We start from the raw sequence: 72,089 nt of genomic DNA, 5'->3' as shown, positions 1-72,089 counted from the left end.
TACAAGTTTGACATCAACTAGCTCTCCACTTGGCACACATATGAAACATTTCATGCTTGGCAATTACATGAAAAACTTAAAGATTTAACTTAAATTTTCAGCAACATCTTTATTCATGCGAATGTAGTCTTTGTAGTACTATTTCCTTTGAAATTGATGTATGATATAACACTCAAATATTAGTCCCACATGCCTCTTGATTGTCTAGTTTGATGAGGTGTGATCACTTGACCCATTGGGTGAAGTGATCCCTTCTCCATTTGATGTGTTGCAAGCATCTTTCTTTTTCCATGTCTTGTTCATCTCATCTTTGATGTGTTCAACATCTGCCTTGCCTTTTCCTTTATCAAATTCACAACTTGGTGCCTTTGACGTAGTTGGACAATGCTTACTAATATGACCATGCTTTAAACAGCTAAAACATGTTTGACTCAACAACCTTTTGTAGTTACCACTAAAGTGTTTCCTAATACAATTCTTAGGAACATGTCCATATTCTTGACAATAGTGATAGCTATATCTTGTATTATAATCCCTATCATACAAGTTCCCATTGTTTCTTACCTTTTTTGGCTTCTTTGATGACCACGTAGATTTGGATCTACATTCAAAGGCTCTATGTTCATACTTCTAATAGTTGTAGCAATATCCTTCAAATCTATGTTTATGCATGGTCTTTGTTCTACATTCATGTGCCTGATGGCCTTTCTTGTTGTACTTATGACAATGAGTCATGTTCTTAGACTTGACATTTTGATTTGTATTCTTGCTTCTACACACATTAGCAGTATGTCCTTTCTTACCAAAATTATAAAAAAGTAGGTTTGGAGTTCTTACCTTTGATGTTCCTTTCTTCAATGACTTTGGGCGATTCTCCTTCTTCGGTGCTTGTGTAACCTAGTCCTAATGTATCATTGTTTGATCTAGGGGATCTCAATAATTGTTCAAAGTATTTGATGGCTTCATTTTGCTTGTTGAGACTTTCAAAAAATTCCTCTTCTCTTTTCAAGTCACTCTACAATTGTTCATTCTACAAATTCAAAGCAGTTATCTCAATGTCCTTGACATTCAATTCATAGTTGGCATTCATCATTTGACTTAGAGTATTTAATTACATGTTGGAGATCTTGGTTAACTCTATTGACTTTTCTTCCAATCTATTTGCCAGAACTCTTTTGTCTTCTTCAATCATGGCTTTGTCTTCCATGGCTTTCTTCTTCTATTCAGTCACCTCACATAGTAGTATGGCTTGTGATTCTTGTTCTAGCTTGAGATCTCTGATTTTGTTAGCTTATATTCTATTCTTTTCTATTAGATTAGCAATTGTTACATCAAATTCATTGGAGACACCATCTACAAATGGCTTAGTAGTGTCTATCTCTTTGTATAGTGTGTCATTCTCTACAATAGCAATCTCTTTCCTTCTCTTCAAGGATTTCTTTTGTTCCTCTCTTGCCTCATTCAATTGATATAGTATGAGATGTATTTCAATCTCTTGGTTTTTAATAGTCTTTCCCAAATTTTAGAATTCTATTTCAAGATCTTTCCTCAAAGCTACAAAGCTTCTCTTTTAGAGTACAAGGCTTTGATACCAATTTCTTGGAATTACAGGTGGGAAGAGAGTAAACTTTTGAGATGGGGGGGATGAATCAAGAGTTTAAACTAGGACCCATAAAACTTTCAAGATTAATTCATCACATGCATTAATATACTAAAATAGCATGTAAATAATATGCATCTAAGTCATGTAAACATGTAATCAATCACACAAATAACACCAGATATAATTACCTAGAATCCCTCCAAGTGAGAAGGTAAAATTGGGGTGGGGATGACACCACAAATCTTCACTACTATAGTAATAAAATGTATTTGATGAAGGCTACAATGATTTGACCATGAATCATGGTCTACCCTATGAAAGGTATGCCCTATTAAAGGCTTATAAAGATTGTTAGGTCTCACCTTGTTCGAGGATTTCAACACCCTTTTAGAATTGTGCCTAGTTAGAGGACTTCAACTTACAATTAAGTAAACACCCTGTTAAAGGATTTCATACAGCCTGTTAGGACTACTTTGTTAAAAGATTTAACTAAAATCACATATTAAAATGTCTCATTGTAGATCCTATGATTTGCACTTGCTTGTATGATGAAAAATCATCTCTACACAATTTCTAATTGATCCTTCATAATTTGATGTATCAATGTTGTATCCTTCTCTCTATCCTTTGTTCTTCTCTAGCTGATTCTGCAATTCACTCTTACTTCTAAGTCACCTTAAATGCTATTCAAACTATCTTGTTCACTCCTTTAATTTTATTATTCACCCATCCATCCATTGTAAAGAGTTTAGGGATTCTTCCTCCTTAAGAGGACTTAGGTGACTTAGGGTTAAGTATGAATCTATGATTGAGATTCGTCCATTTTCCCACTTAAACCTTCCCATTTTCTAATTAGCTACATGTAATTTCATAGGGAATCCAAATATAGATTCATCCTTATCTCCAAAAGATTGTAATGTATCCTTAAGTTGGCTCAAAAATGGTTTACATAGTTGTTTGTGCCATTACAAACAAATATGTTAAAACTATATCACTTGACATATGAAGTCTTTGATGCTTATCATGCATTGTTCTATATACTATGACTCAACACTTGCATTACTTGGAATCCACTATCTACTAGACTCCTAAATTATTTTACATGGTCTATCTACTTGGCACTTGAGTGACTCAACACTCATTGCAACTCAGCATGGTCTAATATTTACATGTTGTGCTCAGCATGAACTAAGTAAATGGCTTAAGTATGTTGACACTCACTTTTCAAAACCAATCTAAGATCAACAGTGTAGAGTGTCATAACTATTGATTGATGAAGAGGATTTGAAAAGAGGGATAACTAGATGAACTATTGAATTTGTTGAGTAAAGAGGAGCAAGTATGGTGGAATTACAATGGTAACTTAATCAACTAGTCTTTGACAAGATAATGTATTTTTAATCATTATATGAGGTAAAGAAGACATTTTAGTTGATGTTGAGAAGATAAAACAAGAATTTGATTAAAATACTAAGCTTAACCGAGTGATAATTTACTAGGGTAATGAAACAAAAGATTAAGAAACTTAAGAGTTGGTTGAGTAAAAAATATTAGCTAAGTAATAGTTATGGATGAGCAAAATGAAGAAGAAAAAGTAGTAGCAACTAATCATAGTGTAGACCCAATGAGCTAGTGAAAGTTGAACAAGACAAAATAATAGAGATCGAGCTACATAGTAATGAATAAGTAAAAGAACATAGTGATTACCGAGTGTTAGAAAATTAATAGTTTGTGAAAGAACCAAGTTTGATGTTGTTAGTTTGTGGTGACTTACTAGGAAAGTATTGTACATACTTCATAAATTCTTTGGGGCTCGGAGCATCACCCCAAAAAAATAAAATTGGGCCCTATTTTATTGGGGTTTTGGGCTCAGCCACAAGAATTTTAGGTCAAAGGTAAGGAGAACTTTGTGTGCAAATTGAAGAAAAGTTTATATGGCTTGAAGCAAGCACCTCAGCAATGGTATCTAAAATTTGATAGTTTTATGCATGAGCATGGATATAGTAGGTGTCATTTAGATCATTGTGTTTATTTTAAGAGGTTGGATGATGATAGCTACATTATTTTATGTTTATATGTTGATAAAATGCTTGTAGCTGGGTCTAACATGGATCACATTAAGGGGCTGAAACACCAGTTAGCACAGGCATTTTCAATGAAAGATTTGGGGACAACAAGACAAATCATTGGTATGAAGATTTGTGGAGATAGGAAGAATAGGAAATTTTCACTATCTCTGGATGATTATGTTGAGAAGGTGTTGCAACATTTCTCTATGGAGAATGTTAAAGCTTTTAGCACACCTTTACCTAGTCATTTGAAGTTGACAAAGGAGATGTGTTCCAAGACACAAGAAGAGGAGGATAAGATGTCAAAGGTACCCTATGCTTTAGGTATAGGAAGCTTGATGTATGTTATGAGATATACAATGCTAGATATTTCATATGTAGTGGGAGTTGTTAGAAAGTATATGAGTAATCTAGGAATAGAGCTTTGGAATGCAGTCAAATGGATTCTCAGATATTTGAGAGGAACATCCAATACTTTTTTACACTTTGGAGGATCTAATACTAACTTACAAGGCTATGTTGACTCAGATTTGGTAGGGGATATTGATACTAGGTGGAGTACTACAAGTTATGTCTTCATTGTTGGTAGGGTAGCCATGAGTTGGGTTTCTAGGTTACAAAAGGTTAATATTTTATCCACTACAGAGGCAGAGTATGTTGCTACTATAGAGGCAGCTAAGGAAATGATATGGCTTTAGTTCTTTTTAGAAGAATTGGGACACCCTCAAAAGGATAATTATTTGTTTACAAATAGTCATAGTGCCATTCATCTTGCAAAGAATTCAGCTTTGCATTCAAAGACCAAACACATATAGTTGTGGTACCATTTCATTTAGTCACTTTTGAATGATGGACATTTAAATCTAGACAAGATACATATAGATGAAAATCTAGCAGATATGTTTATAAAGGTAGTGACAAGGGAGAAGTTGAATTTCTCTTCAGCTTCAGTTGGTCTTCTAGACTAAACATAAATAAAAGAATAGTAGAGTCTAGGGTGGTTTGATCAAATGGGAGCCTCATGGAGTAGCAACATAGCTACAGGATTAGTCTCCAAGTGGGAGATTATTGTTTAGTGTGGAGCCTGATCAGTCCCCAAGTGGGAGATTGTTAGTTTTGGTGACTAATTATAACCCTAAAGTGATAAAAATACTTGTATAAAAGGGCTCAAGGTTAGGGATTGTTTTGTTGTTGTGATGCAAAAATTGGTTCTTGCGGTGGTATTGAGCTATAAGGGATTATGGATTGTAATCAATTTTTAATCATCAAATTATAATAATATTAGACTTGTTGTTTGGTGGATGTACCCCAGGGATTGGGTGAACCACATTAAATCTCGGTGTCTTATGTTCTTTTCTGTGTGATCTATTATTTTTTGATATTGTTTATATTTGCATGATATTGTTATTTATGTCTATGGTGTAATACTAACAAAGTATGACATAGTTTAATTTTGGATTAGTTAAAATTTGTAGATGATAAGGATTGATGAGCTAGTGTATTAAATGCACAAATTGAGTATGTTATGTGATCAAAGGAAAGGATTTAAGGAGAAGTTTATAGAAGTATCAAGAAAGGAGTATAAGGACAAAATTATGGATAGATTCATTTAATCTAATCAAACACTAATCTCTACAATGATGTTTAAGTGGAAAAAGATCATAACTACCTATTTAAGGAGGCATGAGAGATGTTTTCTAAGGTTGGTTCATTATTGATTGGTGATTTCATGGAGAACCTATGAAGAATAGAGTAGCAAAAGAAAAGTGAGAAGATTGGTGATGTGTGATTGCTTGAAGGGTTGTAGATTATATCAAAGAAGGAGATGTTAATGAAGTCCATTCAATGAACCAGTAAATGAGTCAAATGGAGATCTTAATTTTTGAAGTGAGTTGTATTTGAATAGATCAAACCTATGTGTTACTTTCTAACCATTGTGGTAGTCAAAATCATTTATCAATGTTGAACCAATAGTCATTTTTTATATCCTTTAATCAATGTGATGTTCTAATATAATGATTTAAAGTCCTCTAACTAGGCTACTCCTAATAGGGTGATTAAATCATTTAATGGGGTCACACCTAACAGTGTGTTTTGTAACCTTTAATAGGGTTATCTCTTAATCACACTCACTTCAAAATAGTAAAAAGTGGTAGCATATTATTTGGTGGTTTTTCCCAAATTGGATTTTGACATTAAATCCTAGTGTCATATATGTGTGAATATCATATGTGTGATGCATGTTATTTACTATTGTTTATTTATTGTTAGTCAGCATATATTGAATAGACAGTTAAGTGATGAATTAATGTATTAAGTTGTTGATGAGTTGTTATATGGACCAATTGGTTTTATGAGTTTGAAAGAGTTGTTTGAAGTTAGTAAAATTTGAATTGGTACATCTAGACCTAAGGATAAATAATTCACCAACCCCCACTCTCAGTTATTATGAATGTCCCAACAATTAGTATTAGAGTTATTAGTACTTGCATGGAAAGTTTGAAGGACCTAAGCTAAAGATCAAGATGTACAAGAGATAGGTACCTAAGTTAAACAACAAGAACCTCCCATCATGACAATGACTAATGAAATTACATCTATTTAGAGTTGGAGATTCTACATTTTATTACCTAGAAAATGAATACATTGAAGTGCCTAGACCCATGATTGTAAAAAAATTAAGGAGAAGTAGAAGCATCATCAAATGATGATAAATCTAGCATCTTCCTTGAGTTATGTTGAATTTGATGATGTGAATGAATTTACTTCTATAAAGAAAATGTGGGACAAGTTGACACAAATCCATGGAGGAGACAAAAATGTGGTGAGAGATAAAGCTAAAATTTTGAGAGGCAAATTTGATGGCATGAGAATGAAAGGAGGACAGATTATTGCACAATCTTGTGTCTGAATCAAGGAGGTTGTGAATGATATTAGAGGATATGGAGGTATCATATCTATTGAGACTATGATAAGTAAGGTATTGAGGACTTTACTTCCCATTTATGCAATTAGAGTTTCTACAATTCAAGAATTGAGATGTACACCTTATAATAATTTGACCTTGGAGAGTCTAATTGGTTGACTCGCTACATTTAAATTGTCAAATTTTAATAACCATACACCATATATAGTTGAATGTTCTTTCAAGTCCCAACTAACCCTTTATGGATCTAAAAGAAAGAAGAAGAGAAAACATGTGGACAGTGATAGTGAATTAGATGATGATCTTGATGATCTTGAAGCATTACTAGCAAGAAGGCTACCAAGAGGTAAAGGAAAATACAAAAGTAAACTCCCTATTATTTATTTTACATGTAACCAAGTTGGTCATATTGCTACAAGGTGTCTTGATAGGTATGAGAAGGAAGAAAGGAAGGAAAACAAATATTGAGGAAGGAGAGACAACAGAGATAGCTGAGGTAACAAATACTACAAAGGAAAAGGTAAGAAATCCTATTACATTGTTGAAGAAGATGGTTCTAATAGTGATACTTGTGAAAATGGTGAAGAATTTGTTTATGTTGCAATGAAAGATGAATATGATGAAGATGATAAAACTGCATTGATTTCACATGTGAATAAGAATGACAAATGGATAATTAATAGTGGTGTTCACATCATATGACTAGTGATACAAGTAAATTTAAAAATCTTAAACATTATAATAGAATTAGTGTTAAGTTTGGAAATAATGCACCATTTTATGTGAAAGGTAAAGGATAAATTATACTAAATGATAAGATCATATTTGATAATGCATATTGGGTTGATGGTTTGAAATATAACTTGTTGAGTGTGGCATAGTTGAATAGTTCAAGCTATTGAGTTAAATTTCAAAATAGGAAGGAAAAGATTTATGATGCTATTGTAAGAGTGGGGTTGTTGATGCACCAAAATATTGATCTATAATGCCTAATAAAAGCATTCAACTTATAGTACATATGAGGTGGTTAAGCCCTTATCAAAAATCTCTAGGGGAGCACTAAACAAATTTCCAACAATCTCCCCCTTAGTCTTACATGAGGGTCTAATTATTTGAACCTACGACTATGCTCTAATACCACTTATTAAAGTGGGGTTTCATTGCACTAAAAGATCTATCTATCAATGTTTGATATAACCATTCAACTTATAGTACACATTAGGTAGTTAATATCTTGTCATGAATCCAAAAGGGGAGTGTTGAACAAGTTTCCATCAGCTAGTGGTGCACTAATTGGAAGTGGTGATCAAACAAGAGGTAATTTATTCTATCTAGACCAATTTGGAGATACTTTTCTATTTGCACAATTTCAAAATATTTGGTTATGTCATAAGAGGCTATGTCATGTTAACTTTTATAATTTGGTAAGAATTAGTAAGATGAAAGGAGTGAGAGGATTACCAAGATTAAGAAAACCTGATAAAATGATGTGCAAACAATGTCAAATGGGAAAAATGACAAAGTCTAGTTTTAAGAACAAGACTCATTCTTTTGATGATATTTTGGAATTGGTTGATATTAATTTGTGTGATCCTATTGGAGTGAAAAACTATTATGGTGAAAAATAATTCATTTTATTAGTTGATGATTTATCTGGAATGATGACTATGATATTTCTTTAAAAAATGTGTTACATTTCAAATGTTTAAGTGGTATTTGGCTAGAGTTGAGAAAGAAATAGGATAGAGTCTGAAGTGCTTGAAATCAAATAGAGGAGGTAAACTTATATTAGATGAGTTCAACACATTATACAATGAAAAAGGAATCAAGAGATAAATGAGTACACTAATGACTCTACCACATATGGGATAGTTGAAAGAAGGAATAGATCAATTATGAATTTTTCAAGGGCACTAATGATAGAGAACAATATTTCACAAAAGTATTGGAGAGAAGTTGTAAGTATTATAGTCTATATTCTGAACTGATTTCAAGTGAAGAAAGGCACAAACAAGATACATTTTGAACTTTGGTATGACTATGCACCTAATTTTAATTATTTCAAAGTTTTTTTAAGCAAGTGTTACATATTGAAAGATGCAAGGAAAAAAAAATGATGCAAAAAGTGATGAAGATGTATTCTTAAGATATTCCACTAAAAGTAAGGCATATAATTGTTTGAACTCTAAGACCAACAAAATTGTGGAAAGTGCAAATGTTAGAGTTGATGAATGTGAAGAAAATAATGAAGAGGAATGCAAGAAAGAACCTGAAGATTATAGAAATATCATCTACATCTATGAAGGAGATCCTAGTAATTTACCTAAAATAGAGAAAGAGATTGCCAAGAATCAATATCCAAGCACTACCGAGGTTTAGAAAAAAATATTTGTTGAGCATCACTAGGATTTCGAGCATCAAGCTATAGGAATAAAATCACAAATAGAATAAGACAAACATTGGAGAGAGAAAACTAAACACCAGACAGACCATGTAAAGTTGTAGCCAAACATACATGATGAAGATGTTCAATTAGAACCAAATGAAATACATAAAGAAGAAAGAAGACTTGAACATGTCTTAGCAAAGTATGTAACAAGGAACCATACACCTAACAAAATCATTGGAAGAAAAGATTCAGGAGTCATGACAAAAAGTAAGTTGAAGAATGTTACATGTTTTTAATGTGAGGTTTAACCTAAATCAGTTAAAGATGCATTGGAGAATAAAGATTGGATTAAGAATATGAATGAGGAAATTGACCAAATAGAGAAGAACAAGACATAGACATTGGTACCCAGGCCAAAAGATAAGAATGTAATTAGAACAAAGTGGGTATTCAAAAAAAAGCTAAATGTGAAAGGTGAAGTCACAATGAACAAGGGAAGACTATTTTTAAAGGGATGTGCACAAGAAGAAGGATTTGACTATGGAGAGACAATAGCCATAGTTGCAAGGTTAGAAGAAATGAGAACTTTTCTTGCATATGTTGCTTACACAAGTTTCAAGTTATACCAAATGAATGTCAAATCTACATTTCTGAATGGAATCTTAGAGGAAGAAGTCTACATTGATCAACCTAAAGGATTTGTTGATCCTAGCAAGAGGAACATTGGTATGAAAACTACACAAAGAATTATATGTTTGAAATAAGCTCCTAGAGATTGGTATGAAAGGTAACACAACTATTTGGTGAAAGTGTTGGAAATCTAATTGAAAAGATCATTGTGAGAAGAAGATTGATAGAAAGAGGGAGATTATTTTTAATCATTGTTTTGTCATTGATGTCAAACTACTATTTGTAGGAATGACAATTTCTTATAAGATCCAAGTACTATCACTTAGTATATTGCTGAAGAGGATTTAATCAACAAGATGTAACAAGAGGACCTAAGGGAAAGGTTGAGTTATGGTTTTGTAATGAAGTGTAAAGATCAGCTAAGAAAATGGTTAAATGATGTATTGATAACATACTCAAAGATATAGAGGTTGGTCACACTTAGAAACACTAGAAGTATAAGTTGGAACAAGATTGACTGTAAAGCTTAAACTAAGTTCATTAGTGAGAGCCAAGCAAAAATTTAGTTAGAGCTGAGAAAATGCAAAATCTAGTGTGTGTCGAGTAAACTTTAGGTGCTGAGTGAAGTTCAAATGCTGAGTGATATAGAAGGAGTCAAGAAAATAGAAAAACTTAGTGGATGCTGAGTGAATTCAATATAGGTGTCGAGCATCAATAAAATGTAGTCGATGTTGAGTAACACAGTATGTGTCAAGTACCAAAATTTCAATAGTGACGAGTTGCTATATTATTTAAAAAGTCAAAGGTTTTCCAGATTTGAGTTGACAAGTTTATTACCTTGAATTTTGTGAACCAATTGGAGGATAAGGATGATGATTTGGTGGCACAATATTTTATGTAAACCATTTTTGAGTGAATTCAAGGGGATTCTTCATGATGTTTCTAGAAGGAACAAAATATGGGTTAGATTTAATGAATTCTTCCTAACCCATTCAAATAGAAATTAAAAGAGGGAAGAATTGAGAGGGAAAAGAAATTATAGAGTTCTATTTAAGAAGTCACAGAGCAAGAATCAAGAGCTGTTGGAGTGCCAAATTGTGAAGTGGTTGAAAGGGTGTCAAGGAGAAGACATCTAGGAGAAGGAAGAACAAAGCACAGAGACTCTACTTTAATAACTAGTCAAAAAGAGAGCATTGCACTAGTACATTGAGTATGAAGACTCAAAGAGACCAAGCTTGAAAAGAGTGCAAGCTGTCAAGAGCTATAGATGTTGAAAGCTAGGCAATGATATGAGATGAAGAGTGATCTAAAATCTACAAGATAAGTTGTATGTTGTAATCAAGTCAAAACCCCTTATTGTTACTCTCTAGCAATTGTATTAGTTAGGGTAAAAGAAAATCCTATGGACTTAGGTTGGTTTAACAATGATATGTAAATATTTTAATAGGTTGGCATTCCAAGTGAATGTTCTAAAAGTCCTCTAACTAGGCCCACTTCTAACAGGGTGGTTAAATCCTTTAACCAGGTCACATTTAACAATGTGTTGTAACCTTTAACAGGGTAGGCCTTTTACAGGGCATCACTTTAGAAGAGTGAGAATTGAGTAGCATGTTATTGGTGGTTTTTTCCAAATTGGGCTGCCACATAAATCACTGTGTTATGTGTTGATATTTTTACATGTTATGTTTGCATGTTGATTTATAGTAACTTGCTGAATAGGAATGTTTAAGCTTGGATGAATAAATAGTTTGATGGGCACACTTTACTTGATGAAAATGTTGAATTGAACATTTGGACCTTGAATAACTTATTCACCCCCCTCTCAGTTATTCTAAAGCATTTCAAACAATTGGTATCAGATCCATTTGCTGATTTAGTTTCAAAGTACTAGAAGCAGGAAGATCAAGATATCCAAGAGAGAAGTTCTCAAGCTCAACAAAGACAATTTTGTTGCATGGCAGAGTCTAACAAAATTGCACCTTAGATCAATAGGTGATTATGCAAAAACCTTAATTGGAATGGAGCATGTAGATCCAACTGGACCCCTCTCTACAAATGATTTGAACAAAAGGAAGGAGCACAATCAGGCAATGTTGGAGATTGCCTCTGCACTCAGCTATGCTAAATTTGATGAAATCAAAGGATGTGATACTACATTCAAAATGTGCAAAGCCCTGTTAGATATCTATGGAGGAGATCAAAATGTTCAAAGAGCAAAGAGAGAAAGCCTCAAACGAAAGTTTGATGACATGAAAATGGAAGAAGGTGAGAATGTTGCTCTATATGGATCTAGAATGAAAGAAGTGGTAAGTGCAATAAGAAGTCTGGGTGGTCAATTGGAAGAAGAGACTATCACTATAAAATACTTAAGGACCCTGCTCCCCATCTATGCTATTAGAGTTTCAGCCATTCAGGAGCTAAGGTTTGTACAAGGAAACACACTAACCTTTGAAAGTATAGTGGGAAGACTTACTATATTTGAATTGTCCAACTTTGATAACTATAGACTATATATGAGAAATGTTAGTATGCTAATAGAAACCAAATTTAAATAAAGCTTCTACAAACTAAACAAAATTCATAAACTTCAAGATAGACTAAGATGAGCTCTCAATTGAGAATATGAGCCATTAATGGGCTCTCTCAATGAGAAGCTCTCTTGTTGAGTGGCTTTGTCTAAATAGATAGGATGTGTGCTCAAGCTCATGCTTCAAAAAGGGCTTCAAATGGAGTTGGAATTTGGGTGTGAGTGTATGGTTTTGATGTAAAATGGCTTTTTAAAATGGCATTATGACTTTACTTCATGGATTGTGTTAAAATGGCTTGGGAGAGGATTCTTTAAATAGGCAAAGGGCTTGAGGGATCAAGGGCTAGGATGCAAGGATGGAAAAAAGCTTATGAAAGATTTAGATTGAATGAGAGGAGAGCACATGGATTGTGCTTCCTTACAGCCAATCAGGGAGTGACACATGTCACAGGGTGAGAGGATGGAGGAAAGGGGAAGGATGAGTCAACAAAGGAGGCTCAAGGGATAAAATCTTCATAAAGACCCTCATAATGGCTTGTAAGAGCAATGAAAGGGCTTGGAAGAGTCATTTATGGCCTAGTGGGCTTCATAAAGTTTTATGGTTCGAATATTTTGAGGGAGATGAGAGGAATTTTGACTTGTGCTTGATTAGGAAGGTTTTAAGGTTGCTTAGGATTGTGCAAATGATTAGAGGATGGATTGCGATGGTTTAGGATTAGCTTAGGGATAGGCAAGTGGATGGCATTTAATGAGGGTGGGTGAAGGAGGAGATATTTGTTAACTTTGGCTTGGGTTAGTAAGTCTTAACCCATGTTTAGGGAATGTGAAAAACTTTAGGAGGGGATTAGGATTAGGTTTAAAGACATCTTCTAGAAGAGTCTAGACTTTGGATGAGGATAAAGACTTTCTAGAATAGTCTAGAACTTCTTAGGATGAGGATGAAGACTTTCTAGAAGAGTCTAGAACTTCTTAGGATGAGGATAAATTAGATTTTTAGGAAATAAATAAATTTTTATTTATTTCAAAGGTTTGGGTTGAGGGGATATTAATTAAAACTTTTTTAATAAACATGAGGATTAATATTTAATCTTAATTAAATATTTTGAGTTGGGATTAGGGGTAGGAAATGATGGGATTAGCCTTTAATCAAAATTAAAGAAGGATTAGAAGATTTTGGAAGAGGTTAGTGGTCTTAAGAAAATTGGCCAAGTTTTGGGCAAAAAATAAATTATTTATTTATTTTGGGTTTTTTGGTCAAGTTATTAATTAAATAATTAATAAATAAGGAAATAATGTTTAAATAAGATTTAAACATTTTTTGGGAGGGATTCCTTAATTAAATATTTTTAATTAAGATAAAGGGATTTAATGGCATAAAAATAAATTAATTAATTAATAAATGATGATGTCATCAAGAATTTTTTCAAAAAATAAAAATACTTTATTTTCTAAAGGATTTAGGTGTCTACATTTTGCCCCTCTTTGATGTGATGCTGCAAGTGGCATGGCATCAAAGATAAGAAAATAAGATGCCCAAGGCTAGAGCAGAAGAGGAGAGAATGGACTGCGAGATGTCCCCTCAAGAAGGCAGTGAGGAGAGAAAGCGAGGCTCGACGGCTTCTTGAAAATTATGAGAATCCGAGATGAGCAAGGAGACTCAAATTGGCTTAAGAAAAGAGGTTTAGTTAGCTCAAACTCTCAATATGGGAGAATGATAAAGGGAGAATCAGAGGCACAAGAGGAAGCAAGCTTAGGATCTTAGGGATTGCAGAGGATGAAGGAGTAGAGCGCTATAAAAAGGAATCCAGGATAGGGAGATGGATGATGGGATGATAAAGCTAATGCAATAGGATTTCAAAGAGTCAAATTGGTGGAAGATGGATTTCAAAGATCCCTAGGACTAGGATTTTGGAGCTCAAAAGATGAGGCTTGGTGGATTGATTGGATTGGTGGATCCCTAAGACTAGGATTGTGGATCCCTAAAGCTAAAAGTGTAGATTGATTCAAAGAGATACTGATGCATAAGCTAGGGTAAGAGAAACAGATGCTGGATATGGATGGGGGATAATGGAGATGAAGGGAAACCATTGAAGCTTTTTTGAGCAGGGGGATACTTCAAAGAGAAGTACCACCATGTAGTTGAGCACTAGAATTGCTATAGGACTGTTGGTTAATTGCCAAGGTTGCCAAGAATATCAAGGCCTTTTCACCAACTATCCAGAGGACTAACAGACTGACTCAAAATAAACATGCAAAGATTGCCCCAGCATCACACATGAATCCCAGAGGAAGTAACATGGAATTGACACTGGGTAACCCACAAGTAGAAAAGAAAAACAAACAAAAGACCTGATCAAGACCTTACACTCAGATTGCCCCATTCATAGTATACCATGATATGGAAGATCGTGGCAACCTTGAGAAGGGAACAAGGAGATTTCTTGGAAAAGATACTTCAAGACCCAAAAGGGAAGATTCCAAATCAAAAGAAAGAGAAAATCAAAAATAGAACTGTTTGCCAATGAGATGGGTAGGATGAGGTACTAATGGACCAAGATTAGACATGTAGAAAGCTATATCCTATAAGGATCTATCGAAGAGCACCTAAGCTGATGGATTTTGGATGAGTGATGCATCTGGCAAGCTTAACTAAGAAGGATAACACTTTGGTGGTAGGAGATCTAGCTAAAGGATGCATTGGAATAGCTAACCAAGGGTTGTACGATGTGTGCAAGATGTTGATCAAGGAGAAACTAACATGAAAGCTGGATAGATACAATGGTACTAAGTTGAAGAGGATGTACAAGCTGACGGACCAAGATATGTTACAAATGTACAAGGTTGTTCATATTTTGGTTTTTGTGAGATGGAAATTTTTGTGAAGGGTGGGATGTCTACAATACTTGATAGGTGGATAGGTAGATGGTTTGCGAAAAGCTTAAGAAAAATGGGATTCTTTGTGTGCATGTGATAGGATACAAGCTAGGATACAAGATTTGGCATATAATACAAGATGGAATATGGTACAAGCTTTGGACAAGATTTGGATATACAAGCTATGATACAAGGGATGATACAAGATTTACAAGCTGAGGTACAAGATTTACAAGCTCTACAAAAGGTATTTACAAGCTTCATTAGATTTTGGATATTTGGTCGAAATGCCAAGGGAACAAACAAGTATTTTATTGGATCATGAATGGATGGATGAGGGATAGGATAGTGATAGATAATGGATTAGTCCTAGTACACAAGGTGCTTGAATTACTAGGTTTTCACAAAGGAACCTATCCAAGGCACTTGAATTGTCAAGTTTTCACCATTGGACGCCTATTTCTCTTTACTATTTTTTTGTATTTTTCAAAAGTTGGGTATACCGAGGATCTTCAAGCATAGAACTTCTTGAGATGAATGATGTTAGTAGGATCATTCAAGAGTTCTCCTTTTAGTGTAGATAGCTTATAGGCTCTGGAGCCAAAGGAGGCAGTGACAACATAAGGACCAAGCCAGGTAGTTAAAACTTGCCTTTCTTTTCTTGATCAACTTGGACTTTCATATTTTCTTTAAGGACCATATTGTCCGGCTGAAAGTGTCATGGAAGCACCTTCTTGTTGAAATTCCTTTTGAGACAAGTTTGATAGACTGTGAGATGATCATAGGCTTGTTTTCACATTTCGTCTAAGAGATCTAGCTAGGTGAGCTGAGCTACTCTATATTCTTCATATAATATTTGCCCTTGCAAAGATATGTGCAAGGAGGGAAATTCAACCTCTATGGGTAGTACTTCTTTGGCACCATAGACTAAGGAGTATGGAGTTGTGTCTTTGGATGTATGGAAGGAAGTTTGATAGGCCCATAGGGTTGGATTTATTTGTAGGTTCCAATTGCGGCCGAAATCATTAACAACTTTCTTTAGGATTTTGAGGAGGGTTTTGTTAGTTGCCTCTACCTGGCCATTACCTTGTGGGAAATATGGGCTAGAAAAGTAGTGATGGATGTAGAGGGAAGTGCATAATTCTTCCATGTTGAGATTTTCAAAGTTACCTCTGTGGTCGATGAAGATGGTGGATGGGATGCCAAAGCGGCAAACAATGTGGTACAAGATGAACTTGGAGACCTAAACTCCTGTAGCTGAGACTAGGGGGACTGCTTCCACCCATTTAGTGAAATATTCTGTAGCTATTATTATCCATTTATGTCCATAAGATGAGAGAGGTGTGATAGTTCCAACTAGATCAAGGCCCCAACAAGCAAAAGGCCAAGGTGGTGCAATAGGCTATAGATCTTGTGCTGGAGTGTGCACAAGATTTGCGTGCTGCTAACATGGGAGACACTTTCTAAAAAAGTCATAGGAGTCTTATTCAATGGTAGGCTAATAGTAGCCTTCTCTAAGGATTTGTCACGTGAGGACAATACCACTTGTGTGGGCATCGCAAAGTCTAGAGTGTACTTCTTTTAATGCCATTGTGACCGCATTTTCATCTAAACATCGAGAGAGAGTATCATGATAACCTCGATGATATAGGGTATTGGCTATGATAACATAGTGGGATGATTTTTGGATGAGGTTTTGGCATTGGGTATGTGTGAGGTGAGGGGAGATGATAGCATCTTTAAGGTAAGCATGAATCTCATGGTACCAAGGGGATTGGGGACAAACCAAGATACAAACACAGTTTGAGTCATCATTCGCATAGGCAGGTGTGAGGAGTTTCCCAACTAAAAACTCATATTGTGTAACCGCTTGGGGAATTTCTAAGAGCGAGCCGATAGTAGCCATAGCATCTACTGCTTTTTTCTATATTCGAGGCACTTGTGTAAACTTAAGCTTTATAAAATGTTGGGTTAGCTAGTCAACTAGCTCTTTGTAGGGTAATAGCTTTTCATCTTTGGTTTGATATTCATTTAGGGCTTGCTTGATGATGATATAATAATTGCCAAAGATTTGTAACTCAGTGATGTTCCATTCTACAGCTATCTTTAATCCTGCTATGAGAGCCTCATATTCAGCTATATTGTTGGTGCTAGGGAATTGTAGCTTGAAGGCTTTTAGAATGTAATCTCCTTGAGGTGTGACCAACAATATTCCTGCCCCTGATCCATTAGATGTATATGAGCCATCAAAATAAAGTTTCCATGGGGGTTGTTCTTCAATTAGACAAATATGCTCATCTAGAAATTTTGTGATCAAAGGATATGTATCTACTAGAGGCACATCAGCTAGGTGATCTGCTATAGCTTGCCCTTTGATTTCCTTTCTGTCCACATACTGGATGTCAAATTCGCTAAGGAGCATAACCCATTTGGCCAAACGGCCTATATTTGCTGTTCTGGAGAGCATATACTCTAGAGGGTTGATCTTGGAGACTAGTTGGATGGTATGACTTAGCATGTAGTGGCAAAGTTTTTGAGTTGAGAAAAAAATTGCCAAACAAGCTTTTTCCATAGGAGTATAATTGAGTTCATAACCAACTAGGGTTCTACTGATGTAGTAGATGGCTCTTTCTCTCCTATAGTCATCGAGTTGTGCTAGAAGTGCCCCTAGAGCAGTAGGCGTTGCTGATATGTACAAGATCAAGGGACAAATAGGAATTGGTGGAACCAAGATAGGGGGATTGATGAGATACTAATTGAGATGATCGAAGCTGCTTTAACATAAAGGATCCCACTTGAAGTTTTCATCCTTCTTCAGTAAGTGTACAAATGGCATACACTTATCTGCAAGCTGGGAGATGAAGCACCAAACGGATTAAAGCTTTCCCTAAAGAGTGTGAAGCTGTCATAGTGTCTAGGGAGGAGGCATGTCTAAGATAGCTTTGACCTTCTTGGGGTCAATCTCTATACCTCTTTTAGAAACTATAAAGCCTAGAAGCTTGCCAGATGTGACCCCAAAGATACATTTCTTGGGATTCAGCATGAGATGATATTTGGCTAACCTATCAAAGACTTTCTCCAGGTTAGCAAGATGATCCATGAAGGTATGAGATTTAACCAAGATATCATCCACATAATCCTCCAAAATGCTATGGATAAGATCATGGAAAATGGTTGTCATAGCTCTTTGATAGGTAGCCCCAACATTCTTTAGGCCAAAAGAAATCATGTTGTAGCAAAAGGTTCCCCAAGGGGTAGTGAATGCTATCTTATGCTAATCCTCTTTTGCAATCTTGATTTGATTATACCTAGAAAATCAATCCATGAGGGATAGAATTTCATGTCTAGCTGTAAGATCTACAATCATATGTATGTTGGGCAAGGGAAAATCATCTTTTGGACAAGCTTTGTTAAGATCTCTAAAATTAGTGCAGATTCTGATGTCACCAAAAGGCTTAGTGACGGGGACCATGTTGGAGATCCACTCTAAGTAGTTGATAGGTTGGATAACCTTAGAAGCTAACATTTTTTCTAATTTAGCTTTGACCATTAATGCCACCTTGGGGTGCATTTTTCTAAGCTTTTGTCTAACGGGCTTGAGCTTTGGATTGACTGCAAGATGATGAACGACAAGCTTTGGATCCAATCCTGGCATGTCCTGATATGACCATGCAAATCGGCCAATGTTCTCTCTTAAGACCTCAAAGAGGAGGTCAGCTTGGTCTTGTGATAGGGATGCAACAATGTGAACAAGTCTTGGGATCTCTGAAGAAATGATGTTGACTTCTCCAGTATCCTCAATTAGAATAGAAGACACCTCTGGTCGATTATCTTGAGGAGGCAATGCTAAATCCTCATGTTCTGCTTGTGACTCTGGATTTTCTTGCTGAGGGGTTCTCTTCACTTCCTTAGCTAGTCCCAGATTCACCTTAGTTCCAATTTTGGGTGTATCGAAACTAGGTTGGGGATTTTCTCCAAAATACCCCTTGGGATCTAGCTTATAGATATAGGCAGAATCTAGCTTTGTTTGCTTGTGAGGAGTTTCGGCTCCCATGAATCTTAGAAGTGATTCCTCTGATGTGAACTCATTAATGTGTATGATGCTTGGTTGGTCCCAATCTATGCATTGTGGATGGGTGAGTGGTAGGTCTGAAATGGATGGATAGTTCTTGGAGAATAGAGTCTCTGAAGAAGATTTGGTCTGGGATATCATCGTAGGCTCTCTTTTCAACTTCCTTAGGAATGTCTTTGATTTCAACAAGGTCATGGTGAATGTTTGAAAAAGCATGACCGTTCTCATTGGTGCCCCCAGGTGTGGGTATGCCAAAGCCAAGACCTAACTTTGATTCCAACTTGTGTGCGTTGATGGGGCACTACATGCCTCTTTCTTCCGGTCCTAGACCACCACCTTGATAGTTCCATTTGTTAGTGATGAGCTTATGTTCTTAGGGATACTTTTGGCTGAAGTTATCAAGGCATGCTTGATTTCTTGGAGGTGCATCCTTATGTAACCAATTGTTGATATCTGGAGTGAGCTCCTCATGAAGAGGGATTTTTGAGGATACAAAGGTTGTTGGGCCAAACTATTTGTATCGAGGAGGTGGAATCTCCTTAGCTTTTTGATATGTTGGTCGTCCATGGGCATGTGGATCAAGTGGGAGTGCCCTGACAGAAAATGCATCTGACAGACTATACTCTCCATAGCCTTTGTTATTGATCTTCACGGTAGATAGGGTGGAGGTGAGGATGGTTTCTGGGTCATTACAAGTGTGGGATGAGCTAGCGATTGCTATGCCGATATCAATTCCAGGGCAATGGTTTGCATATGAAGCTTCAACTGCATTGCAGTGAATTTTGAGCTACATTCAAAAGTTGAGTTGTAGAATGAAGAAAATACACATTATGATTCTAAAAATAGTACACATGAAAGAGATGATGAAATACCAGATGGAGAAGAGCAAAATGACTCTGAAGTTGAAGAATCAAACATGGAAAGAAGGACAGAACCAAGATTAGCAAAGTATGTGAAAATACATCACCTTGTAGAAAAAATCATTGGTGATAAGGATGTTAGATCAATGACAAGGAATCGACTAAGGAATGAATCATGTCTACTGAGTAAGGTTGTTTCAAAAATAGTGAAAGATGCACTACAAGATAATGACTGGTATAAAGCTATGGAAGAAGAGATAGACCAAATTGAGAAAAAAAAAACTTGGACCCTAGTTCCTAGACCTACTGATAAGAATGTAATTGGTACCAAATGGGTCTTTAGAAAAAAACTTTATGAGAATGGTGAGCTAACAAGAAACAAAGCTAGACTAGTTTACAAAGCCTATGCACAAGAAGAAAGATAGGATTATGGGGAAACATTTTCTCCTATTGCAAGAACGGAAGGAGTAAGAACACTACTTGCATATGCTTCTTATAAAGGTTTCAAAGTTTACCAAATGGATGTGAAGTCTACTTTTTTGAATGGTATACTAGAAGAGGAAGTCTACATAGAACAACTAGAGGGATTTTTTGATGACATCAACAAGTATATGGTTTGCAAATTGCATAAGGCACTCTATGGTCTAAAGTAAGCACCTAGAGCATGGTATGGGAGACTACACAAGTATCTTGTGAAGATAGGATTTGAGAGAATAGATGACAAAAACAACATGTATATCAAGGTAGAAAAAGGTAAAGACATTTTGATATCTAAAATCTTTGTTGATGATATAATATTTGGAGGAAAAGATGTCCTATGCAAAGATTTTGTTGATCAAATGAAACATGAGTTTGAAATGTCAATGTTTGGAGAAATCAAATTCTTTGTTGGATTGCAAGTACATCAATTGAAGCATGGAATATTTATGACCCAATCAAATTACATCAAGGAAATACTCAAGATATTTAGATTAGAAGACTCAAAACCTATCTACACACCAATGGTAATAGGACATAATTTATCAAAGAATGATGAGTCAGCTAAAGTGAATCAGACATTGTATAGATCAATGATTGGAAAGTTGCAATATGTTGTACATAGTAGACCATACATTGCATTAGTTGTTGGAATAGTGGAAATATTTTCTACAAATCCAAGAGAAAATCATCTAATGGAAGTGAAAAGAATACTAAGGTACCTAAAAGGAACTAATGATTTTGGGTTGTACTATAAGAGAAGTGAATAGTTTGAGCTAAGAGCCTACACTAATGTAGATTAGGGAGGTACTATTGACAGAAGAAAAGCACCAATGGAGGAGCACTTTTCTTAGGTAAAAGATTGATTACTTGAACCAGCAAAAAGAAAAAGTGTACCTCACAGTCAACAGCAGAAGCTGAATATGTTGCAGCTGCTATCAACTGCACTAATATTATATGGATCAAACATGTGTTGCAAGGTATGAAGGAAGATTTAAATGAGCCTATGATACTTTATTGTGATAATACAAGTGCTATCAACATATCAAAGAATCCTACGATGCATGCCAAAACTAAGCATTTTGCAATCAACTATCACTATGTAAGAGAATTGGTGGAAGATAAGTAAGGATGGAATATGTTAGTTCAAAGGAATAGATTGCTGACATCTTCACAAAATCTCTACCTAAAGATGCTTTTGATTATCTTAAAGGGAAGTTAGGGGTGGTACCCTTAGCCAAGGCTACTTAAGATAAAACAAGAATTGCCCTGCATCAAAAGAATTGATTATTGAAACATTACACATTAATGCAAAGGATACTTACTTTAGGAATTTGCCTGAAGTAATTAAATTGGTGAATTTCTAAATTAGTCACAAGAAAGGTGATAAAAGGAGAAATTGAAAGAACCTGCAAATGCTACACTTGCATGCTAAAGATGCTGAGATAATATATCTTTGGAATTGTTGTCAAAGAGGGAGAAATATCAGAAACTGGTCAACAATTAAGAGAGAAGATGAAGAAGAATGAAGAAACTAATCAGATTTATGGACAAAGAATAGTAGAAGATGAGAAATGCATACAAAGGGAGAGAATGTAAAAAGGGTAGAAAGGAAAGAAATAAGGTATAGTAGCGAAGAGGAAGAAGTAGAAGTAAAGCAATCAGGATAATAGATCAAGAGAGGAAGAAATTGTGTAATCCAATAAAAATTTCTTTTTTGGCATTTGACTTACTATTCTAACCTAGTTAGCATTTTGTTAACTTGGTTGATCAGTTTGGTTTGCCATCAATGCCAAAGAGGGAGATTGTTGGAAATTTGATTGAAAAGATCATTGTGAGAAGAAGATTGATTGAAAGAGGGAGATTGTTTTCAATCATTGTTTTGTCATTGATGTCAAATCTACTATTTCTAAGAATGAAAATTTCTCATAAGATCCAAGTACTATCACTTAGTTAATTGATGAAGAGGATTTAATCAACAAGATGTAACAAGAGCACCTTAGGGAAAGGTTGACTTATGGTTTTGTAATGAAGTGCAAGGATCAGCTAAGACAATGGTTAAATGATGTATTGATAACATACTCAAAGATACAAAGGTTGGTCATACTTAGAAACACTAGAAGTATAAGTTGGAACATGGTTGATTGCAAAGCTTAAACTAAGTTCATTAGTTAGAGCTGAGAAAATGCAAAATCTAGTGTGTGTCGAGTACTTCGAGTGTCGAGTGAAGTTCAAGTGCTGAGTGAAATAGAAGGAGCCGAGAAAATAAAAAAACTTAGTGGATGTTGAGTGAATTCACAATTGGTGTCGAGCATCAGTAAAATGTAGTTGATGCCGAGTAACATAGTATGTGTCGAGCACCAAAATTTCAATAGTGTCGAGCTGCTACATTATTTAAAAAGTAAAAGATTCACCAGATTTGAACTGACAAGTTTGTTACCTTGAATTTTGTGAACTAGTAGGAGGATAAGGATGATGATCTAGTGGCACAAAATTCTATGTAAACCATTTTTGAGTGAATTCAAGGGGATTCTTCATTATGTTTCTAGAAAGAACAAAATGTGGGTTAGATTCAATGAATCCTTCCTAACCTATTCGAATAGAAATTAAAAGACAAAAGAATCGAGCAAGAAAAGAAATTCTAGACTTCTATTTAAGGAGTCATGGACCAAGAAGCAAGAGCTGTTAGAGTGCCAAATTGTGAAGTGGTTGAAAGGGCATCAAGGAGAAGACATCTAGGAGAAGGAAGAACAAAGCACAAAGACTCTTCTTTGATAAGTGGTCAAAAAGAGAGGATTGCACTGGTACATTGAGTATGAAGACTCAAAGAGACCAAGATTAAAAAGAAGGCAAGGTGTCAAGAGCTACAAAGACTAAAAGGCAGGCAATGATATGAGCTGAAAAGTGATCTAAAATTTGCAAGATAGGTTGTATGTTGTAATCAAGTCAAAACCCCTTATTGTTACTCTCTAGAAATTGTATCAATTAGGGTAAAAGAAAATCCTATGGACTGAGGTTGGTTTAACAGAGATATGTAAATCCTTTAATACAGTGGCATTCCAAGTGAATGTTCTAAAAGTCCTCTGACCAAGCCCACTTCTAACAAGGTGGTTAAATCCTTTAACCAGGTCACATTTAACAGTGTGTTGTAGCCTTTAACAGGGCAAGCCTGTCATAGGGAATCACTTCAAAAGAGTGAGAATTGAGTAGCATGTTACTGGTGGCTTTTCCCAAATTGGATTTTCATGTAAATCATTATGTTATGTGTTGATCTTTTTACATGTTATGTTTGCATGTTGATTTACAGTAACTTGTTGAATAGGAATGTTTAAGCTTGGATGAAGAAATAGTTTGATCGGCACACTTTACTTGATGAAAAGGTTGAATTGGACATTTGGACCTTGAATAACTAATTCACCCCCCTCTCAATTATTTTAAAGAATTTCTAATAGAAAGTTGGTTTTGCAAGAACTAAAGACAATAGCAACATGTACCTAAAAAGTGAATCTAAGAATAAGATATTACTAGCTAAATTTTTTGTTGATGATATCATATTTGGAGGACATGAATTTTTTTATAAATCATTTGCTTATGAGATGAAGACAGAAATTGAGATGTGAATGTTTAGAGAGATCAAGTTCTTTGTTGGTTTGCAAGTTTATCAAATGAAGAAGGGTATTTACATTACATAATAAAAGTATATCGAGGACATTTTGAAGGCCTTTGGAATGGAAGATTCAAGACAAGTTAAAACACCTATGGTTACTGGTCACAAACTTTTAAAGAATGATGATTTTTCCAAAGCAAGTCAAACATTGTATAGGTCAATGATTGGGCAAATTGCAATATGTTGTACATAGCATACCTTGCATTGCATTAGTAGTTGGTATTGTTGATAGATTTTTTGCTAATCCTACAGAAAATCACATGATAGTTTTGAAAAGAATACTAGGATATCTGAGAGTAATAGAAGACTATGGATTATGGTACAAAAAGAGTGACAAGTTTGAGCTAAAAGTTTATACAGATATTTATTGGATAGGAAACATTAATTTAAAAAAGAGTTCAAATGGAGGCATTTTATTTTTAGATGGGAGACTAATTTCATGGATAAGAAAGAAGAAAAAATTTATTTCTCAATCCACAACAGATATTGATTATGTTGGTGTAGCAATTAATTGTTGTAACATTGTGTGGATCAAGAAATTGTTGCAACACATGAAGGAAGAAATTTCTGAACCTATAGTGATCTGTTGTGATAACACAAGTTCTATAAATATATCAAAGAATCATATGATGCACACAAAGACCAATCATATTGCTATCAAGAATCATTACTTGATAGAGTTGGTACAGGACAAAGAAGTAAGATTAGAGTATGTGAACACAAATGTACAAATAGATGATATATTCACTAAAGTATTACTTAAGGATTCTTTTGAGTATCTAAGAGGTAAGTTAGGGGTCATTCCCCTATCTGAAGCAAGCTAAGAAGAGATGTTGCATTGCATCAAATGTTATGATCATAATATCTTACACATTATAGGAGTTAACACTTTGGGAGCTACCTAAATCTTTTGAAAAATGAACTAAAGCATGGAGCAAATGAGACTACAAGGAGTCAAGTTAAACTTAAAAGAGAAAGTGATCTTGAAATATCAGTTAGATAGTGACATATAGAGGATGTTATGTATATGAATGGATAATGTTTTGGCATTATTGTCAAAGAAGGAAAATATATGTAGTTACCATTCAATATTTGTAGATATAAGAGGGAGATTGTATGTAGTTACCATACAAGCTACATATCAAAGGGAAATTGTGTGATTAGAGTGGTTAGAGTTACCATCCATCCAGTGATAGAGGAAGAAGCTAGATCATAGGAAGAAATGTGAAAGAGGGAGCCAATACAGTTAGTATTAAAATTAGTGTTAGCATTGAAGAATATACAATTGTATCATTGAGGGAGAAGTGCAAGTGAATGTGAGATGAGAATCACAATGAAACTAAGAATATTAATGAAATTCTATATCAAATCATAAGAATGTCTTTTGCATCTACATTGTAAATAGAGGTGTTGTCATCAATGTCAAAGAGGGAGATTGTTGGAAACTACAATTAGAATAACTGTTATATTACAATCAAAATAATTGTTATATTGCCATTGATGTCAAACCTACTGGAGATACATCTACTAATAGTGTATAGTGCCATATTTTTTGATTGATGAAGAGGATTTGAAATGAAAGATAACTAGATGAACTAGTGAAGTTGTTGAGTAAAGAGGAGCAAGCATGGTAGAATTATGATGGGCACTTCATCAATTACTATTTGTCAATATAATGTGTTTATTAATCACCAAATGAAGTAAATAAAACATTTAAATTGATGTTTAGAAGAGGAAACAAGAATTTGAGTAAAACATTAAGTTTAACTGAGTGACAATTTATAAGGCTAATGAAGCAAAAGATTAAGGAACTTAAGGGTTGGTCGAGAAAATACTATTAGTCAAGTAATAGTTATGGCCAAGAAAAATGAAGAAGAAATGTAGTAATGAGTGAGTGTAGTGAAGACCAAGAAAGCTAGTGAAATTTGAGTGAGACAAAGTAGTAGAGACTAAGCTACATAGTGATGACTAAGAAGAAGAACACAGTGATGACCAAGCATAAAGAAATTAATAGTTTGTGAAAGAATCAATTTTGAGTCCAACATAGTTGAATTTTTGTATTAGTTAAAATGTGTGGGTGATAAGGATTGATGAGATGGCATATTAAATTCATGATTTGAGTTTTTTATGTGATCAAAGGCAAGGATTTAAGGGAAAGTTTCTACAAGTATCAAGAAAGGAGTAGAACGAAAAAAATGATGGATAGATTTGTTGAATCTAATCAAAACATAAGAGCTATGGTGATGTTGAGTGGAAAATGATCATAGCTAACTATTTAAGGAGGCATAAGAGATAGTTTTTAAGGTTGGTTCATTATTGATTGGTGATTTTGTGGAAAACCTATGAAGAACAGAGCAACAGAAGAAAAGTGAGAAGATTGGTGAAGTATGATTTCTTGAAGTGTTTCCAAGTAGATCACAGAAGGAGATGTTAATTAAGTCTAGTCAACGAGCCACCAAATGAGCTAAATGGAGATCTAAATTTGCAAAGTGAGTTGTATGTGAACTAATCAAAACTAGCTATTACTTTCTAACCATTGTGGCAGTCAAAATCCTTTAATCAAGGTTGACCCAATAGTCATTTTGTAAATCCTTTAATCAAGGTGACATTCTAATGGAATGATCCAAAGTCCTCTAACCAGGCTGCTCCTAATAGTGTGATTAAATCCTTCAATAGGGTCACACCTAACAGCGTATTTTGTAACCTTTAATAGGGTTGGCTCTTAATTGAACTCACTTTAGAAGAGTGAAAAGTGGTAGCATGTTACTTGGTTGTTTTTCCCAAATTGGGTTTCCACATTAAATCTTGGTGCCATATATATGGGATGCATGTGTATTTATTATTGTTTATTTACTGTTAGTCAACATATATTAAATAGAGAATTAAGTTATGAATTAATATATTAAGGTTACCGATGAGTTGTTATATGGACCGAGTGCTTCGATGATTTTGAATGAGTTGTTTGGAGTTAGTAATATTTTAATTGGTACATCTAGACCTGAGGATAACTGATTCACCCCCCCACCCCCACAATTATTCTAAATATTCTAGCATTAGTGCCTCAAATATGACTTCAAATGGTTAATAGGAGGTCTTTAGACAACTTAAAACTATAATAACTTTCAAATAATGAAACATTTTGACTTGATCCATTTCTTGGAGTGCTAGATATTTCAATTATATTTTTTTTGTGGCTTCAGTTGGATTGAATGGACCTAGAGATAATCCTTTTATGGTTATTGGTTAATCATCAATTAGACAAACTCTCTTATATATACTTATATATATATATATATATATACACTATATATAATATATATATGTTATATATATTTATGTTTATATATATTATTATTTTCTAAATGGTTATTAATTAATTAATTACCCTACAGACATGTCTCTTTGATAGACATGTCTACTTTACTCATATTTATATGCATTCCAATATATAATTAGAACATGCAAAAATAAATGGTAGCATTATAACATTTGCAGAAAATGAATCTACAAAACTCAACATGGTATCAAAGCCAAACTATGAATGTAAGGAAGAAACTTATTTTACAAGAAGAAAAATATTGACACGTTGATTAAGGGAGAGGTAAGAGGAAAGACATCCCATTGATCAATAGAGAAAGTACATAATAATTATCAACTAATCTACATAGCCAGTAAAACATACTTTGCTAGTGCATCAAAAAATATTTAACAAAGACATACGTGACTTCACAACATGGTCAAACCGACATACTCATGATCAGATTCTCATGGGGGAGATGCAGGGAATAGGTCAAAAGTAAAAAGATTTCATTAATGAGTAAATAATGAAGCAGAAAAAATGAAACCCCCAAAGAATAAGGGAACACAACATCAGTCTATAAGGTCAACAATAGTGTGACATCAACAACTCTTTCATTGCTCTTATATTATACAATTAAAGCCTGCGTGCTTAGCATCAAAAAGGATGAATAAATTAGAATATGGATACATAGGAGGATCAAAAAGGACATTATTACCATAGAATCACAAAGGATTATACCCAAGCATTAAAGAAGAATGATAGAAAACTAGGATAGAATGAAGATTAGTAAGATTAGAGATTAGAATATAGAAGTTGGTATTATTGGAGATTGGTTATTATATTCAACAAAAAATCAATAATATGGTCAAGAAAATCAATATGTAGTTAAGAATTGAAGGAGAGAATAAAAAGGGATGAAGAAGGAATAGACATCCTCTATTCAAATCAATAGGGAAAAGAACATTGGATATAACCAACATTAGATCAAGGAGCTCTTTCAGTCAAAGATTTGCTAGCCATAGACAAGAGTTATGAAAGAGCAATCAAACAACACTTACACACATAGTTGATAAGAAGTAACCCATACAGGCCTCCATCCTAGTCACCTTCCATGCAAGAAATAGACATAGAAGAAGTCATGATGGGGTTTCTCAATAGTATATAGAGGTAGAAGAGATTCTTTCAAGAAGAGTCATGAGAATAAGACGGTGCATTGCCTCTGCATACTAAGCACCAAGATTATTAATCTCCAAATAAAACATATCCAACTATCCCCCATTAATAGTCATGAGGACTTAATGCTAGAGTGTATAAACATGTTCCATAGATGCGTCTATTAATAGATATATAAAAGGGAATTTAAAATTAATATATAATCATCGATAGAATATGGGAGGAGAAACAAATAAATATTTGCAGGAAAATGAGATTTAATATATAAAGTGAAAGGACATCTAATTGAAATGAATATGTAACTCCACCACATTTCTCAGAATAGAGAAGCTGTATCAAAATTGAGACTTACATTCAATTCGACTTGCAGATTGTCATAATAGAAATTATAATTTAAAAAGCATTCAATGTAATGGATAGTTGTAATGGGCATAACTCAATTACACATATGTAAATTATGAATTTTTTGGAAAGAAGCATCATTGCAAGCTACAAGGATGAGGTCAAATACAACACTATATTTCTATAAGAGAATATGAGGAGGATAATACATATGATCAACATTAAAATTTTATAATAATCTCTTCGACTATTAAGGAATAACTATAGGGACATCACAAAGCTCAACTAATATGAGGACATGGAATGTTGATTCATGTAGAGCACAAATCACAATAATTTGAACCGATACTTGAGACATTGGGGCAAAGATAATATGATTGTGTCTAGTAACATATAATAGTGAAAATATATATGACTAAAATGAAAGAATCCTCCTTGTAAATTAGAGAACTAGGTTGAATACTAAGTTATCTTCTAAAGCTGCATTACAAAATGTGTGTTACATATCATAATCTAGAAATTATGAGTAAATGCACATGCATCAATTATATGTTATTAGGATAAAAGAGAAATAATATGGATGTCATTGAATAGGAAAGAAGGAAAGACAATAAATCATCAAATTAGATACTTGTTGGAAATTGGAGAAGTTAAATAAGAACAAGTTAATGATCCTACTAAAGAAATTTATATAATTATTATAAGTGGTGAAACAAGTTCCTTTGAACTAAAAATTGGTATTATGGAGTGTTAAGATGACAAAGAAGAATTGTCAAAGGACAAGGATATGGATTATGGTGAGGAAAGATTCAAGAAGTTTGAGGAGGAGGATGCTTCAATTTTTAAAGTCATTTGGGAAGATTAATATTTTTGATGGTTCTCTTCTTATTATTACTCAGAACATGGGTATAGAACCAAAGAAGGAACACAGGGACCATCCCAAGAGGATTTAATAGGAATATAGTTATGGATATTCATGTACAAGTGATATTGATTTTCTTTTCAAAGCTATTGAACTGGACCATTTGATGGTTCAAAATGATTAAAAACTCTATAATTACCCTAACTAATGTTTCATCCCTATTGGAGGCATTTTCTAATTTGATGCATATGGACCTTCATTGGAGAAATTAGTATCAAGGATGTTAATGTATAGATAAGTATTTATTATTCTTAAGTATTACATTTATCTACTCATTATAGTCTCTCCCTTTCTTGTACTTCTATATGTACTATATGAGCTATTTTCCTTTATATTTTCCTTTGTATCTAAAGATGATCTTGTAGGAAAATAACAAACATTCATCAGGCATATTGTGAAAAACTCAATCTTATGATAGTATCTCTAAAGAAGTTTGATCTAGGATTTATTAGTCATTTGATGATTAGTCTAGATAAAGTGAGGCTCTTGAAGTGAATATCATTAATGATTGAGATTATGTATATCCTTCTATATAAATATGGATTCTAACACTTCATCAGAGACAACCTTGTATGAGGAAGTTAGAAGGTTGATACCAAATTTAGAGGGAGTTTGACATTATAATTGAAAGCAAACTTAAATGGAAAATGTCAATAGACTAAGAGGGATAAGTTCAAGGTGAAATTCCTTGTAAAACTTTATGTATGAGAGAGAAGCTTGAGGTGAAAGCTCTTGTTCCACCCTCTACGAGAAGTTATGGTGGATCCACCCTCTAACTTGGTTCATGGTGGATATCATGAGAGTTACTATTTTTCATATGTGGATTATGTCATGAAAGATGATGATCTTTCATTAATGTATTTGTGAGGTCACTATTTTAAGGTGACAATTTTAACAATGATTTGACCTATTATTATGATTGACTAATTAAGTTGTTGTTTTGGAGAGTCAAATATCATAATAATAAAGGTATAATGATAGACTACATTAAGTTAATGTCCTAAAGTGTTGAAGGTCATGATACTTTTCATGATGGAGATAATGACATTTTGATTACCGATTATCATGATTGACTACATTAAGTTGTTGTCCTAGAGTGTCGAATATCATGATAACAAATGTATCATGATAGAATACATTAATTTTTTGTCTCAATGTGTCAGAGATCACGATACTTCTCATGATAGAGATCATGAATTTTTTTATTTTTTTTATCTAATAAAATGCATTCAGCTATTGCCCCAGAGTGTGTCAAAAATTAGATAACGCATATTCTTCTAGGATATAACATATTCTTTTGGTAGGAATCTTGAACATGATGTCAGTTCACATACCAAGAGAATATAAGTATTGTTGATGTTTCATGTTGAATCATACTTTGAATTATATTGAAAGAAAATATCTAAGTTGGTGGATATATGTTGATATCCTTAAATATGTGGTTCCAAGAATATCATATTAAGATTATATCTCTCTATATTCTTGAGAGCAAGATGCATTCTATAACAATCCTCCCTAGCTAAGAGAGAATGTTAATATTGTAGTTTCATTCAGATTGAATTGACCTAGAGATAATCCTTTTATAGTTGTTGGTTAATCATCAATTAGACAAAAACTCTTATACATACATACATACATACATCTATATATATATATATATAGAGTTATGTTTATATATTTTATTATTAATATTGTCTAAATGGTTATAAACTTATAAATTTCCATAGAGACATGTTATTGAGAGATAGTTGGAAGCATGAATGATGATGATATTCATATGGGGGAGTATTGTAGATATGCTACTATTATGATATGTTACATTCATGACTGATTTTTTCATTGATGTCAACATAGTAGTCTTCTATGGTATCTGACAAAAGAATAGTGAAAAGATCAGGTTGGTATGGATGACTGGTTAACTATTCTCACTATCCAAGGTTATGGGAGATACTTTTTAGTATCTAGCATATGCAGTTAACATCATATGAAGAAAGGATAAGTTTGGAAGAAGTTATGTAAGTTTTGGTGATGTTTGTTCTGAGATAGAGTTTACAAAGGCATATTCTAGTGAACTTTTTATATCTCTTAGAAAAAAAATTATTCTAAGAATTGAGGTTGAGGATGTGTAGAATACATGTTGGTGATGATGTGGCTAAGTTTTCTTGTTATAATATTGTGTGTACAAAAACTTATTCAAGTTTCAAGGTGGAAGATTAATGTTATCGCTAAGTGTAATTTGTTCTTAATGTGGTCCTATAATGATTAATTGAGAAGGTCTAATAGCCAACTCAGGGAATTTTTTGTGGACTTAGTATAAAGGAAGGACATTTTCCTTTATTATGATATGGAAGTGGATGATATTTGTAAGCAGCATAAGAGTGGAATGCAAAGCTGAGTAGAGTAGAGAAAAAGTGAAGGGAACTTCATTGTCGAGATTTTGTTGAGTGATCCAAGGTTTGATATATGCATTTGAGGCTTATGACTTGGTCTACAAGGTCTAAAAGTGTTTGGTTTAGTTGACAGAACAAAGGAAAGAAGAACATAACAATAAATTGCATATTTGACTAGTGAGCTCTTCTTGTAGTTGAAATTACATATTTAAGTAGTGGCCTCTTCTTGCATGCATTGTATTACAACTCTTAATAGGGTTGGAATCTCCTAATAGGGACTATATCTACTAAATGTTGTAATAGACTCTTAACAGGGTCCATCCTCTAACAAGAAATGTTTATATTGGTACACCATCTTGTGGGCATCATTCCCACCAGGGTTTTTCCTCTGATCAAGGGTTTCCCTAGTTAACATATTTGGTATACTTGTCTATATGCATCTTATTATGGTTGTTGTTTACTTTGGTTGAATGGTTAAGTTTGTGTAAAGAAGAAAAATGTTTTAATTTTTGGATAACTAATTCACCCCCCTCCTCTCTAAGTTATCTTGGTGGACTATTATTTCTAACAATTGATATCAAAGAAGATAAAGTTTAACAATATTGGAAGATCCATGGAAAGCATGTTTAGGAAAGATAGTCCCAAGTTTGATGGAAAAAATTATGATAGTTGGAAGGAAAAGATGAAGACACATCTGCTATGTATGGGTTCAAGATATTGGATCTTGACAAAATCAGTGAAGACAATCATTGTTGAAAAGGATTTGGAAAATTATATCAAGGATGAAAGAGATATTTTTATGTGTGACATGAGAGCTACAAAAGTACTATTGACTGCACTTCCTAAAATTGAATACAATCAAAACATATGTAGGCAAGATATTAAAAATCATTGTAGGTATTAAATATCAAGGAGGAACCAAAGAAGATGATGAGGTTATATGGAAGGTGTTGAAGACTTTAACACGACCATTTAAGTTAGTAGTTCAAACGATACAGTTGTTGATATCTTGTACCAAAGATTTCACAAAGGAGACATTGCTTGGAAGAATTGAAGTAGTTGAGAATGACTTAGATAGTCTAGAGAATTGACCAAAACTTAAACAAATTTCAATGCCTTGATTATTTGACCTAGTTTATCAAGGAGCACAAGAGCTAGAGGAGATTTTTCTAGTAGCAATAGATATGATGAAGATAGAAAGATTGAAGAAGGAGTTTCCCTTCTGGTAAGAAGAGAAAAAGATGGTAAGAAAATATTTAAATGTTGGAATTGTAATGAATATGGTCATTATGCATCCAAGTGTCCTAAAAGAGAGAAAAAGTCTAAAGGAAATTACAAACCTAGAAGAGATAGAGAGTGTTTGTATGCAAATGAAGAAAATGATTATGATGAACAATCAGTACATGCTATTGATGATGAAATGGGATTTGTGGAAATTAAAGAAGAAAGCCCAAACAAAGTAGATTTGGTATCATAGGTTGAAAAGAGATCTAATTGGATAAATAATAGTGGTTTTTCACATTATATGATTGGTGATATGAACAAGTTTTTTGACTTCAAAATTCAAGATGGAGGCATTGTTAGAGTTGGAAACAATGCGGCATGCCAAGTTAAAGGTATTGGATCTATAACTCTTGATGGTAAAACTAACACTAAGAATGATGTATCCAAGATGTTTTGGAGAAAAGTAGTGAATATAGTAGTCTACACTCTAAATAAAGTACAAGTCAGAAAAGATACAAACAAGACCCCTTATGAATTGTGGTTTGGTCACTCACCTACAGTTAATTATTTTAGAATTTTTTGCTTTAAGTGTTATATCAAAAGAGATGATGATATTGGTAAGTTTGATGCTAGAAGTGATGAAGGTATGTTTCTTGGTTATTCATTGAAAATAAAGGCTTATAGATGTTATAATCAGAGAACTAAGACTATTATGGAAAATGCAAATGTGAAAATTGATGAAAAATTTAAGATACAAGAGAGAATAGTTGATTACAATTCAAATGATGATGTTTTTACTAAGCCAAGGAATAATGAAGTATTTCTTGAGACTAATAGTTATTTTCATAATGAAGGAGAGCCAAGGCAGGAAGAAAGCTCAGAATCTTTAGTAGAGCCAAGGGTTGAGATAACAAATCCTACTTCAAGAAAGAATATGATAAAGAATCACCCATCTGAGCAGATCATTGGAAGTAGAGATAAAGGTGTGATGAGAAGAAGAAAATTCAATGAATAGTTGTATTTGATATCTCAAGTTGAACCTAAAAATGTAGATGAAGCATGTAAAGATGATTATTAGAAGAAATCTATAAAAGAGGGATTGGATCAAATAGTAAAAAATGAGACATGGGAATTGGTCCCTAGACTAGCAGACAAGAATGTGATAGGAACTAAATTGGTATTTAGGAACAAAATAAATGAACAAGGTGAAGTTGTAAGGAACAAGGCAAGATTGGTATGTAAAGGTTACTCACAGCAAGAAGGAATAGACTATGATGAGACCCATGCTCCAATGGCTAGAATAGAAGCAATAAGATTATTCCTAGCCTATGCAGCACAAAATAAATTCAAAGTATACTAGATGGATGTCAAGTCAGGATTTCTAAATGTAGAACTTGGAGAAGAGGTGTACATTGAGCAGCTTAAAGGTTTTCCTTTGACAAATGATAAGGACATAGTATGCAAACTAAAGAAAGCATTGTATGGCTTGAAGCAAGCACTAAGAACCTAACATGTGACGTTGGACAAACATTTGCCAAAGCTTGGATATAGCAAATGTATGGCAGACAATATTCTATATTGGAAAGAAATTGATGATGGTTTGATGATTTTGGTGATATTTATTGATGATATCATATTTGGAGGAAATGACGATGAAAGTAAAAAGTTTTTTGAAGATATTAAGAAAGAATTTGAAATGAGTGTGATAGAAATGAAATATTTTCTAGGATTGCAAATTGTATAGAATAAAGAAGGAATATTTATTTCTCAAACTAAGTACTTGAAGGATTTATTAAAAATTTTTGGTTTGGAAATATGCAATCCCATTGGAACACCTATGGTAACTGGACACAAGTTATCTACAAAGGATGAGACACCTATTGTTGAGTAGAAAAGTACATATCTATGATTGGAGGTTTGCAATATCTGACTCACACAAGGTCAAATATAGAAAATGTAGTTGGAATTGTTACAAGATTCTAAGTTGGTCCCAAATAAACACATTATGCAGTAGTCAAAACGATATTTAGATATCTAAAAGGAACATCAGAGTTTGGATTATGGTTTGATAGATCTAATAATTTTACTCTAAGTGCTTATACTAATGTTGATTGGGCAGGTAGTAAGGATGATAGAAAGAGCACTAGTGGTGGAGCCTTCTTTCTTGAAGGAAGATTGGTTTCTTGGTTAAGCAAGAAGTAGGATTATACATCACAAAGTATAGCAGAAGCAAGAAATGTTGTAACAGCAAACAATTGTAATAAAGTTGTTTGGATGAAGTAGAGGTTAATGGACATAAGGATAGTGTAAGAATTTTCCTAAGGGAAAAATTCACCCAAGAACTAAGAACCCAAACACAAGCACAACTATAGACCAAAAATGGAGAGAGTATGATCAGAATAACAATGTATTCAATAACTGATACATGAGAGTACACTAGAAGTGCCTGAATATAAAGGCCTTAGGAGAGCTTCTAGAATGCATAGAAGTTAGCATCATGATGTGTCATACAACCAAGCACATGTCCACTAGATATGGATTATCCTCCATTAAGCACGAAAGTAAGTGCAGTGATGTGAGGATAAGTCTACAAGGCTGGGACATGCAAAACAGTGTTGGAGACACCATGTGCTCAAATAGAGGTGTGTACTCCTATGTTGTCAACATGACAACTCACAAGGTTGCACAAACTCCTAAGTGTCTCATAAATAAAAATAATAAAATAATGCAATATAATTAAATAATGCATTAACCTAAGTAAACTTAAGTGTAAATAGTAAAGTACGTATTTGCACCAACACCCCCCCTTAAGTGCAACTTAGGGGAATGCCCTTAAGCTTACAAACTAGGATGAAGATGCATAATGGGTCTCGGCTACTAGGCCATGTTAGGTACCCATGTACATAATGAAAACACAATCTCCCATAAAGCAAGGAAAGACAGAAAACCTCATTGGAAAAACCCTCCCCCCAAAAGAGAGATAGAAGAGGATGCATCGATGGATGGAGTAATCAAGACCGCCCCATTACGACATACATCCAGTATATACATAAGAGAATAAGAGAAGGAAGAGAGATAGAATAGGCTCCCCCCCCCCCCCCAAAAAGAAGAATGCCGACAAATGAAAGCTGCTTCGATGAAGAAGCTGGTCCATGAATGCAAAATAGTGTTCCTCCCCTTACGAAGAAACAATGCCCAAGGTACAGTCTTGAAGATGTGTGCTGGCCCGAAAACCTACTCAAGTATCCCTGAACTGATGTTGAAGTTCACCCCTTCCAATTGTGCTGAAAAGAATGAATGTAGATCGAGCAAGGATGTCTGATGAACCTGTTCCACTAAACCATTTATCTCCTCTACTGACAAAGAGCCCTCCACTAATTGTTTTTCATAAGGATCCACAATCATGCCAACCTATGTAGATTGATCATGTAGAGAATGGACATGAGGGTCAGAGTGAGCCCTCGCAACAACTGTAGAAGTATCATCATCAATGAGAAGATGTGTGTCCTCAAGTCTATCTCCCAAGTCAACTGAAGCTGGAGCTGGAAGATGAGATGTACCATGTTGTGATGGACCTTTCACTATGGCAATGTAAATATGTGGATTGGATTGATGTGACCTCTCACTACAACTATCAATAGAACCCCACATGTTTGAACCTATTGAAGCACTATCGCTGGTGTCACTATCAGTTTCCACTATGTATGAAGTGTGGAGAGGAGTAGAGGATAAGCTCAAAGAACTTTCCTCAAAATGAAGATTCTTCTCCACAAAAATATCATGTGTCTCTGGATCCATTAGTCTGTAAGCCTCCACATTGTCTTCATAACTGATAAAGGTACAAGGGCTAGGTGTTAGTGCCTTGCAAATCTTGGAAGACAGGTTTGCCCATGCTAGACAGTCGAAGACTCTAAGGTGACTCACAACTGGTTTTCTACCGCACCATGCCTCAAAAGGAGTCTTTCCATCTAAGGCTAGATGAGGAGACCTGTTAAGTATGTAAGTAGCACTACTAATGGCTTCAACTTATAATGTAGGATCGAGAGACTTGGCCTTTATCATGCAACTTGCAATGGTCTTGAGAGTCCTAATCCTCATTGCTGCAACATTTGTCTTGTGCAGACTGAATGTTGGTGAGTTCTGAAGATCAATGCCCTCAATTTTGCAAAAGTTCTTAAGTCTTCTATCAACATATTTTTTTCTCATTGTCCACCCTTAATACTTTGATGGCTTTCCTTGACTTGTGTTCAACATGAGCCTTGAAGTCTTTAAGCTTCTGAACCACTTCATTCTTATGATGAAGGAAGAAGACCCAAGTGAATCTTGAAAAGTCATCAACAAATGTGAGTATGTAGTGGCCTTGGCTAACTGAAGTCACTGCAAATGGTCCTGCTAATACCATGTGAACTAGTTGAAGAACAACTAGAGCTCGAGAAGACTTGCCTTTATCATACTTCTCCTCGAGATGCATATCCACTAAACAAGATGAACACTCCCCCTTAGAAAAGTTGATATTAGGTAGACCTTTGACCATGCATTTTGAGAAAAGTTGTTGAAGAGAGCGGAAGTCAAGGTGACCAAACCGCTCATGCCATAAGTTGTTTTGAGTAGTAAAGTGAGTTAACAATGCTTGAGAAGAACTCTTAAGCACAAAGTGGGAGAAGGAATATAACCTCTTGTCATCATTGACTTTCCCCACTGCTACCAATGAATCATCTTTAAGACTTCACACCATCACTAAATTAGGAAGGAACTCAACCTTATGACCATCTCCAAGGTGAGTGATTTGGTAAACTGATAGGAGATTAGAGCTTAGATTGGGAACATAGAGAACATCTTTGAATTCCCCATCTTCCATTTCTACATGTCCTTTCCCTTCAACTTCCATCTTAGCATCATCTCCCATGAAGATGTGTGGTACCTTTGATTGCTTCAATGAAGAAAAGTCTTCTCTTGAAGAACCCATATGGTAAGAGGCACCTAAGTCAAGTATCCATTCCGAAGAAGAATTTGAGTTGGCCATAAGTGCTTGACCTTTACCCTTTGAAGAGTTAGGAGTAGAATATGTGGAAGTACCTGGCACTTGAATCTTATTCTTCTTGAGTAGATTTTCTAACTCATTGATTCTTTTTGTCTTGCAATGATGCTCATCATGATTTGGCTTTTTGCAATATGCACAAAAGAGTTTGTCCTTCTTTTCATTACTTCCCTTCTTGTTTGAAGAAGAACCGCCTTGTTGAGAGGAGTCATGTTGTGTCTCAGATTGTGTTTTCTACTTCCACTACTTCTTCTTCTTGTTGCTTTTTCCCCCTTGACTAGATGTATGATCATCACGAGCTACTAAGGCTTTGGTCTTAGATGACTTGAGAAGGCCAAAATCTACCAAGTGAGATTGTTCAACAATCAACATGTCTACAAATCCATCAAAGGAAGGCTTCTGGTAAGTAGATCCCATGGTCAACTTATGAGTATTAAAACTCAAAACAAAGTTAGCGTACTCAGAAGGTAGCTTCTTCAGGATGTGATGTATCAACCTATCATCCTTCATGGGATTTCCACAATCTTTTAGAAGTGCCCTATACTCATTGACTTTGATGATATAATCCTGAATTGTGTCATAATTATTAGGATCTAAGAGAAGTATATCATCCTCAATCTGAAATCCCTTTTCTTCATCCACTTTACCATACAACTGTTCAAGTTTATCCCAAGCTTCCTTAGATTTTGAACAATTTTTAATGTGAAAGAGAAGATCACTATATACACAACTTCTGATTACACCTAAAGCCTGTTGGTCTTGTCTTTTCCAATCAATGATTTCTTTAGCATTAGTAGGTTGAGTAATTGTACCATCAACATACAAACTATATCCTTTTTCCATTAATCTACTCCATGCAATATCTTTCCAAGTAGCATAGTTGCGTGAAGTTAGAGGTGGACATTTAAAACCCATGATGAAGAAATGAAAGAACACAAAGTAGAGACACAAAAAACACACTACTCACCCTCCCTTTTCACTCAATCAAAAGACCCCCCCAAAAGAGATGCATTGGCACTTTATAAGTAGTGCATTTACGATGGGCCACTTGTCAAAATGAACAAAGTGAATTTTTTAATTTTGCTTTTACAATTGCCTTCTAAGGCTTAAATCTATCACTTAAGCACTGTAGCTTAGTTTTACAACAATTCTAAAAAAGAACCAAAGCTTTACAATGCCAAAGAAGGCCTAATTCTAAAAGTGAAGAATTTGTCCACACAAGCCTAGAATCTAACTTCAGATTTGGAAAGTAGATGAAAAAAATGCATTTTCAAAAAAAATAGAACCTGAAAAGGTGACCAGATGTGCCTGTACGGAGCTTTTGAATTTGCAAAATGTAGGATTCTGTAGGTACAGTCGCCAAAAAATGCAAATTCTGCAAAATTTGTGCACCAAAACTAGAAAAAAACACCACCACTAGAAAATTCAAGAAATTCTACCTGATTTTTAAAAAAAATTGCACCTGAATCAGAATTTGGATGTCCAAGTTACGAGCTCGCAAAGTCAAGCTGCCAAATTGAAAAGCAATCTAGAGAGGGGTCTAGAGGAGAAACTACGAGTTTAAATTTGATGATCAAACAACCATCAAAGTAGTTCAAAAATGCCTAGGAATGATGTTTAGACAGGCATCAAATTTAGGCTCTCAGGATGATAACGTCAGCAAAAAAATGACCCATTGGTTGACGTGGTGATGTCATACTATACGAAAATGTATGGATTTGTACAGATGCATGGAAAAATTCAACATGTGATGCTAACATAAACTATTGATGTGTCAAATCTGACTAGGCACTTAGCTGGCAGTCGACATGGTGCTGTCTACGTGGCAGAGGCATGTCGGATGGGCCAATGCCTGTGTGGAAGGTGACATGGAGGACGCATGGTGCAAAGGATCTGCAGATTGCCAAAAAAAAATTTACGTGTTGGAATGTCAAACTACCACCAGAGTGTTTTGGGTACTATCCCACATTGGTGGGAAAGCAGTCTACAGACTGTTTTAAAAGGAACAGTCTGATGTTTGCAAAGAAAGTGCCTTCACCGAAAGTCGGGCCATTGCCAGTGGGTAATGTGCCTGCTGAAAAAAGTTGTGTAGGTTGGTAGGAAGACTTCGATCGCCAGTTGGAAATAGAATCATCGATAATGTGTTAAATCTGCAGTTGCCAGTAAATGGTTGTTGTTGGCTTATGACAGTGGGGGTAATGTATATGCCCGCAAATTAAAAATTGAGACCTACGAAAATAATTTGAAAATTTCCACCACAAATATAACAGGCCGAGGGTTGATGGCCCAGTTTTGCAACAAAATTTTTCTTTGAGTCAAATTGAGAATTCTAAAAATATCCAATTCTAATAATGCAGAGATAAAATTAATTCAGATTTGAAATAAAATAATCAGATCAATGAAATAGATCATACCTAATTGCAAATCGGTGCCTTTGGGTGCCAGTTTGCAAAAAAAAATTTCCTCATGGTCAGCTATGGGCCAAGGTAGGTGTGCTTATAGTTCATTTTCATCAGTTCAGTGTTTTGGACACAATGGAGAGGTTAGATCTAATGTTGGATGCTCTCAATTTTTATAGCACTCTGAATTCGGGTTGAGGTGATGAAGCATGCAAGAGGTCTCGAATGAATTGTGAAGAGAAAGTCTCCAAGCTCTGATACCATGTAAGAATTTACCTAAGGGAAAAATTCACCCAAGAACTAAGAACTCAAACACAAGCACAACTATAGACCAAAAATGGAGAGAGTATGATCAGAATAACAATGTATTCAATAACTGATACATGAGAGTACACTAGAAGTGCCTATATATAAAGGCCTCAGGAGAGCTTCTAGAATGCATAGAAGTTAGCATCATGATGTGTCATACAACCAAGCACATGTCCACAAAATGTGGATTATCCTCCATTAAGCATGGAAGTAAGTGCATTGATGTGAGGATAAGTCTACAAGGGTGGGACACACAAAATAGTGTTGTAGACACCATGTGCTCAAATAGAGGTGCGTAATCCTATGTTGTCAACATGACAACTCACAAGGTTGCACAAACTCCTAAGTTTCTCATAAATAAAAATAATAAAATAATGCAATATAATTAAATAATGCATTAACCTAAGTAAACTTAAGTAAGTGTAAATAGTAAAGTACGTATTTACACCAACATATAGAAATCAATGAACCTGTTGTCATACATTGTGACAACACAAACACAGTAAATATATCTAAGAATCTAATATTGTATTTGAAGACTAAGCACATTTCTATTAAGTGTCACATGTTGAGAGAGAAAGTTGTAGATAAGGAAATTATATTGGAGTATGTGAGCACTAAAGAGAAGATTGCAAATATATTCACTAAACCTCTTCCCAAAGAGAATTTTAAGTATTTGCAAGGTATGTTAGGGGTTATGCCCCTTCCTACATTAGAGTAGAGGATGCAAGAGTGCATCAATCTAGTGTAATAGAGCACCATTATTTTTTTGGACTGAATGCCGATGCTTCCTATATAGGGGATTATCTATGATGGACAAAGTCATCTAGAACTCTTGTTGGATTTTGTTTTTTAATAGTTTCTTTGGACACTTGAGCTAGTAAGAAACAATTGTTGTAGAGTTTGATGCAGTAAAGTTGGTTTTTGAAACCTTTGACATTGATTTCAATGAGAGAGAAGTATAGCATGAAAAACACCATAAGGAGAAATGTCATAAGGGAGAAGTAAGAAAGAACAAGTACAACTTGTTTAGGAGAAGAAAACAATTGGGGAGAATGATTGATGAAGAGGATTTGAAAAGAGAGATGAACAGTCATTTGTTGGTATTCTTGGAACTAGATGTTTTTCATCTATGTTTCCATCAATGCCAAATGGGTAGATTATTGAGAGATTATTGGAAGCATGAATTTTGATGATATTCATGTGGGTGAGTATTCTAGATATTTTACTATGATGATATATTACATTCATGACTGAGTTTGTCATTGATGCCAACATAGCAGTCTTTTGTGGTATCTGACAAAAGAATAGTGGAAAGATCAAGTTGGTATGGATGACTAGTTGAGTATTCTCACTATCCAAGGTTATGGGATATACTTCTAAGTATTTGGTATATGTAGTTAATGTTGGATTAAGAAATGATAATTTTGGAAGGAGTTATGTAAGTTTTGGTGATGTTTGTTGTGAGATAGAGTTTATAGAGGCATGTTCTGGTAAACTTGTTATATCTCTTAGGAGAATTGTTATTCTAAGAATAAAGATTGAGGATGTGTACAAGACATGTTGGTGATGATGTGACTAATTTTTCTCATCATAATATTGTGTGTATGAAAGTTATTCAAGTTTCAAGGCAAAAGATTAATGTTATCATTAAATGTAATGTGTTCTTAATGTGGTTCTCTAATGATTAATTAAAAAGTTCCAACATCTAACTGAGGGAATTGTTTTATGGACTTAGTATAAAGGAAGAGCATTTTCCTTTATCATGATATGGATGTGGATGATATTTGTAAGCAACACAAGAGCAGAATGTGAATTTGAGCAGAGTAGAGCGAAAGTGAAGAAAACTTCATTGTCAAGGTTTTGTTGAGTGATTTGAGGTTTGATATTGGATCAAAGGTTTGTGACCTAGTCTACAAGGTAAGATAGTTTTTGGTTTGGTTGATAGAATAAAGGAAAGAAGAACATAATAGTAAATTACATGTTTGGGCAATGAGCTCTTCTTATAGTTGAAATTGCATGTTTTGGGAGTGGTCTCTTCTTGCATGCATTGTACTACGGCTCCTAGGGATGGAATCTCTTAAGAGGGATTCAAAGTCTCCTAAGAGGGACTCTATGTACTAAATATTTTAATAGACTCTTAATAGGGTCCATCCTCTAACAAGGAATATTTATATTAGTACATCATCTTGTGGGCATCATTCCCACTAAGGTTTTCCCTTTGATCAAGGGTTTCCCTAGTTAACATATCTAGTGTAATTGTCTATGTGCATCTTATTATGATTTTTGTTTACTTTGGTTGAATGGTTAAGTCTGTTTAAAGAAGACAAATGTTTTAATTATTGGATAACTAATTCACCCCCCCCCCCCCCCAGTTATCTTGGTGGACTATTGTTTCTAGCACATGTCTCTTCATGAGAGAACTCTACTCTACTCATATTTATATACATTCCAATCTACACTTAAAAATATGCAAAAATATATGGCAGTGTTATTATATTTGCAAAAAATAATTCTAAAAAATTCAACAAATTATAAGCTTCCCCTAAAGTCACACCCTCCAATTCTTCATATATATATAGTTCACTAACAAAATAACTCATTTTCTACATTTGTGTATTTCTCAAGATGTACAAAAATATTGAGCCAAAAAAGTAATAATAAAAATCTAAGAGTTAGGACTTCTATTTCTCTCAAATGGGTATCTGGATAATCAAACACTTAAATCTATAATAAATTTCAAATGGTGAAACATTCCTTTTCTAAAGTGGTTGAAAATTCAATTATAACATTCCCCTAAAGTCACACCCTCTATTCTTCATAACTATGGTTCGCCAACAAAAAAACTCATTTTCTACATTTGTATGATTCTTGAAATGTGCCAAAATACTGAACTAAAAAGTAATGATGAAAATTTAAGAGATGGAATCTTTAATTTTCCCAAATGATTATGCAAGAATGCAAACACATTGTTACTTATTTTATGTGATCGTACAAGGTTGTTTAGTGCCTCAATTTTGACTTTGAAGGGGTTTTAAAGAGTCTTTGGGCAACTTAAAATAATAATAACTTTCAAACAGTATTTCAACCTAGTTCATTTTTAGTAGTGCTTGAAATTTCAATTACAACCTTCACCTAAGTCACACCCTTGAGTTCTTCATAATTATAGCTTGTAAATAAAATAACCCATTTTCTCCATTTACACATTTTCCAATGTGTTCCGAAATACTGACTCAAAAAAGTAACAATATAAATATGAAAGTTGTAATCTCAATTTTTCCCAAATGCATATTCAAAAATACAAATACATTGCCCCCAGTTTTTAGGGTCATGCGAAGTTGTTTAGTGCATAAAATTTGACTCTAAAGGGTTTCTAGGAAACCTTCACACAACTTAAAACTATAGTAACTTTCAAAAAGTGAAACATTTTGACCTATTCCTTTTTTAGAGTGCTTGAATTATAAATTAAAACATTCTCTTAAAAGCCCAACCTTCAGTTTATAATTATGACTTTTCAATAAAATAACCTATTTTCTTCATGTGCACCTTTCTCCAGAAGTGCCAAAATAATGACCCCTAAAAGTAAAAATAAAATATGAGAGATAGAGCCCTTATTTTGTCCAAATAGGTTTCCAAAAATTTGAACACATCATCCCCTATTTTCTAGGGTTGTGTGAGGTTGTTTGGTGATTCAAATTTGACTTTGAAGGTTTTTTTAGGTCTTTGAGAAAATTAAAATCACAATAACTTTTAAATGTTAAAATATTCTAACCTAATTCCTTCATAGAGTGCTTGAAAATTCAATTAAAATTGTCCTCTAAAATTACACTCTTAGATATTTAATAATTATGGTACACCAACAAAATAACCCAAATTTCTACTCTTGCACAATTCCCAAGTGTGCCAAAATACTTATCTAAAAAGCAATATTGGAAATTTGAGACTTGAAATCTCTATTTTGGTTAAATAGGTATCTAAAAATGCATGTCACCCATTTTCTAGGTCATATGAAGTTGTTTAGTGTCTCAAATCTAACTTCAGGGGGTATTTAATAGGACATCAAGAAAATTAAAACTATAATAACTTCAATTTGTGAAACATTTAAACCTAATTCTTTTTTCAAAATTCTTAAACTTTCAATTATAACCCTCCCTAAAGTCACATCCTCCAATTATTCATAACTATGGCTCTTCAATTGTTGGATACAATTGACTAATTGTGTATTGTCTTTAATGTTACACAAATGTCATATCATTATCAGTCAACGTATGCTAAGCTTACTCAAGTAGTAAAGATATTTTTTTGTGTCTACCAAGCATTCTTGTGTTTGCCAAGCTAAGATGACAATGTCTATCGATTTCACTTGGGCATTGAAGGTAAGTTTGCAGAAGATGAGTGCTAACCAAGCTCACTACGTAAATGAAGAAAAGTTGGATGGAACCAGTGTTAACTAAGCTCACTCATTTGCCAAAGGATCTTTGTGAGTTTTTAGTGTTAATCAAGCTTCTGTTGGTTAACATAGGAAATCATTTCTGAGTTAGTGTCTACCGAGCTAGGTCAGCTAATGAAAGATTTTCTTATTTTGACATATTGTGCTTAATTAATTTATCTATTGGTTTTAGTCAATTGTTGTGATAAATATGAGTTATTCTAAATTGTATATGAGCCAACATGACAATATGCAAGATATAAGTCTAAGGTCAAGTTGAGAATTTGAAAGTGTGAAAAGTAAAGATGTGATGAATGCATTGAATAATGAAGAGAGGAAGAAAATTTGAAGGTAAGAAAAATATCCATGTGTAGCAGAAAAGTTATATTTGATTAGGAAGGATCAATTACAAGCCAAAATAGAGATCTATAATTAGTAATTCAGTTGCATTCAAATCAGGTCATCTCATTGTTACTCTCTAACCATTGTAACGGTGATCTAAATCTCTTAACAGAGTTGGCTTAATAGCTATTTGTAAATCCTTTAACAATGTGGTAGTTCTATTGAATTTTTCTTAATACCTCTAACAAGACCACTCCTAATAGGGTGATTAAATCCTTTAACAGGGTCACACCTAATAGTGTGTTATGTAATCTTTAACAAGGTTGGATCCTAATAGAGCTCACTTCAGAAGAGTGAAAATAGTAACTAGTTGCAATTGGTGGTTTTTCCCAAATTGGGTTTCCATGTTAAATCTTGGTGTCAAATGTGTTCATGCTATTTTATTTTATGTGTTTTCAACTAAGTTAAAGTAATGGTAATCTTAGATAACATTTAAAGATTTGCATAATTAGTACTTACTAAGTTAGAAGATTTTATGTGTGTTTACTGAGTATCAGCATTCAAACTTTATTTTATACTAACATCTAAGGGATATGGGATTTATTTTAGTAGTAATTGATTCACCCCTCCCCTCTCAGTTACTCCTCTTATATTTCCAACAAGTGGTATTAGAGCTTTGTGGTGCTTGTAGAGAAGGTTTCAAAGACCTAAGATAAAGATCAAGATGTCTTACAGAAGAGAGATTCCCAAGCTAAATAGGGACAAATTTGTAACATGGAAAGGACTTAAGAAGTTACATTTGGCTACTATTAGTGGCTCAGGGTGCAAATATCTTGATACTAAATACAAAACTCCCACTAGAACATTATCAGTTGAAGACATTGCTGAAAAGAAGAATCATAACATCATGATGATTGATATTGCATCTGCTCTTAGTGGATCAAACTAAAAGACATATATGGAGGAGATGACAATGTAAGAAGAGCTAAGGCTGAAAATCTTAGAGGTCATTTTGATTAGATGAGAATGAGAGAAGATGAGAATATTACAAAATATGTGGAAAGAATAAAAGCAAGTGTAAGTGCAATTAAAGCATTTCGAGGAGACATTGAAGATAAAGCAGTTGTAAGCAAGGTACTTAGAACTCTTCTTCCCATTTATGCAATTAGAGTGTCTACCATTCAAGAGATGAGATGTGATCCAAATAATAAAATATCTTTGGATGCTCTAGTTGGAAGGTTGATATCTTTTGAGTTAGATAACTTTGATAACTATGTTCCTAGTTCAAATTTTATTGAGTCTATTTTTAAAGCCAAACTCTCACTCAAAAAAAAGGGTAAGAAATCAAAATTCAGTCAATTAGGAAGTGAAGAAGAAGAAACAAAAGAAATTTTAGACAATGATCTTGAAGTTTTTGAAGCCCTACTTGCAAGAAAGTTTTCCAAAGGAAGAGTAAAGTACAAATGCAAAGTTCCTTTGATCTACTTTTCTTGTAAAGAAGTTGGTCACATTACTGCTAGGTGTCCAAACAAAGAAATCAAAGATAAAAAGAAAGGAAAGAAGAACAAAGGCAAGAATGATTCCAAGAACTACAAGAACTACAAGGAGAGAGTTGAATAACATTAGATTCAAGGTAGAATTCATGAATGTACAAACCAAACTACTAGATGGAAAAGGAAATCTAGTTGAATCTGGCAAGCAAACAAAAGGTTAATCTATTTTATCTTGCTCTCAATGAATGTTCATGTTTCAATGCTCAAGTAGCAGAAAGTTGATTATGGAAAAAAGGACTATGTGATGTAAAATTTGATAATATGGTTAAGATAAGAAAACATAAATGGGTAAGAGGTATTCTTAGTTTGAAGAAACCTAATATGGGCTTATGCAAGAATTGTCAAATTGGTAAGATGGGAAAGACTAGTTTCAAAAGAAAAAATTATTAGTCAAAATAAATCTTAGAAATTGTTGATACAAACTTATGTGGACCTATTGGTATAGAGAGTTATAGTGGAGAAAAAAAATCATTTTTTTTGTTGATGACTATTCTAGAATGATGACTGTAATGTATCTAAAAGAAAAATCAAAAGCCTTTCAAAAATTCAAGTGGTATCTGGAAAGAGTAGAAAAGGAAATTGGAAAGAGGTTGAAATATTTAAGATCAAATAGAGGTGGTGAATTTATCTTTGAATTCAATAATTTTTGCATTGAAAGAGGAATTAAAAGACAAGTATCAACCCCTGGTACACCACAATAGAATGGTATAGCTAAAAGAAGAAAGAAATCCATCATGGATTATGCAAGAATCCTGATGATTAAAAAGAATTTTGCTCTCAAATACTAGAAGGAAGCTATTAGCACTATATTTTATACCTTGAATAGAGTACAATTGAAGAAAGACTTGAACAAAACTCCTTATCAACTATGGTATGGCTACAAACCTAATGTAAGTTACTTGAAAGTATTTGGCATCAAATGTTATATCTTGAAAGAATCTAGAAAAAGGAAGTTTGATGTAAAAGGTGATGAAGGCATATTTCTAGGATACTCATATAGAGGTAAAGCATACAAATGTTTGATTTTTCTACTCATAAATTAATAGAAAATGCGCATGTTAGAATGGATAAGTTTGCAAAAAAGAGGGAGCAAAAAAACAACAAGGAGCCAAAGGATTATAGAAAAAATTTCTACTATGAACCTAATACCCTAAAAAACCTATCTAAAAGAAAGGAGGCTTCATCTTCTGAGTCCCCAAAATCTCCAATGGTTATCAAGTTGTAAATAGTGCAACCCGATTCATAGTCTGAAGGACCCGAGTCACAGTTAGAGGCTATTGAGCTAGTTCAAACTGAGTCTGATGGACCCAAGTCATAGATAAAAGGACCTGAGCTTGATACTAAAGTTCATGATGAAGATAGTTGAACTCATTCAAGACCCAAAGATCCTATGTTAGCAAGATGTGTCAAAAGGCATCATGCACCTGATCAGATCATTGGAGACAAATCTAATGGAACAATGATAAGAAGCAAATTAAAAGGTACATGTTTTCTTACTAAATTTGAACCTAGAAATCTGAAAGATGCTCTAGATAATCAAAGTTGGGTTAAAGCAATAAATGAAGAGATAGAATAGATAGAAAAGAACAAAACTTGGATTCTTGTTCCTAGACCCAAGGATAAATATGTAATTGGCACAAAGTGGTTGTTCAAAAATAAGCTAAATGAAGATGGAAAAGTTTCAAGAAACAAGGAAAGACTAGTATGTAAAGGTTATTCTCAAGAAGAAGGTATTGATTATGGTGATACTTTTGCTCTTGTCACAAGATTAGAAGGTGTTAGAACTTTACTAGCATATGCAGCACACAGAGGATTTAAAGTATACCAAATGCATGTTAAATCTGCATTCTTGAATGGAATTCTTGATGAAGAAGTCTACATTGAACAACTAGAAGGTTTTATAGATCCTAGCAAAAGAAACGTGGTTTGCAAGTTACACAAAGAATTATATGGTCTCAAGAAAGCTCCCAAAGCTTGGTATGAACACTTCATAATTACCTGGTATAGATTGGATTTCAAAGAACAAATAATAATAAGATTCTATACATCAAAGAAGGACTAGACAAGAAGATTGTGTTGGCAAAAATATTTATTGATGATACATTATTCACAGGAAATGATGACTTGGGCAAAGCATTTTTAGAAGAAATGAGTAAATAATTTGAGATGTCCATGATAAAATTCTTTGTTGGGTTATAGATACAACAAAACAAAAATGGTATCTACATCACTCAATCTAAGTATATCAAGGAGATATTGAATAAATTTGGAATCGAAGATTCAAGACCAATTGGAACCCCTATGTCTACTGGACATAAGCTTTCCAAGAATGATGATTCCAAAGAAGTAGATCAGACCACATAAAGATCAATAATTGGAAAATTGTAGTATGTAGTACATACAAGGCTTGATATTGCTCAAGAAGTTGGTATAGTGGCAAGATTCTTAACAAATCTTAGAGAAAATCACATGATGGCAATCAAGAGAATCATGAGATGTCATGCCCCTAACAGTTCTACATCTGTTACCTCAGACTCTAAGATTAGTTTAATTTATTGGATGGTTTGGTACTTTTTTTGAAACATTGAATTTGTAGAAAACTATTTAGTTTCTGGCATCATTATGCTATTTTTTTTTTTTTTTAACACTATGAGAATTCAGATGTTTCTAAGATCTGATTCTCAAAATAGATGTTTTAATACTTTTAGTATTGTGTTATTATCAGGATCTCATTATCTGAATCAATTCAGATTCAGGAATCCTGTAGTAAGGAAATAGTTTTTAGATAAGACAATCCAGTTTTAAAAATTCAATTTGGAAAGGTTTCGGTTTCATAACATTTGTCTTTTTTTCGTTTTTCAGATTTTTGATTTAGGTGGCTTTAAAATATTAACAGTACCTAGAATCTTTTATTTGCCAATTTTTAATTATATATACATATATAAATATAAGTGCATTAGTATAAAATAACTATATATATATATATATATATATATATATATATATATATATGTAATTGTTTGTATACATGTGTGCTTGTATTTCTATTAATACAAGTTATAATTATATGTATATATATATATATACATATTGATAAGCAGTAATCTTAATATTAATTAGGATTAATATTAATATTAACATTAATATAAATATTACTATTAACATTAATATAAATATTAATATTAACATTAATACCTAATACTATGTTAATACTAAGTTAGTACCTAAGCTAACCTAATGCATGCGACTAAGACTAGACTTGAACTAAGACCTAACCTAAGCTTTGCCATGCGTGACCGCTAGCCTAACTAATGCTTAGCATTGTTTTGGACTTGGCAAATGGTGGCAAGTTTATGGGAATTTAAGGCTAGCAGGTTCTTCAAACGTCTAGTTGGTACTATTGTTGCCAAGTGTCGAAGAAGGCTAAGAAAGTGGGGATTAAGGGTTAAGCTCGTAGTTATGAGCATTACTTCGCATGTCTAGTTTGTCATTTTGTTGGTTGTTAGTTATAACTTGATATCAGTCTTCCATTGATGAACTTCAGTTGGAAAAATATGAAACCTTTGTTGAACGGATTTCTCGATGCTAATTTTAGGAAACTGTTTGCCATGACAGAGATTTTTGACTCACTCCAACTCTATAAATCCTCACAATTTTGTATTCCTCATTCTTCTATCATTCCATGGTTTTATTTCTTAGTTTTTGCTATTGAGGAAGTTTCATGGTATCTCTGTAAAATGGCATAGAAAGTTTGGAAACTTGGGCTGCGAGTTTGAGGTAGAGGGCTCTCCATGCAGCTTTTCCTTGAGTATCATCCCACACTTACAAAGGCAGGGGGCTTTTCTTTAACTCTATCCTATTTCTATTGTTATGTTTCATTTAGATATGGTGAATATTGAATATCGAAAGTTGCTATGTGGAATATTTGACAGCCAACTCTGTGTGTATGTAGAATTTGGTGTGTTCATCGCTAAACTCTATATAAACCCAAAATCAGGTGTGAGAATGTGAATACTCTATACTTTGTATTTGCAACTAGGTTTATAATTAATATGTAGGTGATGTTAGTGAAACTAAAATGCTGAACAGGACAAATTAAGAAAGGGGTTTTATGTTTCACACAAAATGATTATGTGAGAAACGGTCTTTCAAGACAGTTGCATCCTATGCGGTTTCGGTTGCTTTGTGATTGTTATTAAATAGAGCCATTAAGAATAGAAGATGGTCATTTAGTCAAATAGTTGTTAAAATTTTTACAATGTTATAAACTTTATTTTGGTATAGGATTTAGATAGCATTTAGTAAACAAAACTATTGCATGAGATGTAATACGGCTACTGTCTATCATCTATGTTATTATGTATTTAGGGTCTAAGGATATAGGCTCACAATTATTACATTGGCTACTATTAAGGGTTTCAAAATTTTGTGTGATATTTATACAATTTGGGGTTAATATTTCGAATAGGGTTTTAGACTTTGAGCTTGGTCTTCTAGTATTTTAGTTATCCAGTAACAGCAAGTTATTAGATTTATACATTGGAAAATATTATTTAACTATTTTAATTCCAACTTTAAACTAATAAGGCTTTATATATATATTGGTATATGTAAGAATGAGTACGTATATATGTGTATATATATATATATATATATATATATATATATATATATAATAATTGTCGTGTGTATATATGTGTGTGTGTGTGTGTGTGTGTGTGTGTGTGTGTGTGTGTGTGTGTGTGTGTGTGTGTGTGTGTGTGTGTGTTTGTTTGTGTGTGTGTATGTATGTATAAAAATATATGTATCAACATATATGTAATTCCTTATGAATAGATTGGTAGAATTGAAATATATATATATAATCATGAGGTTACTGTGGTTACTTGTTTTCTGAAATGGAAATTGTTTGTATCTGGTATTTAGATTTTAGTAAATTATGAAATGTGTGGATAGTGGTAGTATTGGCATTTTTATTCTGAAATGTATATAAATTTCTTAAAATTGTTTGCCATTTAACTGACTTGTCTTGCAATGCATCATTCTCTCAGTATAGAGGTTGTTCTTTTAATAGAGAGAAAATTGACTGAAATGGAAAAATCCTTTCTTTGTTAACAGTTTAAATGTTAAGATATAGTTAATGTGTAATTGAAAAGTTTAGTTACTTATGGAAAATAAAAGGGGCAAGGCTGCATTTGATATTTTGAAATATGGATTGCTTTTGGAAAATTGAAATTATGGTTTTGTTTGGTAATCTAATAAGAGATTACATTGGAAAGATTGGAAGTTTGGTTTTACATGATAATTTCTAGTTGCTGATTTAATTGTTATATTGAAGCAAAAGAAATAGTTTATTAGTTGAAATTGAATAATTAAACTTTAATTTTCTTGTGATTAGTAAAACTAGAATTATGTGTGTCTTAGATTATGCAAGTGTGATCCTTTAGATTGGGTGGCTGTCATAAAGCAAGTATCTTGTGGTGATAGAATTATTTGCCAGATGCCCTCCGACACTATTCTAGATCCTTATGGGAAAGTTTATGACAGTTATATAATCAAGTGGTAATATCTAAAATTCATGGGTTGGGTTTCATATAACAAGATAAGAACATTATGGTTTCACCTAACATATAGAATCCTATGAATGGATGAACGTAGATTCTTATGTTGACACCCATGAACTATCATTACCTTGGCATATTCTATGCGAGTTTATTTTTGTATATCTGTTGTAAGAAATTATGTACTTGCTTAAAATCTAAATGTAAAAAGAAAAATTGTACTTTCAGTAATCGGTTATTTGGAAACATGTATAGTGTGTTGTTATTGATTTTAACATGCAGGTTTTCTAGAGAACTCGTTAGCCTATTTAGTGTGACTAAGCCCTGTTTGTTTGTTCTTCAATTGTGTTCATTTTGATTTCAGGTTGATATAAGTTTGGTTATGGACTTGGAAGAATACAATGTTGTGTATGCATTGAGGACTAATTTTAGTTCAATTCTTGGTTACTGAGTAATTTTGGATCTAATTAGGATCAGTTGTCAATCTGCATGTACTTGCACATGATATTGTTTTGAAATTAGAGTATTTTTATATACTTAGATGTATTGATTAGAAATGTTTAATCTGGTTAAGAGTACATCATAGTACCTGATTGTAAAATTTATTGTGTAATGGAAATATGTTATAAAAAAAATGGTTTGGATTTTTATACTTGTATCTATGTATGGATTTATTGTTTATTGTTTGTTTTTACTTTTTGGTTATAGTTGGGGTGTTACATTTGGTATCAGAGCCCAATTTAAACACTCGAGACTTGATGTTTTTAAAATAGGGGTTCATTATGCTTCCTAAGAAGATTTTAATTAAATCTCTCTTATAGGAATTCTAGTATGCCTCCTGTTACATGAGGAGCACAGGGACTAGGTATCCTAATGCTGATATCGATGCAGGCAGAGGCAGAGGAGGACGTAGAGGCCATGGTCATGGCCAAGGTAGAGGTCAAGCTCATCAAGAAATGCTTGGTGACAAAATTCCTCATGTTGAAGAGAAAGGGGGATTTCAAGCTGAAATTCTTCAGCAAATTCTTGAACGATTGCATGGGATTGAAGCTGGGAATAATATTCTTGGTGGGGGAGCAAATGCTCAAAATTTACAAATTCCCAATGCCAATCAGGCTATAGTACAAAATCTTGTTATCAAGACTCAGCTAAAAGACCTATCTAAGCTTAAAGGTCCATATTTTAATGGAACAGAAGCTGGTAATGAAGCAGAAGCTTGGCTTATAAACATCGAAGGATGTTTTATTCTGCATGATTATCACACTAATGTGAAAGTTCATTGGACTGCAATGCAGTTAAGGTCTTTTGCATCTATATGGTGGAAAATGAAATTAGAACACCTTGGAATTCATATTTCTCAAGTTATTTGGGAATTGTTCTGATGGAGACACAACCCAAAAACCAGAATAGACACAATAGAAAGGGGGAATTATATTAACTAAGAAAATAAGCTGGTACAAATAGTGCAGAGAAAATAAACTCAAAACATGCCCTGCGGGCTTACAATAGCATAAATCTGGAGAATATTTCTCCTTTTAGCACCTCTTCTCAAGCTCCAATCCGAACTGCCTTTTACAATGCCAAAAATCTCCTTAAATAGATCTCGGAGGGTTAAGGACTAGGAGTACATTCTAGAAAGTGCTAGTAGGCATCCACCGACAAAATGGAAGGTTCCAGAAGTTGCGTTAGAAGTCGGTGCAAATCTAGAAGAATCCAGAAACGGTAGCCGAACTTCCGGGAGGCATAACTTTTGAACCGTAGCTCCGATTGACGAACCGTTTACATTTTCGGAAAGCTCTCGAAGTGCTCTATAGCCCTATGGACAAGTTTCACTCGTCCCCAATTTTTGACCCTTTTCGAGGTCATTTAATGCCCCAAACCTAACTTTGAAGCATTCTTAGGAGGTCTCCAAAACTCAAAAAACTGCAATAACTTTCAAACCGTGGGGCCTTTTGACCTGATTCTTTTTCTGGAATGCTCTAAATCTCAATTACATTCATCTGGCCAAGTCGCACCTTCTAGGTCACCAAAATGATGGTCAAATTGCATGCTCCTATTTTTTAGGGATTTTCAAATGCACTGATAGTTGAACTATGAGAGTTGGAACCTTTATTTGAGCCAAATGGGTATCCAAAAATGTAAAGACATAAAATAGAAACTAAGTCTAAGTACATTTTTTTGGGTGACACAGGATTGCCCTTATACCTCTGGATGCTCCTGCATCATGTTCTTAGAGAAATTTTGGGAAAGGTTCATGTCTGAGCATTGGCAGCAATCTAGGTCTAACAAATTCTTTAACATTTCATAAGGTAATTCTTTAGTGGAAATGTATGAAAGAAAGTTCTTTTAGTTAAAGAAGTATTCTTGTTGGAATGAAGGTGATAGACCTTTGGTGCAGCATTTTATCAGAGGATTAAATCCTAGGATTGGAGAGGAAGTGAGAACTTTCAAACCAAAAACTGTTAAGGAAGTTGTTGATCAGGCTAAACTTACTGAAATGAAATCTGGTTTTTCTATCAAAAGCACTACTAAATCACCAGTTCCAAGCAATAATGAGAGTCAAAAACTTTCAAGGATGATTCTAAGGCAGCACCTAGTAGCTTTTTAATTAAATCTCAAAAGAGAAAATTTAATAAATTTTCCAAATCAAATAAGAGTTTTAAGGTCCCTGAACTACCTCAATCCTTTAAGCCTGTTAAAAGTGTTAAGCAAAGTTATGCACCACCACAAGCAAATTCCTCACAGGATAAGAGCACCAAAAGAGGAGCAGAATGTTGGCATTGTGGGCAGTTGGGTCATTTATAATGGAATTGTCCTCTTCGAGGCAATAATTAGGGTAGGTCAAAAGCATCAGGTTCTGAGGCTACTATTGGTGATTCAGGAAGGAACCATCGCATATTTGCTACTATGGACCATAATCAAGCAGAACATCAGAACACAATGATTGAGACCAAAGGTAATTTTGAAGGTACAAAAATTTCCATTTTATTTGACTCAGGTGCCACTGATTCTTTCATTTCTGCCAATTTGGTTAATGATTGTGATATTCCTGTGAGAAAGGCTGAGTTGGTATGGCAAGTTGAGCTAGCTTTTGGGTCTAAGGTAGAAGCTGAGCTGATTGCTGTAGATTGTGAATTACAACTTAAGGCATTTACCACTATAGTAAACCTCAGAGTTATTCCCTTAGGAACCTATGAAATTATTTTAGGAATGGACTGGTTGGATCAGCATCAAGCTATTATTGACTAATATAAAAAGGTTATTAGATGCATTGACGATAATGGAGCAAAAAAATTCATAATAGTGGTTAAGAGGCCTATCTCTATTAGATCTATATCTGCCAAACAACTCCATAGGTGTTTGCGAAAAGGCTGCAAACTATTTGTTGTTTCTGTTAATATTTTTCTAAACCCATGGCAAATCAAACCAATTTAGACCATCCTTTGGTGAAGGATTTTTTTGATGTTTTTGTAAAAAGATTCCAAGTATTCCACCCAAGAGAGAAATAGACTTTAGGATTGATCTTATTCCAAGAATTGAACCAAGTTCTAAAACTCCTTACCGCTTGACAGCACAAAAATTGGTGGAACTTAAGGTTCAACTTGAAGAACTTCTTAAGAAGGGACTGATTAGACCTAGTGTCTCTCCTTGGGGTGCACCTATTATCTTCATTAAGAAGAAATATGGATCACTTAGACTATGTATTGATTATAGACAGTTAAATAAAGTTACTATCAAGAATAAGTATCCATTGCCTAGAATTGATGATTTATTTGATCAAGTGAAGGGTGCTAAAGTATTTTCTAAAATTGATCTTAAATCAAGGTACCATCAGCTAAGAATTCAAGAAGCTAATATCCATAAAATAGCATTTTGTACTAGGTATGGGCATTATGAATTCACTATTGTACATTTTGGTTTAACAAATGCACCATCAGTTTTTATGAGTCTAATGTAGGGAGTTTTTAGAACTTTCCTAGATAGATCTGTAGTTGTCTTTCCGGATGACATTCTGGTTTTTTCTAACTCCTTAGAGGAGCATGAACAGCATCTGAGACAATTTTTTGAATGTCTCCAAAAGAATAAGCTGTATGCTAATCCTGAAAAGTGTGAATTTTTCAAAATAGATATAAGTTATCTTGGACACATTATAACAGGTGATGGAATAGCTATTGATCCAGCTAAAATTAGAGCAATTGTAGAGTGGCCTGCACCTACAAATGTGTCTGAAGTAAGAAGTTTTATGGGTTTAGCTAGTTACTATAGAAGATTTGTAGCTAATTTCTCAAAAATAGCTCATCCTATCACTTCTCTATAGAGAAAAGGTAAAAGGTTTATCTGGTCGGATAAATGTGAAGAAGCTTTTCAGCATCTTAAAGAATGTTTGACTAGTGCACCTATGTTAGTTATACCTAATTCCTCAAAGAATTTGTGGTTTGCACAGATGCTTCTTTAGATGGACTGGGAGCAGTTTTAATGTAGGAAGGCAGAGTTATTGCATATGAGTCTAGGAAACTCAAGGACCATGAAATAAATTATCCTACTCACAATTTAGAACTAGCAATAGTAATGCATGCGTTGACTAAATGGTGACATTTTCTCCTTGGACAGCATTTTGATTTACATACTGATCACAGAAGTCTTAAATATATATTTACACAACCCACTCTGAATGCACGACAATGGAGATGGATGGAATTCTTGTGTGAATATAATTTTGAAGTAAAATATGTGCAGGGTAAAGAGAATAAGGTGGTTGATGCACTTAGCAGAAGACATCATGAACTCTCTTCATTAACTCTCATAGTTGATTTGAAAGAGAAAATATTGCAAAATTTGATTACTGATCCTTGGTTTTTAGATGTCAAATCTGTAGTAGAAAGTGGTAGCACTTTGGAAGGTAGGTATGAAGGATACTCTATCAGCTCTAATGGATCACTGAACTTCAGAGATAGAACCTACATTTTTGAAGTTGAAGAGTTACAAAATTTGATTATGTCTGAAGCTCATAAAGCACCCTATTCAGCACATCCTGGTGTTAAGAAAATGAATGTTGGTCTTAAACAGCATTATTATTGGCCAGGTATGAAGAGAGATATTGTAGATTTTGTGGCTAGATGTCTAGAATGTCAAAGGGTGAAAGTTGAACATCAGCATCCTATTGGTACACTTCAATCGCATAGTGTACCTGGACAAAAATGAGATACCATCTCCATTAATTTCATAGTGGGATTACCATTATCAGCTAGATGGCATGATTCAATCATGGTTGTAGTTGACAAGTTAACCAAAGTTGCACATTTTATACCTATAAGATCTTATAATGTTGCTTCTGTAGCACAAATTTTTATGGAGCAGGTTGTAAGACTGCATGGGATCCCAAAGAAGATCATATCAGATAGGGACCCAATTTTCACATCTTCACTTTGGAGGTCTATGCAACGTGAACTTGATACTCAACTGAATTTTAGTTCTGCATATCATCTTGAGACTGACAGACAAACTGAGCATGTAAATCAGATTCTTGAAGACATGCTCAGGATGTACGTCATGGATAGACAGAACAAATGGGAAGAATTCTTGCACTTAGTTGAGTTTTCTTATTATAACGGTTATCACAGTTCTATAGGTATGTCTCCTTTTCAAGCTTTATATGGAAGAACTTGTAGAACACCCTTGAGTTGGGATAATCTAGAAGACAGAATTCTCCTAGGACCTGACATGCTCCAAGATCTAGAACAGCAAGTAAAACAGATCAGAGAACACCTTACTATAGCACAGGATAGATAGCAAAAGTATGTAGATTTGCATAGGATTAAGAGTCATTTTGTGGTTGGGGACAAAGTATTTCTGAGGGTCAAACCTCAAAAAAGTCCTATTAGGTATGGTAAAGGTTCCAAATTGTCTCCATGTTTTGTGGGACCACTTGAAATCCTAGAACGAGTTGGTCCAATTGCCTACAGACTTGCTTTGCCTCCCAGTCTATCTCGAATCCATGATGTCTTTCATGTGTCTATATTAAGGAAATACATACCTGATATCACTCATGTTCTTAATTGGAATGCATTACAGGTAGTGGGTGGCCATTTGATGCTGGAACCAGTGTAGATCGTCCAGCAAAGAGAGCTAAATTGCAAAGGTCACAAGGTGGAGCAGGTAAAGGTATTATGGGATCATAATGATGATACCTCTACAACTTGGGAAGATGCAGGGGCAATGAAAGCTTCTCATCCTCATTTATTTTCAAGCTTCTAGAAATAAGCCTAAGCTGGTGGGGAAGGGTGTCATGCCCCTGACAATTCTACATCTATTACCTCAGACTCTGAGATTAGTTTGATTTACTAGATGGTTTGGTACTTGTTTTGAAACATTGAATTTGTAGAAAATTATTTAGTTTCTGGCATCATTATGTTGTTTTTTTTTTTTAAACACTATGAGAATTCAGATGTTTCTAAGATTTGATTCTCAGAATAAATGTTTTAATACTTCTAGTATTGTGTTATTATCAAGATCTCATTATCTGAATCAATTCAGAATTAGGAATCCTACAGTAAAAGGAAATGGTTTTCAGATATGACAATCCAGTTTTAAAAATTCAATTTGGAAAGGTTTCGATTTCATAACATTTGTCTTTTTTGTTCTTCAGATTTTTAATTAAGGTGGCTTTAAAATATTAACAGTACCTAGAATATTTTATTTGCCAGTTTTTAATTATATATATATAAATATAAATATAAGTGCATTAGTATAAAATAATTATATACATAATTACATATATATATATATATATATGTAATTGTTTGTATATATGTGTGCTTGTATTTATATTAATACAAGTTATAATTATATGTATATATATACATATTGATAAGTAGTAATCTTAATATTAATTAGGATTAATATTAATATTAATATTAACATTAATATTAATATTAATATTAACATTAATATTAATATTAACATTAACATTAATATTAATATTAACATTAACATTAATATTAATATTAACATTAATATTAATATTAATATTAATATTAATATTAATATTAATATTAACATTAATATTAATATTAACATTAATATTAATATTAACATTAACATTAATATTAATATTAACATTAATATTAATATTAATATTAATATTAATATTAATATTAATATTAACATTAATACCTAATACTATGTTATTATTAAGTTAGTACCTAAGCTAACCTAATGCATGCGACTAAGACTAAACTTGAACTAAGACCTAACCTAAGCTTTACCATGCGTGACCGCTAGCCTAACTAAAACTTAGCATTGTTTTGGACTTGGCAAATGGTGGCAAGTTTATGGGAATTTAAGACTGGCAGGTTCTTTGAATGTCAAGCTGGTACTAATATTGCCAAGTGTCGAAGAAGGCTAAGAAAGTGGGGATTAAGGGTTAAGCTCGCAGTTATGAGCATTACTTTGCATGTCTAGTCTGTCATTTTGTTGGGTGTTAATTGTAACTTGATATCAATCTGCCATTGATGAACTTCAGTTGGAATAATATGAAACCTCTGTTGAATGGATTTCTCAGCGCTAATTTTAGGAAACTATTTTCCATGAAGGAGATTTTTGACTCACTCCAGCTCTATAAATCCTCACAATTTTGTATTCCTCATTCTTCTATCGTTCCATGGTTGTATTTCTCAATTTTTGCTATTCAAGAAGTTTCGTGGTATCTTTGTAAAATGGCATAGAAAGTTTGGAAACTTGGGTTATGAGTTTGAGGTAGAGGACTCTCCAAGTAGCTTTTCCTTGAGTATCATCCTGCACTTACACAGGCAAGGGGATTTTCTTTAACTCTATCCTATTTCTATTGTTATGTTTCATTTAGATATGGTGAATATTGAATACCAAAAGTTGCTATGTGGAATATTCAACACCCAACTCTATGTGTATGCAGAATTTGGTGTGTTCATCGCTAAACTCTGTATAAACCTAGAATTGGGTGTGAGAATGTGAATACTTTGTACTTTGTGTTTGCAACTAGGTTTATAATAAATATGTAGGTGATTTTAGTGAAACTAAAATGCTGAGCAGGACAAATTAAGAAAGGGGTTTTATATTTCACACAAAATGATTATGTGAGTATCGGTCTTTCAAGACAGTTGCATCCTATGTAGTTTCGGTTGCTTTGTGATTGTTATTAAATAGAGCCATTAAGAATAGAAGATGATCATTTAGTCAAATAGTTGTTGTTAAAAGTTTTACAATGTTATAAACTTTATTTTGGTATAGGATTTAGATAGCATTTAGTAAACAAAACTATTGCATGAGATGTAATACAGCTGCAGTCTATCATCTATGTTATTATGTATTTAGGGTCTGAGGATATAGGCTCACAATTATTACATTGGCTGCTATTGAGGGTTTCAAAATTCTGTGTGATATTTATACAATTTGGGGTTAATATTTCGAATAGGGTTTTAGAGTTTGAGCTTGGGCTTCTAGTATTTTAGTTATCTGGTAACAACAAGTTATTAGATTTATATAGTGGAAAAGATTATTTATCTATTTTAATTCTAACTTTAAACTAATAAGGCTTTATATATATATTGGTATATGTAAGAATGAGTACGTATATATATTGGTATATGTAAGAATGAGTACGTATATATATATATATATATATATATATATATATATATATAATTGTTGTGTGTGTATATATATATATATATATATATATATATATATATATATATATATATATATATATGTATAAAAATATATGTATCAACATATATGTAATTCCTTATGAATAGATTGTTAGAATTGAAATATATATATATAATCATGAGGTTACTGTGGTTACTTGTTTTCTGAAATGGAAATTGTTTGAATCTGGTATTCAAATTTTAGTAAATTATGGAATGTGTGGATAGTAGTAGTATTGGCATTTTTATTGTGAAATGTATATAAATTTCTTAAAATTGTTTGCCATTTAGCTGACTTGTATTACAATTCATCATTCTCTCAGTATAGAGGTTGTTCTTTTAATACAGAGAAAATTGACTGAAATGTAACAGTTTAAATGTTAAGATATAGTTAATGTGTAATTGAAAAGTTTAGTTACTTATGGAAAATAAAAGGGGCAAGGCTGCATTTGATATTTTGAAATATGGATTGCTTTTGGAAAATTGAAATTATGGTTTTGTTTGGTAATCTAATAAGAGATTACATTGGAAAGATTGGGAGTTTGGTTTTACATAATAATTTTTGGTTGCTGATTCAATTGTTATATTGAAGCAAAAGAAATATTTTATTAGTTGAAATTGAATAATTAAACTTTAATTTTCTTCTGATTAGTAAAACTAGAATTATGTGTGTATTAGATTATGCAAGTGTGATCCTTTAGATTGGGTGGCTATCATAAAGTGAGTATCTTGTGGTGATAGAATTATTTTCTGGATGCCCTCTGACACTAGTCTAGATCCTTATGGGAAAGTTTATGACAGTTATATAATCAAGTGGTAATATCTAAAATTCATGGGTTGAGTTTCATATAACTAGATAAGAACATTATGGTTTCACCTGACATATAGAATCCTACGAATGGATGAACGTAGATTCTTATGTTGACACCCATGAACTACAGGATCATTACCTTGGCATATTCTATGCGAGTTTATTTATGCATATCTGTTGTAAGAAATTATGTACTTGCTTAAAATATAAATGTGAAAAGAAAAATTGTACTTTCAGTAATCTGTTATTTGGCAACATGTATAGTGTGTTGTTATTTTTTTTTAACATGCAAGTTTTCTAGAGAACTCTTCAGCCTATTTAGTGTGACTAAGCCCTATTTGTTTGTTCTTTAGTTGTGTTTGTTTTGATTTCAGGTTGATATAAGTTTGGTTATGGACTTGGAAGAATACACTACTGTGTATGCATTGAGGACTAATTTTAGTTCAATTCTTGGTTACTGATTAATTTTGGATCTAATTAGGATCAGTTGTCAATCTGCATGTACTTGCATATTATATTGTTTTGAAATTAGAGTATTTTTATGTACTCAGATGTATTGATCAGAAATGTTTAATGTGGTTAAGAGTACATCACAGTACCTGATTGTAAAAGTTATTGTGTAATGGAAATATGTTATAAAAAAAAAAAAAAATTGGTTTGGATTTTTATACTTGTATCTATGTATGGATTTATCATTTATTGTTTGTTTTTACTTTTTGGTTATAGTTGGGGTGTTACATGAGATATCTGAAAGGTATTGAAGACTATGGCTTATGGTATAAACTTGGAGGCAATTTGGACTTGAAGGTGTTCACAGATGCTGGTTAGGCAAGCAGACTTGATGATAGAAAATTTAATATTGGTGGAACATTCTTTCTTGGTAAAAAAACTGGTGTCTTAGGCAAGCAAGAAACAAAATTGCATCTCTCAATCTATAACGGAATCAAAATTTGTGGCAACAGTAGATAATTGTTCTAAAAAATTTTGGTTCAAACAATTAATAGAAGGAATGAAGATAGAGATCAAGGATCCAATAGTCATATACTGTGATAACACTAGTACAAACAATATATCAAAGAATCTAGTGATGCGTACCAAAACAAATCACATTGCTATAAACTATCACTTCTTAAGAGAGTTAGTGAAGTCAGATTGGAATATGTTCATACAAAAGAATAGATTGTAGACATATTCACCAAGCCATTACCTAAGGATGCATCTCTATATTTAAGAGGTAAGATAGGAGTCATTCCCCTCTCTAAAGCTGACTAAATAAAGCTTAGTGATACATCAACCTGAGCAAGTTGAAGATCAATTAGTTGGTTTGCAAAATCATAAAGGGAATATTGTAAATGATCCAATACTTAAGGTACATTGGTATGAGCAAATTTTTTGTCTTTGGTATGTGTAGTCAAAGAAGGAGAAGTCTTTTGTAAGAGGGAGAAAGTTCTATGAATGAACTTGGCAAAAGTTGTTGCAAACAAAGGAAGAATCCAGTGAAAGAAAGAGCTCATACTGAGAGAGGGAGTTCTCAAGAATAAATCCAAATTTTCATTGTGTTATGACATGTTTTATTTTCATTAATTCCAAAGAGGGAGATTGTTGGATACAACTATCTAATTATGTATTGTCTTTGATGTTACATAAATATCATATCATCATCAATCAGCATATGCTAAGCTCACTCAGGTAGTAAAGATAGTTTTTTATGTCTATCGGTCGTTCTTGTATTTGCCAAGCTAAGATGATGGTGTCTACGGAGTTCACTTGGGCATCGAAGGTAAGTCTATAGAAGATGAGTGTTAATTAAGCTCACTTAGTAAATGAACAAAAGTTGGATGGAACTAGTGTTAACTGAGCTCACTTAGTTTCCAAAGGATCTTTGCAAGTTTTTAGTGTTAACCGAGCTTCTGTTGGTTAGTACAAGAAATCATTTATAAGTTATTGTCTACCGAGATGGGTCGGCTAATGAAGGATTTTCTTATTTTTGCATATTGAAATTAATTGATTTATCTATTGGTTTTAGCCTATTATTGTGATGAATATTAGTTATTTTAAATTGTATATGAGCCAACTTGACAATATGAAAGATATAAGTGTAAGGTCAAGTTGAGAATTTGAAAGTGTGAGAAAGTGAAGATGTGATGAATGTATTGAATAATGAAGAGAGGAAGCAAATTTGAAGGATAAGTAGAATATCCTTGTGGAGTAGAAAAGCTATATTTGATTAGGAAGGATCAAGTACAAGCCAGAACAAAGATCTATAATCAACAATTTAGTTGCATTCAAATCAGGTCATCTCATTGTTACTCTCTAACCATTGTAGCAGTGATCCAAATCTCTTAACAAAGTTGGCTTAACAACTATTTGTAAATTGTCTAACAAGGTGACAGTTCTATTGAATTGTCTTAAAACCTCTAACAAGGTCTCTCCTAATGGGGTGATTAAATCCTTTAATAGGGTCACATGTAATAGTGTTTTTTGTAACCTTTAATAGGGTTGGCTCCGAACAAGGCTAACTTTAGAAGAGTGAAAATAGTAACTAGTTGCAATTGGTGGTTTTTCCCAAATTGGTTTCCATGTTAAATCCTGGTGTCAAATTTGTTCATGCTATTTTATTTTATGTGTTTGCAACTAAGTTAAAGTAATGGTAATCTCAAATAACATTTAAAGATTTGCATCATCAATATTTACCAAGTTACAGCATTTTATGTGTGCTTACCAAGCATCAACATTCAAACTTTATTTTGTATTGACATCTAAGGGATCTAGGATTTATTTTAGTAGTAATTGATTCACCCCTCCCCTCTCAATTACTCCTCGTATATTTGCAACAGTCAACAAAATAACCCATTTTATACATTTGTATGTTTTTTGAGGTGAACCAAAATACTAACCCCAAAATGTAATAATAGAAATCTAAGAGTTGGGATCTCTCTTTTTCCCAAATAGGAATCTAGGAATCGAAACACATTGTCTCACATTTTTGAGGGTCATACAAGTTCATCTAGTGCCTCAAATTTGGCTTCTAAGAATTTTTGGGAGGTAATTAGGAAACTTAAATTTCTAATAACTTTCAAAAGGAAAAATATGTTGACCTAATTCCTTTTCTAAAGTGCTTGAAACTTTAATTAAAACCTTCCCCCAAAGTCACACCTTTGAATTCTTCATAATTATGTGTCACGAAAAAAATATCACATTTTCTATATTTGCACATTTTTTGAAGTGTGGTAAAATACTAACCCAAAGTAACAATGGTAATTTGAGAGTTGGAGTCTCTATTTTACTCAAATAGGTATCCATAAATTTAAAGGCATCATCCTCCATTTTTTGTGCTCATGCAAGGTTATTTAGTGTCTCAAATCTAATTGTGAAGGGCTTTAATATTTGGGCAACTTAAAACTACAATAACTTTCAAATGGTGAAACATTTTGACTTCATTCCTTTTTTGAACTGATTTAAATTAAATTACAATCTTTCTCTCAATTTATACCCTCTAGTTCTTCAAATTATCACTCTCCAATAAAATAACCCATTTTTTGTTAGGATTTTACCACGGACAAAAATAACAATTAAATGCAAATATAAACAATATCAAAAAATAATAGATAACACAGAAAATAACACAAGACACCAAGATTTAATATGGTTCACCCAATCCCTAGGCTATGTCCACCAAAAAACAAGTTCAATATTATTATAATCCAATGATTACAACCTGATTACAATCTGTAATCCCTTATAGCTCAATATCGCCGCAAGAACCAATTTTTGCATCACACCTTATGAAACAATCCCTAACCCTAAGCCCTTTTATACAAGTATTTTTCCTACTTTAAGGTTAAAATTAGTTACAATATGTCTACCATAAATTGGTGAATATAAACAATAGCCAATTGTTAAATATTAGCCATTGGCAAATAGTAGCCTGAACCCCAAAGAATTTATGAAGTATGTACAATACTTCTCTGATCAGTCACCAAAAACTAACAATCTCCCACTTGGGGACTAATAAAACTCCACACTAGACAACAATATCCCACTTAGAGACTGATCCTATAGCAATATCGCAGCCACATGGGGCTCCCACTAGATCAAACCACCCTAGACTTTGTTGTTCTTTTATTCTTGCTCAGTCTAGAAAACCAACTAAAGTTGAAGAGGTATTTAGCTTCTCCCTTGTCACTACCTTTGTAAACATATTTGTTAGATTGGTTTTGTATGTATCTTATCTAGCTTTAACCGTTCATCATCCAAAATTGATCAAATGAAATAGTACCACAACTAAATGTGTTTTGTCTTTGAATGTAGAGCTGTATTATTTGCAAGATAAATGACACTTTGTCTATCTATAAACAAATAATTAACCCTCTAAGGGTGTCCCAATTCTTCCAAGAAGAACTAAAGCCTTATCATCTTCTTTGCTACCTCTATAGTAGTAAGATACTCTTCCTTTGTAGTGGATAAAGTATTAACTTTCTATAACCTAGAAACCCAGCTCGTTGTTGCCCCATCAATAGTATATACATAACCTATAGTACTCCATCTGGTATCAATATCCCTTGCCAAATTTGAGTCAACATATCCCTGTAAATTAGTAATAGAGCCCTCAAAGTGTAAACACTTACTGGATGTTCCTCTCAAATATCTAAGAATCCATTTAATTACATGCCAATGCTCAAGCCCTAAATGACTCATATACCTACTAACAACTCCCATTACATGTGCAATATCTACCCTAGTACATACAATAAAATAAATCAAGCTTCTTACAATTGAAGCATAAGGTACCTTAGATATCTTGTCCTCCACTTCTTGTGTCTAGAGGACACATCTCCTTAGTCAACTTCAAATGAATAGGTAAAGGTGTGTTAACAAATTTGGCATTCTCCATCGGGAAATGTTGCAACACCTTCTCAATATAATTAGCCTAAGATAGCATCAATTTCTTGTTCTTTCTATCTCTGCAAATTTTCATACCAAGGATTTTTTTGGTGCCCCCAAATCCTTCATAGAAAATGTATGTGCTAACTAGCATTTCAGCCTCTTAATATTATCCATGTTAGACCTAGCTATAATCATATAATCAACATATAAACATAAAATAATATAGGTATCATCATCCAACCTCTTAAAGTAAACACAGTGATCTAAATTACACCTATTGTATCCATACTTATGCATAAACCTATCAAATTCTAGATACCATTGCTAAGATGCTTGCTTCAAGCCATATAAACTTTTCTTCAATCTGCACACAAAGACCTCCTTACCTTTGACCTCAAATTCCTATGGCTAAGCCATATATATCTCTTCATCCTAATCACCATAAAGGAAGGTTGTTTGAACATCAAGCTACTCCAAATGCAAATCTTTAGTAGCCACAATACTTAAAATAGCGCAAATACAATAAGAGAAAATATCTCATCAAAATCAATGCCTTTTTTTTGTGAGAATCCTTTAACAACTAACCTAGCTTTAAATATTTTCTTACCTCCATCCTCTTCTTTTAGCCTGTAAACCCATTTATTCTGTAAAGCCCTTTTACCTATAGGCAACTTGCATAAATCCCATGTCTTATTTTTCAACAAAGAGTCCATTTCATCTTTCATTGTAGACTCCTAGTAAATCTCAATATCCACCTACACAACTTCATCATAATTTCAGGTTCACCAGCATCAATAAGTAAAATAGAATACAAAGAAGGAGAAAATCTTTTTGGAGGTCTAATTAGCCGTGTTGACCATCTAACATTTAGTGGTGTATGTGATTTTTTTTTTTGCACTTGTTGCACATCATGAGGAATGGCTGAAACATCACCTTTTGGAGTATCATCTAGCACTACGTAATCATCTTCTTTCTTCTCATGTTGTTGCAATAGATCTTTATACAACACTTTCTCATTGAATATGACACCCCTACTTCTTAAAATTTTATGATTTTTAAAATCCCAAAGCCTATAACCAAATTCATTAATGTCATATCAAAAAAATATACATTTCTTTGACTTAGCTTCTAGCTTGGTTCTATTTTCAGAATCTATATGAGAAAACGCTTCACAACTAAAGGTTTTGAGAAAAGAATAACTCACCTTCATACCAGTCCATGCTTACTTTGGAATATCATAACCCAAAAGAGTAGAGGGACCTCTATTAATCAAGTATATAGCATTATTGATAACCCCCACCCACATGTGTAAGGGAAACTCAGCATGCAACCTCATGCTCCTTGCATGCTCCATTACAGTCATGTTCATGCATTCAGCCACTCCATTTTCTTGTGGAGTCCTTGGAATAGTTTTCTATCTATGAATATCATTAGTGGAGCAATAATCTTCAAATTCATGACTACAATACTCACCATCATTATCAAATCTAAGACATTTTAATTTCTTATCTGTCTCATTTTCAACCAAGCATTTCCATTTCTTAAAAGTTTGAAATACGTCAGATTTCTATCTAAGGAAATAAACCCATACTTTTCTAGTTGCATCATCAATAAATCTAACATAGTAATGAGAGCTATCGAGGGAAGATGCTTGAGTCAATTCCCATACATCGGTATGCACAAGCTCTAATTACTCCCTTTTATTTTCATTCCCATTCTTCACAAAATTCACTCTCTTTTGCTTTCCATACACACAACTTTCATAGAAATCCACAGTAACACATTTCAAACTTGGTAAAATTTTCATTGAATGAAGTACTTTTACACCTTTCTCACTCATGTGCCCAAGTCTATTGTGCCACAACATTGTATCAAAATCTATAATAGATATTTGTTCTCCCTACTCAACTACAGCAATTGTTCCTAAACATTCATTTTTCTTTAAAACAATCAAAGTAGAAGGAATAATATTTTCTATAAAAAAGATATAAGGTGCCTACTTTCACACCTTTTTCTACTACAAGGTAACCTTTTGTAACCTTTCAATTTTATCATTAAAAGTAACTACACAACCCTCATCACCGAGTTGCCCTACTAAAATTAAATTCCTACTCAACCTTGGAACATGTCTTACCTCATGTAGTAGCCAATAATTCTCATTTTGCAACTTAATCTTAATTTTTCCCTTTCCAACAATCTGATAGGGTTCATTATCCCTCAAATAAACAAGCCCATAATCCCCTTGGAAATAATCAATGAAATAACCTCTATGAGGTGCAGCATGAAATGAAGCACCAGAATCTAAAATGCATGAATCATCAACACTTTCTAAAGATAGAAGCAAAGCATCCTCTTTATATTTGTTACTTACCACATTTGCCTCCTTGTTCCCTTCTAGATTATCTCCTTCGTTGTTATTTTGAGTCCAGCAATCTTTCTTCTTATGCCCTATTTTACCACAGTACCAACAATCTCTTTGTCATCTAGATTGAGACCTCTTCCCCTTTGACTTTCCTCTTGATTTTCCACAATTTCTAGAATTATTTCCTCTTTCAATCATTGCATCTCTTCTTTGTGTGTTCAAAGCACTTCCAGATGTAGATCTGCCTAAGATTTTTCTATGAGTTTCCTCATTCAGAATAACACTGATCGCATCATCATATTTTAGGGTATTAGATCCAGAAATAGAATTACTCATAGCCATTACCAAGCCATTCCAGCTTTCAAGTAAAGAACACAAAACTAAGAGAGCCCTAATTTCTTCATCAAAATCAACACCCATAGAAGATAACTGACTAGTAATAGCATTAAACTCATTTAAATGATCTACAATAGATCCACCTTCTACCATTTTCATATTAAACAAACGCTTCATGAGAAATACCTTGTTTGAAGCGGAGGGCTTTTCATACAATTTCTTTAGGGTTTACATCAATTCTTCTTCCATCTTCACTTTTGTAAATTTAATGCCATTGATGGTGCCAAGAATAATCAAATTCTTCCAAATGTCTTTTTGTCTAAAAGATCTCAGTGTCAGTTGTCATAGATCCCAGATTATTGGTTTTTTTTTCCAATGGCTTCGATAAATCCTTCTGATAAAGATAGTCTTCCATTTGCATCTTCCATAATTGAAAGTTGTACCCATTAAAATTTTCAACCCTCAGCTTACCCTTGTATTCCATTGCTCCCACTCAACTCTGAGACTTTCCTACAGAGGATAACTAAAAAAAAACCTCAATCTAATACCACTTGTTAGGATTTAACCACAAATAGAAATAACAATTACATGAAAATATAAACAATATAAAAAAATAATAGACCACACATAAAAGAACACAAGATGCCAAGATTTAATGTGGTTCACCCAATCCCTAGGCTACGTCCACCAAGAGCAAGTCCAATATTGTTACAACCTAGTGATTACAACATGATTACAATTTGTAATCCCTTACAGCTCAATACCACTACAAGAACCAATTTTCACATCACACCTTATGAAATAATCTCTAACCCTAAGCCCTTTTATACAATTAGTTTTCCTACTTTAGGGTTAAAATTAGTTACAACATGTTGGCCATAAATTGGCAAATATAAACAATAGCCAATTGGTGAATATTAGCCATTGGCGAATAGTAGCTAACCATTGGCGAATAGTAGCCTTGAACCCCAAAGAATTTATGAAGTATGTATAGTACTTCCTTGATCAGTCACCACAAACTAATATTTTTTAGATTTACATATTTCTCGAGGTGTGTCTAAATACTAACCTAGAAAAATAATTATAGAAATATGATACGTTTTATCTCTATTTTTCCCAATTGGGTATCAAAAAATGCAAAAGACGTTGTCCCTCATTTTTTGGGGTCATGTGAGATCATTTAGTGCCTCAAATGTGATTCTAAATAATTTAAATCACCCAGAAACCCTCCAAAATGAGAAGGTAAAACTGGGGTGGAGATGACACCCACAACTTTTCACTACAGCAATATGTAACTTGTCAAGGTTACAAAGTTTGACCATCAGCAATGGTCTGCCCTATTAAAGGCTCTAATACCCTATTAAAAGTGACCTATCTAAAGGATTTACAAACATTCACTCGGAATGTCACCCTATTAAAGGATTTACAATATGGTTGTTAAACCAACCTATCTTCATAGGATTTTCATTCTCCTAATATAATGGCTAGAAAGTATAGTAGAATGTGTTGACTTGATAACTTACAATCTTCAATTGTTGATTTTAGATCCTTGTTCTGTTCAATCTGATTTGATCCTTTTTTATTTGATATGATTATATTCAAATTATTAATACTTTTTTCTTGTAACTAATGTTGCAATGCTATCCTTCTTCTAAGTCTTTTCACCCTTTTCTCTTCCCTTCAAAATTTGCTAGCATTCTCGCATGCATTCTATACACACACTAAATTATGGAGTTTTGACCTCCTTAAAAAAGTTTCATGACTTAGGGTTAGGTATGAATCTACGATTGAGGTTCATCCATCTTTCATGCTCAATTCTTTCCATTTTTTTGATTGGTTGCATGTTGATTTCATAGGGAATTAAAAAGATTTGATCTTATCTTTTAGATCCTTTGAGATTCATCTTTTGTCTGTTCAAAAATGATTTACATC

This window comes from Cupressus sempervirens, chromosome 11 (assembly GCF_028749045.1).
Source record: "Cupressus sempervirens isolate cs-2001-9-10 chromosome 11, ASM2874904v1, whole genome shotgun sequence".
NCBI lineage: Eukaryota > Viridiplantae > Streptophyta > Pinopsida > Cupressales > Cupressaceae > Cupressus > Cupressus sempervirens.
The sequence above is the reverse complement of the archived record's forward strand: the minus strand, read 5'-3'. Positions refer to the sequence as shown.